Here is a 70,515-nt window from a genome sequence, read left to right as displayed (position 1 = left end):
TGGTAGCAGCAGGGTTACAGATGCTCTAGAATAGTCAAACAAACTGGACTGTAAGCCAAGACTGCCATCACACAGTGGAGGGGTACAGCGCTGCTGTAGGTATGCGGCTCCTGATGTTAAGACCACATTGTGTCTTGTTTGCTTGGAGAATTCCTTTGGGAGGGGCAAGTAGCCCCCCTTGTTGTTGTTCCCTTGGCTCGAAGGGTTGTAGACGAATTGGGAATTGATTTTTAAAATGAGCTGGAGTTGATCCTGACCCTGATGGTGGCAACCCTGTGTTTCCTGTAACCAGGTGTTTGTTTCGCAACGATTCATGTTTATTTGTTTGTTTCTGACTCATTCCTTCGTCTCGGTAAGCTGCTACCTTTCAGATTCAGCCACTGCTTTTTGCTAACCCTGAGGTTAATATACTGTGCTCTGTAATCCACTGCCGTTACAAATACTGCCGCCCCCTGTGGGTGAGGAGGATAATGGTATATGCAGGGGCATTGATCCCTTTGAGAGTGGTTGTTAGCACCCAGCTCAACATATTGTTTCTACTTCTCTTTACGATGCAAAAGTGTGACCTGCTGATCACAGTATTTTACTTAATTCATAGATGTGTTCTACAGTGGTGTGCAAATGTATTAGAACACCTCATTGCTTCTGTACTGATTTTTTTTGTGCAGATGAGATCAAACCACTGGAGCTGAAAATCTTGAGAGTGTCAAAATAGGCAAATTAGTGATTGTCTAATTGCGTTGATGACTTCTACAGACAGGCAATTCATTTAAAATAGTAAGTGAAAAGGAACGTATAGCCACACATGGTCAAATGCATGAGATTTTTGACCATGTGTGGCTATACGTTCCTTTTCTCTTACTATTTTAAATGAATTGCATGTCTGTAAAAGTCCTGCAGTTCATTTAAAATAGTAAGAGAAAAGTGAGGTTCTCATGCAGGCAGGTATATAAAGAGTATCAGTGACACATCTTGAGGTTTTAATACATTTGCACACTGCTTTGTATCAATTTCTCATATTTGTTCTTTCTTTTCTTTAGTGGCTGGGCGCTCCGTGCTGCACTCGTGGCACGTATGCTTTCTACAAGTCGTTCAATTGCCATGGCGCCGTGGCTGCGAGGTGTCCGGCCGTGTGGAGTCTCGGAGAGTTCTACTTCGTGCGCTGCGGGCCGAAGGAACCCGTGTGCCTCGCTGAGCTCACACTGCTCTGGGAGGACCAGGCACAGCACCACCTGCTGGCCAGCGCCAGACTCTACTTCCTCCCGGAGGACACACCCAAGGGCCGGTCAGGCGAGCACGGAGAGGTGAGGGGAGGACGGCGGGATGGTTTTGTTATGTTTTTATTTCAAGTATTTATAATTATAACGACCAGGGTCCTAGTTTTTCACAGTGAACTGTGAGTTTCTTGTAGTGGCAAAATGTAGGCTTACATCTCAACCCATTAAGTACCAAATTCATTTTTCTTTGAAAAACTCAGAACGTGGGCTGTATTTATGCAATTCGAGACATGGCATTTCAGCTTTTGCGGTTAACAACATTTTGAGTAAGTTATCATAACAGTATAGTTAAAGAGAACATTAAAATAAGAGGCAGATGCCAGTTAAGAATAACGTTCCAAAAAATTACAAAGTAGCCTGTCCTCAACTGTGGACAATGGCACTGAATGGGTTTAATAGTGACATTGTTAGAAAGTGTGACATTGTTTCTGTTTATGTGTGGTGCATTGCCTCACAGATCTGGCTGTGATGCACCTCTCTTACACACGCTTCCAACGTTCCTCACGGGAATCCCTGGAAGCATTGGAACAAACTGCATGAAGCAGCAACTTTTCTGTTTAAACGCTTGGTAAAATAGTACGCAAAAAAACAGAGTCCCCCCCCACGTGTGTGCGTGCGTGCATCCCCACACCCGAGCAAACAGAATGCACTGTCACAAAGCCCCCAGCCTCTCCTACACCACTGCGCTGTGTACAGATTGGTGATACGTGTCACAGTGGTGGCTGCCCATCATAAGCAAGAGGAAGACGCTTGAGGAATCGGGAGTGGCGCACCCCAGCAGTGTAAGGGTTACAGGCCTGGGATCCCAGACCTTCCGACACCATCCCCCTCCCCCCCGCCACCACCCACCGAAGTCTCTCCATGTACCGCGGGCTAATGGGATCAAAATAGAAACTTTTGTTTTCTGAGTGTGATTATTTTTCACAAAATGACTTGTTGGTATGAACGATACCTGAGAAGCTTTTTCCACTGATTCTCGTTTATGTAGGTGACCCTGCCTTTGCCTCCACAGCTTGCTGTACACAATAGCTTGAGAACAGAGACAGTGGTCCATTGTTCCCCTGACTCTCAGGCAATGGGACTTGCTATCTGCTGCTAGGATAGCAGACTGCCTCTCTGATGCCTCTCCTTTGTGAACTCAATACACAGGTGTTATTTTCTGATGACCCGGGGGGGGGGGGGGGGGGGGGGGGGGTTCTAGGGTACGGAGGGAGGGATCAGGGAAGGTCAAGGTCTAAGGACATTGTAAATTACAATCCCAAATCTCTCTACCCGCTCCCACCCAGTAGATTACTAAACTTGAATTGCAGAGCCTTTCTTTATGTCCTGTGCATTTTTATTTTACCATCTGTCTGGGTGGATGTTTTCCCCAGGACGAGGTGCTTGCTGTTTCTAAGAAGATCGTGATCCGGGTGGAGGACCTGGTGAAGTTGGCGTGTCCAGAGCCGCCAGGCTGGATATGGAGCACTCGGCAGGATGGCTCCCCCGACAGCGTCGGGATATTGCTGTCTGGCCAGCCACAGGGGGCCAGCGTCCAGTCTGCGGACACTGCCCAAGGTAGGGTTGCAATGGAGGGGCTAGAAACAGTTAGAATGGTGATAAGTGTAATAGTAGAAGCAGCTGTTGAAGTCCTCTCTTGCCTGCTGGATTCTAGCTCTCTCCTTGTCTCCCCCTGCAGGTGTGAGTGTGAAGGTGCTGAGCTATCTGCAGTATTGTCGATTTCGCTCCATGCACAAACGCATGCAGGGTGTTGCACACGCCTCCAGCCTCAAGGACCCACAGCTATTGGCACTGGGCGGGATCCGGGTGACCAATCACAACACCAGGATTCTATATTGCCGGGACACGTTCAACCACCCAACGCTGGAGAGCAACACCAGCATCTGGACTGAGTTTGGTAGGTCTGTGTGTGTGTTTTAGCCATTGGGTTTTGTCCAGTTAGCAGTCCTTTCAGAGTTTCCATTGTGTGCTGTTCTGGAGCCAGAGATCCACACAATGGGGCAAAATGTGTAAAATATACAGAAAAATGTAGACACGTTTTGGGTGGTCTGAAGTCTGGACAATTAAAAGAATCAGATAATACACATTCTGTATACAGTTTACCCTTAGAAAAACAGTTGGGAGTAATTGTATGTTGTCTGTGTGTAGTAAATAGTACACTGAGAATCAGGAGTTCATCCCCATAGATCACATAGGCCCCTGGCAGCCAGTTTTGTGTGCATGCATGATTTTTAATTTTTTTTTTTAACTGAACCAATCCAATCCCAGGGTGCACTTCTTTGAGCATGAAGGGAAGACCCCGTAAAAGAAAAGGAAGGGAGGGGAGAGGGGCGGAGCTTGGACCACCTCACCAATCGGAGGCCTGGATAGAGAGAATGAAGGTAGGTGTAAGAAAAACAGCTGTTTCTTGTCTGTCAATTTGTTTTTTTCCCTCTCTAGCTTGATTTGATAGGTAACAAGCTCAGATATGGCTTATTGTTTAATTCATGGTAAAGCAAAGAATGGATCAAACTGCTATGCGTGGTAATGAGTGTCATTGCCATCCCTGTATAAATGACTGTCAAAAAGAGATCATGCAATGGAAACCAACAAATCAATGACGTCTGATATAAACAACACACATTCAACTGTGCAGTGAACTGTTTCTCGCCTTTCGTTTACTCCAGTTATTTTGTATTGTAATATGTTAATGTGAGTAATACTTCCAGCTGATTTCAAATGAAAGGATATTCCTTGAAATGTCAGTAGAAAGAATGAAAAAGGAGCTGTTTGTGCGGCGCTGGTCTCTGCTGAGTTTAACCTCTCTGCTCGCTCTGCAGCGCTGGTCTCTGCTGAGTTTAACCTCTCTCTGCTCTCTCTGCAGGACACGGTGACAGGCAGTGTGGAGGAGCAACAGGACTTGGGGGCTCTGGGGGGGCAGTGGCTCCCCCAGCCTGAGGAGCAGCACTTTCTGGAGCAGCTGCACAGCTTCATGAGGGGCCGCAGCACTCCCATCTGCAAGGTCCCGCACCTGGGCTTCAAGAAGAGTGAGTGGCGAGAGCAAACACACTGTATCCAAACACACAGCTATTAAACACACTGTCTCCAAACACACATGGCTATTAAACACACTGTCTCCAAACACACATGGCTATTAAACACTCTGTCTCCAAACACACACAGAGCTATTAAACACAGTCTACAAACACACACAGAGCAATTAAACACACTATCTACAAACACACACACAGAGCTGTTATACACACTGTCTCCAAACACACAGCTATTATACACACTGTCTCCAAACACACAGCTATTATACACACTGTCTCCAAACACACAGCTATTAAACACACTGTCTCCAAACACACATGGCTATTAAACACACTGTCTCCAAACACACACAGAGCTATTAAACACACTGTCTACAAACACACACACAGAGCTGTTATACACACTGTCTACAAAGAGAAACCAGCGCTGCAGAGCGAGCAGAGAGAGGTTAAACTCAGCAGAGACCAGCGCTGCAGAGAGAAGTTAAACTCAGCAGAGACCAGCGCTGCAGAGAGAGGTTAAACTCAGCAGAGACCAGCGCTGCAGAGAGAGGTTAAACTCAGCAGAGACCAGCGCTGCAGAGAGAGGTTAAACTCAGCAGAGACCAGCGCTGCAGAGAGAGGTTAAACTCAGCAGAGACCAGCACTGCAGAGAGAGGTTAAACTCAGCAGAGACCAGTGCTGCAGAGCGAACAGAGAGAGGTTAAACTCAGCAGCCTCTGACTGGAGGAGTATTAATCTCGAGTGGCTGTTTAACCCAGCCCAGCCTCTGACTGGAGGAGTATTAATCTCGAATGGCTGTTTATCAGGTTGGCAGTATTCCTGTTTCTGATTCACATTCTTTGTTCCTTTTGTTTTCTCAGTTGATCTCTTCCTTTTGTATTCAGTTGTCAAAACAATGGGTGGATATGAAACGGTAAGTCTTTGGGGGGGGGGGGGTTTGTATTTGTTTATGTATATTTATGTGTGTGTGTTTTATATAAATATTGTTTTACCACTGAATTTCCCAGGAGACTTTAAAGTAAAAGTTAACACAAGGTATAAATGCATACTGACTCCAGCAGATATCATTGAATAGAGTTCAGGTCTTCCTGTTTATCTGGCTCCCTGTCCATGCTTCCTGCCTCCTGTAGGTGACGGAGCAGAAGCTGTGGAAACACGTTTACAATGAGCTGGGTGGGAGTCCAGGGAGCACCAGCGCTGCCACCTGCACCCGGAGACACTACGAGAGGTATGACCCCTGGTCTAACACTAGCACTAGTGTCACCCTGGGTCCCGCTCAGCTTCTGCCTTCTGTTGGGATCACACAATCCCAGGTGCCCTGGGCTGCAAGTCTCATTGTTCCTCCTCTTGTTTCTCCCACTCTTCAGACTGATCCTGGCATACGATCGCTATTTGAAGGGAATTGAGCAGCCTGTCCCCCTCCCTAAACCCCGGGCTGGAGCAGCGGCCAACGAGAAAGGGAAGCAAGTGAAAAGAACCACAGCAGAGCCCCCCCAGAAAGCAAAGAAGGTGAGAATGCAACTTGATTCTTCTGTATGTATCCAGACTGAACAGCAGGGATGGAAGTAAGACTTCTATTGCAGAGCAACTTCACCCATTCCAGGTTGTACTACAAGCTTGGTCAGCCACAGCATATCGGTAACAAGCTCAGGTATGTCTCATTAAACTCATAGCAAAACCAGGAATGGCTCAAACTGCTATGTAAGGGCAGTCGGTTCAGTTCAGTGATGGTCTGCTAGAGTATATCTTATCAGCCGGTTTGGGAGATCTGCCCTTTTAGAGTTCTGGGATAGGGTTCTTTCTTCCTTACTCTGAACAGTCCAATGTGACTTTTCAATGTGTTTCTTTTCAGGATCCTGTGTTTGTCAAGCAGGAAAGCATAGTGGAAGTGAAGGTGAATGGAAGACAGAAACGGGCCAGACGAAGAGCGGGGAGCGCTTCGAAAGACAGCAGCAAGCAGAGCGTCAGAAAGGAGCAGGGCCAGGGACAGGAGCTGAACTCCAGTGTAGGCGTGAGGATGCAGGACCAGCAGACAAGCTCCAGCCCTGCCCTAGGGGTGCGCTCCCTGGGCCTGCAGGACGACAGTATCCCCCCTCTCGCTGCCCTGCAGAAGCTGCACCCTGCAGTGGGGGGCTTCTCCTTGCCGCAGGGTCTCTCCCCCCTCGACGTTCTCAGAAGCCGACTCGGATTGGGGCCTTCTTCAGAGAGCCCTGGTTCGGCCTCTCAGGAGTCCAGAAAGACACTTGTCCTCTTTCAGCCTACTGCTGGAGACAGCAAGGTCAGCGGTACCCCAGGTAAGGAGCCAGTAGCCCCAAATCCAGCCCTGAAACCCCACGGAGCCCCCTTTGCTGCCAGCCGGGGCAGGTTCCCCATAGCTCCCCTCAGGATCATCCCCCTGGACATCGACTGCAGCCTGCAGGTTCAGCAGCTCATGAAGCGCTCTCTGGGCCACGCTCAGCTCAGCTGCTTCACCAAGAAGCTGTCGGAGGCACTGTCCCAGGACCTGAGCAAGACTACACAGCCCAGGGATTCCGTGCCGAACACTGAGGAGCAACAAGCAGTCCCTCTGAACCTGAGCAAGCGAGCCCAGGTGAAGAGGCCAGCTGACTGTGCAGAATGCCCACCTCCCTCTCCCTACCAGCCCAGCCTCCTGCACTCCTCTTATCCGCTGTACACCCCCCAGCCCAGCCAGGCCAACACGGCCAAGAAACTCAAAACCGAGCCGGACTCTCAAGAGCAGGCTCCTGCTGTGGGACAGAACGGCAGACTGGGGTCAAACCCTGCTCAAGCTGAAGAGAAGCCTGCAGACCTGAGCACACCCAGACGGGCCAGAGCAGCACTCCGAGATGGGGAGGAAAGGGCAGGCGAGCCAGGCCGGGATGCCCCATCAGAAATGCAGGAAACCCGCGAGCCAGCGGCCTTTTCCGCCACGTCAGAAGACCTGCTCTCTGCGGGAGATGCCTGCACAGGCTCCCCCGCTCTGCAGCGTGCTTTACCCACGAGACCTGGCTTGCAAGGGAGTGTGGCGGCTGAGTCTGAGGAGCAGGGGGAAGCCAGCCCCACAGCCTATCCCTTGTATCTCTTCCGGGGGAGGCAGGTTCAGCTGGGAGAGTCGGGGGCCGACTGCCTGAAGCAGGTGAGCTCGGAGATGAGCGCACTGCTCAGCACCGCGTCTGGGGCCCTGCAGAACCAGAAGTCCTGGGCCCTGGCACCACATGGCCGCTGAGGGACTCACAGACTCTCATAACCATAAACTGTTTAAAGTCTATTAACAAGGTTCCCCTGGAGTACATGGAGCAGTCAGGGAGCTCCCACTGTTAAGAATCCTCTGCTTTTCTATGACTTGGTGCATTTGAAGGTGATGCTGACTGCTAGAAGAGTGTCTCAAACGAAACTAGCTGATGCTGTCTGATTAAACCTATAGTTCAGTACATGCTGAAACAGTACATGCCGCTTCTTTATTAGAGGCACCTATGTCTGGGTTCAATACTTGACTTATGTGTTCTAATTGATAGTTATTTAAGGTATTATCATAACTGTTCTTTGACGAGAAAGTCGTTCACTAGAAAAAAGGTGCTTATTGCCACAAATAAAATTGCTGGTCACCTTGATAAAGTTTAGGAATGATAAAGTGTTTTTGTTTGGAACTTGCACAGGTCATTGCACAAATCCGATATAAAATTGATCATAGTTAGCATAATGCAGTTAGGTAGTGTCTGTATTAAGATTATCATTTTTCATTCCGTTTAAATGTTTCTAATGATGAGACAGTAAGGGTTGCTTAATAAGCTGTAAAGTATATTGCTGATTGCTTGTATATGATATGCTGTGTGTCGCAGCATCATGTGAATGAGGGAATAGGAGCTTTGAAGTGTGCTGTATAATTTGCTGGTGATCTCAGTTTCACTGTTCAAGTAAGGTGCGAATCCCGGGTCTGGCAGTTGCAAGGCAGGCAGTCCTCTCCAGCAGCAGCAGGCTCTATTGAGGACCTATACTGTGTGCTGGGTGTATGTGTGTGAATAATTTTTCATTGCTATTTATTGTTGTCTGCTGTTTTGTAAACTGATGCCCATACTAACGGGAGCGGCTCTCTTTGAGTGATCCTTTTCTTTTAAATATTCAGGTGCTGGGTAACTCTGAAAGGGCTTGTGGGGGAAGCTCCTGCTGTTTCAGGAAACCCTCATGTTGCTGTTTTAGGGATTTATTTTTGAATTGTGTAATAATGCGTTCTGGAATTCTAAAGCTAATCGAGAGCAAAGGATCCTGGAATGCAAATGTTTTAAATACAGTTACCACTGCCGTGTCTACCAGATTTTATATATTTTAATCGCTGGACTTTCTGAAATGTGTTACTATGCATTGTTAATAATAATAAAAAAAAGATAATTAACTTCAAAATAAACACGTGTTTGTCATGTAATAATCCATACAATTGCTTCATTGCAAATACTAGTTGAAGGCGCCCGAGTGAATTTATTGTCTTGGATTGTCTGAGCCTTTTTAGAAACTCCAGTTTTGTCTCTCTGATGTTTAAGACACTTGGACTGCACCCTCTGTTAGGAAATGTGTGTAGAATCTTACCGGAGAGCCAGCCTGGAGGACACATCTGTGATGACAGTTGAGTTTCAGCAGCATCATAGAATACAGTGGCCACTAGAGGGAGATGTGTACCAGACAGAGTCAGCAGCAGCTTCCTCTGGTTCCACATTTTGTTCCAATCACTGTTTCTGGAGAATTGGAAAGGGATACCTGCTATAATTTGACCCCACACAGGTTTCTTGCAAATTGTTCGCTCTAAATAAGGCATGGCTTTGCTGCTGTGCAAGTAATGTTGAACGCACTTCAAATATACATGTAATAAAAATGATCAAGATCCTTTCCACCCGCTCACGTCAAGCTCCTCAGTCTCTCCTTCACCTTTCTGATTTGCATGCAGCCTGTGGACAGGCTGAGAGATTGAACCTCAATCGTTAGCACTGGCACCAGTGTCCTGCTGCGGCACTTGAGCCAAAACAGAAGCAAGTAAAACTGAATAGGCAGTCCTCTACATACAGACACTTACTGGAGCCTCTGTTACATTCCCAACCTCAGGTGGGTATAATAATAAGAACAGTTCAGTTCTAACACCTGCTCTTTAACCTGTGTAGCTCCTCATAGGCTGTAGAGAGAGCTCCGAGTTACAAAATAAAATACCCTTTTCTTGTGGAGATATTTTCATAGGTATGAAGCTTTGAAATCAGAGATTTGCATGTTCCCCTGTCATGGCTGCACCCTGAAGCAATTGCCCAGCTGGAACAATAGGGCTTTGTCTCCCTGTGCTCTTCTCCAGGGACAGAGCCTCACTCACCTCAGTGAATTAGGGCACTCAGCCCAGCTATGCTTGAGCTCTTCATTCATTGAAGAAGCATGGCCATGGTCACCAAACATGCAGCCCCATCGGACAAGGGTGGCCAATCCTGGTCAGGGAGGGTCATTGCACTCCTGGTCTCTGTTCCAATCCTGTGATAAATTGCACCAATTCAAACACAGCTGCTTTCTCTTCCAATGAGAGAGAGCAAGGGGTTAGTATTCCATTGATAACAATACTAGTTGCATGAGCTAAGCAGAATCTGCCTGGCCCTCGATAGCCTGCAGGTGAGAATATAAATCACATTTATAGCTCTATTATCATTGCTATAATCATCAAGTGAAGGCCAGTCCCCCCGAGATGGTGTTTGTCCAATAAGAGCAAGCCCACTGGTAAGAAAGACTGCAGTGCTAACACAGCATAAGGGAGTGCTACCATTGACATGCAGTTCATTAGGATCTGCTCAGGGAACATCTCCATGCAGTAATGTTAGGTAGTGCTTAACTTCATTTTTAGTTGATAAGACTAGTGTTTCTGTACTATACTGTAGTATACAGGCAGGAAATGTGTTTGACACAGCCATCACGATATTAGACTATTGATGCTCCGCCTATACACATAGAGGGAGCCTCAAACAAGCCAAGTTTCTATTCCATCCAGGTCCCAACTCCTAATTTAAACCCTGCATTGCTTTCGAGTGCCCTGTGTCAAACTCATTTTACAGGAAATGCACATTACATGGAAACTCACTTATCAGAAACACTGGTTATTAAAACAAAATGTATGGAAAAGTCTGGATTATGTAGTGCCTGCTGTACTTCTCATAGTAAAGTTACTCAGACTTCATATGATTACTGAGAGACTGGGCTAACTCTTCATTTCTTGTCAAACTGCAGCATATTATTTAAAAACATTGTATTTACCAAAGCCCTGTATATAGTACAGTGAAGACCTATTGGCACCTCTCTTTGCATGACACCCTATGCCATATTATTTAAATGCAAGTCTTAACTACTGTAAAAACATACATTCCTGAAGCAGAAAAGTAACTCTTGAAGGCTTGTAACATTGCTAATTCATTGTTTGACTGATTGATTTATAATAGCTTCCTGGCATTTGTTTAGTGACTGGCCACAGGGCAATTGGGCATCTCATATTTGATCTCTCCCTGTGCATTAGCCATCTGCTGTTTGTTCAGTGGTCAGGTTAAGGGGCACTAGGACCCTTCGGTTCCAGTCATGCCCCTCCCTGTGGAAACACTGCTGCAGCTTTCTTCATTGATAAACCATGGAGGCCCCCATCAGCCCCTCCCAGTACAGTACAGCCTGGAGCACTTTGTTCAGTAGGGTGATGGGGCACTAGTGCACTGGACATAGTTAATATATGAAGCAGTATTGAGTGGGTGTGTTTCACAGAGCTCTTTCTCTCTCTGTCTCTGTAATGCATTCCTTGCGTAGATGAGGCAACTGAACAGCAGTGTCTCTTTTAAAAGATCGGTTCTCTTTCAAATTTGAGTTAGCTACATTTTTATGATTTCATTTCTGAATGTTAAGGCTGGAATCCCTTCTTATGTTATTTAAAAAAAAAAAGTCAATGTTTCTCAAAAAGGGGAATGTGAAATCTGCATCATTTGTTTCACACACACATTGACGGCCAAATACCAGACTATCCAGATGTCTTTAGGTCGTAGTCACCCAATGAGAGATTGCTTGTTCAGATTTGAACTCTTGTTTTGTACAGTCAAGACAGAGAGACAGGATTGGTGGCGGCTCTAATGCGACATGGGAACAGGATGAGAGTAGGTTTCCAGCTCAATGCAAGAGCAGGTGGAGACGAGAGTTCTGGGTCTTGTTTTTACCCACTTCCTGGTGGACAGATGTCTGTTTGACAATAATCACCATCACAACAGACACTAATTGATACTTTTCAGCCAATCTGTCAGGGAGGCAGTGATTGGATGGGCGTTGAGAATTAATTACATTTCAACCACTGTGAGGGGGAAGGGGGAGAAACCTATGCTTTTTTGAACAGAAAGAAAGAAAGAAAGAAAGAAAGAAAGAAAGAAAGAAAGAAAGGTAGGTGCTTTTTTTTATTGAAATCTATAAATCAATTTGAAATATTGCAAAGACATCTAGAATTAGAATTAGGTCCTTATAAAATAACTGAAGGATACTTACAGTATCTTGCTATCATCCATAAACAACCCAGTCATAATACAGACAATATTGGCCTGCTAGAAAACAAACATAGTTATAAACAAATTGACAAATGAGGAGAAATCTTTGGCAGGAACACGTGAAATATTGTAAGAGACTGTTTGAAGGCCTGTGAGGTACTGGAATAGGGTTATTAAAGAAGTTAACCCTACCTCTTATTAACACCAGAAACATTACTTCTGCTGCGTTTTTTTTTCTTGTGTTGAACATATTTCGTTTTTGTCTTGCTACTTTTTTTAACTTTAATTCGGAGATTAAAAAAAAAACAAGATATTCCAATATATTTTCATCACCTGTGGTGAGGTTGCCCTGTAATGCCCATTCCTGTATCACATGTGACACAATGCTTAACCACCCTCTGTTATTATAGCCTAAAATCCAGCCTTACAAGCCTGCATTTTTCATACGCAGTACATAATGTGTTAGGAGTGTTTTGTACAAGACACGGTATCTAGTTACATAAATAAATCAGTTTTTCTCATTTAAAAAATGCCTTGGCATTACAGGGTTAAATCGCAGGACAGGTTACCACCTCTCATTTGAGATGGCTTGCCGTGGATATCCCTTTCAAGGGCGCTAGGACCCAGCAGCCGCCTGTGCGTCTCTGTTTAAATGCCGGCGCTAGGACCGGGTGGCTCTCTTGTGTTAGTGCAGAGAGGGACCGTGTCTCTTTGTTCCAATCTCAATTTCTGTCTCCTCCACAATCTGTATCTGCAGTCTCGCTGTATCCTCTCTCTCGTTATTCCATTACAGTATTACATAGGTCTGGATGACTGTAAAGACGGCAATATGGCTGTAAACCTCAGCAAGAATCGACTGAACCTTTTAACCGCCTATCAAGATGTTATCAACGAGAAATCCTCCACCAACTGGTAAGAAAAACAACACAATAATGAACACAAATCACTTGTGTGCTTAGAGGTGATAATGCGCGTGGTCCTTCTTTCTCGCCTAACAGTACGGACACGGATTATCGATGTAAGGATGCATCATGCGTCGTCATTGGTGTGTATGATGCTCTTGAAGCATCCTTTGCTTTGTTACTGCTAGGAAACGCGTTTATACTAATAACAGTAAATTGTCAGCTATGACAAGCGTGCAGAATCGGGTGCTTTGCAAATGCATGTTCCAACGCCAGCTGCGGTTTATGGAAATGTAATCTCACATCTCAATACGTGGTCTATTAGCATGTCGATTTAATCCCCCAAAATAAATGAACACATAAAAGAATCGGAGCCTGTTACATTTCTCCACAAATCCGTTATTTCAGAATATTCCAGAAACGTCTATCCAGAGCCTTAAACACGGTTGTATTATTTTTAAACTAATCCCTTTTTCTTTTTTTTCTTTTTTTTTTTTTTTTTTTTTTTATATATATATATATATATATATATATATATATATATATATATATATATATATATATATATATATATATATATATTTTATATTCTTGTAAAATCTTGCATGGGACAGAAATTGTATGGATACTGAGCGATACTGTATCACGGGTACCGTGTTTTAATTAGCTTTTGTAAAGTGCTGTGTTAGGAGGGGGTGTCCTTGTGTGTCTGGACTACGTGAGCTGTCAGATTTAGACTGTTGTCCAGAAACACGGTATGTTTGGTAGTTTGATATGCATGTATATATGAGTGATCCTGATTGTGAACGAAAAGAATTTACTTTGTTGTTGATATTTATCATCAGACAGGTCAGCTGCACGCTTCCATCCCGACTAGAAGAACAGTGGGAAGACAGGCAAGGTGAAGCAATCAGTACTGCCCTAGTATCTGCTGAGCTTTCTTGAATTGCGTTTGTTTGTATTGGGGTACACCGGTTGTGACCTCGCTTGATCCTGTGCGTCGTACCTTATACACCTATACATGACACTAGCGTTTATCCGCGCTAGGTAAGCGAAATACCAATGAAATGGTTGTGTCTGTGTGTACCTGCTTTCAGTAGCGTCTGCACTGACCTACACAGTGCTGCAGAGCAGGTTTCAAAGGGGCCTGTTCTAGGTTTTATTGAATGGTTCTCCCTTTAGATAGTTAGCCTGGGTGCTCTTGCTGCTGTGTTCTGGGGTCCTACTGACCAATCTCTTGTGTGTAACTGAGAACATGTGTTCCTTTCCATAGAACAGTCACATGCGGGCTCATCCCTGGGGGGTGATGGTAAGGGTTAACATCTGGTCCAGAATCATCATTCCCAGATGGGATGGGCGGGTGGAGTGTTGGAATAGGGAAAGATTTGGGGTACTGTATACAGCAGCGGCAGCAATCTCAATTGTACTGTATGACATTGCAATTAAAATCCCATGCAAAGATGCTGAGATCAGAAATGTCACTAATATGTAAGAATAGGGAGGCGGTAATGTGTGGTAGCCAGCAATTCTGCAGGCTTTTATACTCCGTGCTTTTGGTGTGTTTTACATTCTTTATCATGCTTTGGTATTGTGCTATGTTTGTACTAGGGTGTATACCATTGTAAACTTGTCTTTTTAATTGGTGTGCTTTCACTGGGTGATGTGCACTGTTTGAAATGGAAAACAGTGCTAGAGTTTAGATTGAAGAAGGAGATTACACATTGAATTGCCCAAAGGCACATGCATGATTTGAGGAGGAATTTGTTGTAAGCTAGTGGATACTATTTCATGCCTCGGGTCCACTGCAACTGGGATACAGCCCAGTGCAACGCCATGCACACGTGCATCTACAGGGTCAACTTGGGTTAAGAAAGCTGCACTGTAGCAGTTATTTTTCTCTGCAGATTTCATGGAGATTAAGGGCTGGAAATAAACTGCATATTAAGATTAGGATCACCCCTTTTCTTAGGGTGTTATTAATTACCTTTGACTCGGAGTACATGAACAGAAATATATAAGCCAGATATTTTAGCTGTATTTTGCCAGCATAGTTAAAATCTAAACCCTTATTTGCAGTGCCAATGGAAGCATGCTTTTAAAACTCACCTTGGAGCGATAGCCTAATACAGTACAAGTCAGATGAAGGAATGAGACGATGGCTGCAAGATTGACCTCCTTCTTAATGTTAACAGTATGAAAGCCCCATTTGAGACAAAGGCCCCTCTCTAACCCAGATGTTAATCCTGCTTCTAGAGAGAGTCCTGTTGTCCATTTCTCCATGTGTGAATCTGCATTCTTTGTGGTCAGTTGTTTTATGCTTTTTCAAAGTCCAGTTATGAAATGGGTGTTCTCACTTACTAAAGGATGTAACAAACTAAAGAAGCATGCCAAGAAAAGACTGGTCTGCGTTTCTAACTAAAATGTTTAAACCAAAAAAAAAAAGCAACAACCGCAGGCTTTTCTTTTCCTTTTTTAAGGTCCTGTGGGGTGGGTTGGGGTGGTGATGCAGTTTGTGAGCCCAGGCTTGCAGTTTTATTTCAGGGTGGGAGCTGACTGACAGCAGCCTGAGCATGTCTGCTCAGTTGGGAGGGCTTTTCAGCCTCACCTTCCCTCGTCTCGAAGTCGTCTGCCCAGTCCAGCACCCAGCCTGGGGCCCAGCCCAGCACCCAGCCCTACCTGACCTCAATGTGAATTCCAGAGCCTGCTGACAGGCTGTCTAGTCTAATGTTAAAACAAAGGAAGAGGAGCCAATGGCCTTTTGTGCTGTTGCTGCTGACCACCGTCTTTCCAGGATTGCCTTTAAAACAGTACCCGCCTTGTCTTGTGAACTATTGAACTGTTTTTCTAATATTCAGAGCTTCAAATTCACATAGTGAGGGAGGAGTACATCACGAAGCACATGTGACAGAAACATTTGGAAAACATTGGGCAGTGACATCATACTAAAACCCACTTTAATAAATCCAGCCTTTAAAATGGTTATTCTCCAGATCATTGACCGCTTCTGTTCACTGAGCACTGTCGCATTTGCCAGGGAAAGTGTAACATCATTATCTGGTCGTAATCGCTGCTACATTGAGTCTTCTTGCTTGACTTCTCCCTTGTTAGTTCAACAGTAAATTCTTGTTCAATAGCACTGTCTCTGTTGTTTCCAGAGGAGGCAGGTTTAGCGATCACATCCTAAGGTACAGCACAGCATACTCACGGTTTAGAGCAGCAAGTGGATCGTACAGCAAGTTCACATTTCATACCGAGCTGGAACACATGATAGGGTTCTTTCCAAGAAGCGGAACATTTTTCTTCCCGGTCTCGTAATGGAATTTAACACCCTCTCAAATTAAAATGTCAGAGTTTCTGATCAATGCAAAAGGGCAGCCTTTGTCATGCCATGCCATGCCAGATTAAGAATACAGGTAATTGAAGGCACCTACTCTGCACCATGAAGGAAATGTAAATCACTGCCAATGGTGTGATCCAGCCTTGGGTGGGGGGTTTACATAGAAGTGTATTTGATTATTGGGGACTAGAGTAACCAACCAGTTGTTGCTTGACATGATTAGAATCAAGTCACGAAACAAAGGAAGTGCCACATTACACCCAAGTCTCTTGGATCCAATCACTGGACCACACTGTCTAGCGGCACCTTGGCTCCAACCCCTGGGCCACACTACTGCCCAGTCCCTCGGCTCTAACCACTAAACATGTGGCTTCTCTGTTTGATACAGTACCTTTCAGACAACTAGGAAACACTGGTAACTTCTACTGGGTTTTGTGGACGTTTCTGTAGGATGTGCTGCAGCATTTTAGCGTTGACTATTCAGGCACTGGGTGGGAGAGAATGGAGCGCTAGCTGTCTCACAGGGTCAGATTGAGCACAGGAAGGAATGCTCTGGAAATCCACCATCCATCGCTCAGTATTGAGATATGCCTTGTGCCAGTTTCCTGAAATGAAATCACTGATTTCTGGAGGTACAGTATTGCATTATACAGTATACTGCATGTAGTGGTAGAATACCACGATTCCACAATTACAATTGGCTGTGCATACATACAGTAGTTTTGTTTTACCTCTAGTTCCATTTGCCATCAAATTAATGCGATATAGTACCGCACAGCCCCTGAGTGTGTTGAGTGTGAATGTAAGTGGATGGCAGAGTCTGCAGGTCTCTCATTGTCTTCGTGAAGGCTATCTCGCTGCAGCTGCACACCAACACATTCTCTTCTGTAATAAGAGATCTTTTGTTCAGTGAAGTTGTAAACAGCGTGATGAAAGTCCCTCAGTCCAGGCCAGGTCTCCCGCACATACAGAAAGCTGAAGGGATTGAGGCTTTGTGACCAGCTGAGGCATTTCTAAATGAACTGTATGCTAGCGCTCAGAAATGCATGAGGAGGCTAAAAGCACCCCCACTGTGCAAAACCATTCAAGTTAGTGCTGAGACGAACATGGAAAACAAAAGTAGAATTAGCACCATAATAAAATAACATAACCTACCAGGAGTAAATGAACCCAGACACCCATCAGATTACCTATGGGAGAGAGGAGAATGGGTGCTAGTCATTTATTTAAGACCTTGTCGGTTATATGAATGAATGTGAACATGGTCATTTTTGCAGTCACATTCATTTCAGGTAGTGTGAATATTTGCAGATGGTAGCCAGCACTGCTTCAGGTACTGCCTCCCTCATCTGCACTCTGGTGATTCCACTGTGACTGATTCACTCTGTCATTAAAGAGTGTGTAGCAGGTTCTGAAACAGCCTTATACATCCCCACGTCTTGCTACAACTGTTTCAATAACTGTACCTGGAATTTTTCTTTTCATTGTTAACATCCTGACAACTTTCTACACTTTTATAACTTTAAAACTTCAAAATCTCCTTTCTAGTGTCCTGTGGTGTGAGATCTGTCCTCTACATCACTGCAGGAAGAGATTTAAAAAATAAATAAATAACATAACGCGTGCTCTGGCTTTTCCATTCTGCACCACACCATGGATATTTTTGCTGTTTTGCCTGTTTGACAATGTGGGCAATAATCCTGACCCTATCGGTGCACTGGAGTGGCCATTTGGAAAAAAGCTTTGAAACAGACTTTAAAGTTATAAGTGTAAAAAGTTGTCAGGATGTTAAATGTGAAAGGAAATGACAGGTATGTTATTTAAACAGTTGTATATCATTTGGGGTTGGGTAGCGCTGTGTTTTTCGGAACCCCACTACACCTCTTAAATTATACAGTACACGCTGATGCAGACGGCCTTGCAAACCTGTCCCTGAAAATCCACATGAAGGGTAATTCTTTAATATACTCCTATGCTCTGAACTTACAACTGTAAAGCATGTGATAAGGGTTAACTGCAAAGAGAGTGAATGAACACTATTAATATTATTATTATTATTATTATTATTATTATTATTGGGCGGACCAGTCTCTGTTACCTCAATCGATCGTTTCTCTCCAAGTTATTTTACCAGGAAATACTATCTTTGGCACGAGAAAAAAAAAAAAGAGGTAAGGTATAATGCAGTTGAAGGTATAATACTGTAATTAGATTCAGCCATTGTCAGTAGCCCGACATTACAGTTACACTGTAAAATGAGACGATCCTGTGAAATAAAATTGAGGAGCAAAGAAGTAACATGAGGGAATTATATTTTTCCACAATCTGCAGTTCATTATTTATTAATAATATTGCTTAATAACACACTGCAACTTTGAAACCGAAAAAACACTAATATCATACTACAGTCCTTTTGGGGGGAGGGGGGGGGATGCTATTAAGAGATTTTTTTATCAAATACTTTGGTTTAAAATGGCTTCCTGCCACCCCTGAATGAAGAATACAATGAAAACTCTGGATTGAAGGCCAGTCAAGAACCAACAAAGTGGTCTTAATATTGAAGGTTTCTTACGCTGAAGTCAATGGAATTTGGACTGTATAAATGCAGCCTTAATTCAGGGATGGTCTTCGTACTGGGATGGTTAAGCAAGAAAGTAAAATAAAAAATCTGACTAAATATCACAAGCATTCTGTAGCCACTGTGGTTCTATAATATTTACTTGTTCTTCAGACTCCACTTGTTATCCTGTGATTTCCTTACAATAATATTTTGTAGCAGTTAACCTCTAAAGAAAAATGAAATGTGGCTTCAAATACTCGGCGTGAACGCTGTGAGCCGAGTCTGCTGTGTAAAATCGGACAGGCTGGGATCATCTTGTCACAGTTTGCGCTTCAATGTATTCCTCTCTTATGTCGGATCAGATCCAAGAAACACATTGATGGTTGAAATAAAGCTAATGGATTTTAAAACATTTGTTTAATTTAGAGCTAGCCCTCCTGTGTCACCCACTCACACGCTGGCTGTCTTGTGACAGTTTGCAGCCCTTTCTCTGTACTTTTTTCTCCATGTTTCATCAGCGATGCTGAAAGCTTCCAGCTTCTCTAGCCCATTAGATTCTTACCCTGAACCAATTCCATAAAGAATAAAAATATTGCACCACACCTCAGACTAAACTGCAGGCCTCTGTTCTTTTAAGGCAATGTTTTCGAGAGTGCTGCGTCAGCGTGGATTGCTCCTGCTAATGGAATGTCTTGTGGGCCGATTTGTATTTGTGTGTATCTGTCTGGCTCAGAAATGGATGCGCTGTGCTGAAAACATGGTGGATTCTGTAAATGACACATCAGAGGTAGTTGGATATGGTGCTGTGGGGCTCGTTCTTTGGAAATGTAATAATCTCTCTGATTTTTGCAGGACTAAGCCCTGGTGTGAGAAGCATAACTGGGACAACACGGGGTTGGTCTGTTTGGAAGCTCAGACTTCAGGGATCGAGGGGATGGGAGGGGGAAGTGATCTCATACAGACCAGGGCAGCCAGACATTTCAACACTTATTTTACGCAATCATATTGCATCCAAGTACTGCAAAACCCTGTGATATGACCCTGTGATACATTACCATGTGGTTTCTTCCAAAGAGCTTAAAATACATACATCCAGGTATCCATGCATTGCAATTTAATTCTGGAACTGCTATCCTTATAGACTAGTGGATTTAAAAAGCTAGCGACACTATCAAAAAAAGTGCATACAATTTCTTTAATCAACAATCATTTTTATACACTGTAAGGTTCTAGAAAATGTCATGCTTGTGCTGCAGAGGACACAGATCGCTTAGAGAAGCCTGCCTGGCTGCTTGTGTAGAATTCCTTGCTTACGGATGGAGCAGAAATTCCTTACTGATTGGAGCAGAAATCCCAGGAGCTCCAATCTGAAAAGAAGGGTTTGGGGTTTGGGGGTTGGGGTTGGTATGGGGTGTCAGTATGAGGGGCTCACTCCAGACATCTCGCCTGAAAACACGGTAATATTTCGAGCCCCCAAACCACCCACCAAAGAGCTAAAAAAAAAAAAAAAGCACATTTTAAACTGATGACAGGGGGATTAGAGCTGTTAAGTGTTATCAGACAGAATAGGATTTAAATAATTATTATTATTTTTTTTTTTTTTTTTATTACCAGAAATTTAATGTAGAGGCCATTTTGTGCTGAGGGGTTCACTTTGGGACACACAAACGGACATGATCACCACTGAGAGAGGGAGCCTCAACTTCTTTCCTTTAGCGCTCTCACCACTGAGCTACTCAAACCCACTGCCTTCTGCACTGCAGCCCAGCACTTTCATTAGCCACTACGCTACTGTCCACTTACTGTAAAGAAAATCCTAGGAAAGAAAAATCTGAAATCACAAAATAAAACTCAACAGGAACGAGCAAAGAGCAGGTTTGAATTGTAGGCATGCCGAGCTGCAAGCCAGTTTACCTGCTGTGTGTTCATCTCTATCAATATTGTGCATCCTGTGTGCTAGTCTTTATCAATGTCGTGCATCCTGGTGACCATGTCTAGACTAGAACATCTGAATATGATGGAGGACTGTTGTGTATTTCCTGATAGAGATGCGGTTGGTGTGACAATAGGTAAAATGAGATGAGGGCTGAAGAGATGTGTAACCCAGATACATTGTTTCACATAATTGGAGTCAGACTGAGTGGGAGAGAGGCTTTGCGAGGACTTCTACATATTCATGAAGGCAGAGCAAAATAAAACGTTTGTGTGTGTGTGTGTGGCGCTGGGGAGCAGGGAAGCACTAGGAGGATTGTGTTCTTCTGTACAGCTAGAGGAGAGATGCCAGTGTGAGATTAGCACTGTGGCTGCTTGTTCTTCAGAGATTTGTGACCAGGAGATCTGGGAAACTGCAGTGGGTATTTTCTCATTTAAAGATATTCAACCGGGGCAGACAACATTAAGATCCAGATATGTGGTGGTTCTTGTTTATATGGCAGTGGCAGTGAATGCTTTAGGAATAAAGGCTGACGAGAACAGTATTTGTTATGTACAGATATAGAATGCTGAGTTATTCCATACCAAGTTGACCCAAATCCTGACTGGCTATTCCGTGACTGTTTGTTTGAGTGGCCACACATGTAGGATGAATACATAAAGCAAGTGCTTTATTCAACCTATCTAGCTTCCTGATTTTCTGAGCTCTTCATGGAACGACCCCATTTAGTTTGAAATAGTTTTTATTATTTAGCCAGGGCATGTTAAACACAATGCTGTTCTCACAAATGCTGTGTTCCTCTTCAAAGAGTGGAGGGAGTCTTGGGTTTCATGCCATCTCCTTCTTCAATTGCCAGTGCTGTCAGGTTACAGATAGCTAACCAAGCCCCAAACACCTTCCGGCACAGCAGGCTGTACAGAGTGACCAGAGGAAGCTGTGCTGCTCCTCCGATATGAGACAGGATAACAATCCAGAGCAAAGTGGTGGCAGGCAGTGGCACAGAGTGGGTGAACCGTGCTCTTACAGGACTGCTTTCTAAAGAGGGATTATTTTGATTTATGAAGTATTTTTACACCCCCTTTCCCTTTCCCATTCCAGGACAACCTCTGCCAAGTGGAATTATCAGGGCTGCACTTGTGTGTGCACGAGGTTGGAGCTTTGTTATTGCAAACCCAATTTAAATGAAGTCCTCAGCCTAGTACAATAGCTCTCGTAACTGGCAAGCCAATTTGCTTGAGTTTCTTTTACAGCGTTGGCAGTTTTTTCAGCAGATATTTTTAAAGGTCCTAAAAATAGCTACTTGATTGGTTGTCAAAAAGTGGTAAACAAGTAGCTGCTGCTGTTTTTTTTAGTTGTTTGTTTTTTGTTTTCTTTACAGAATTTCTCCCACTTTAGCCCTTGAGTCTGGCAGATATCATTTGCTCTTTTAACCTGCGAGCTGACAGTCCACAAAGCCACCCCCCCCCACCTGGAGACCTCCCTCCCCTTCTCGAGCAGCTGACTGCCGACGTCGATCACGCTTCGCGAAGCATCACTGCACGGCCAGACAGTTGCTGCATAGTCAGGATTTTGTGAGGCTGTAGCGCTAACAACGTTCTTTGCCCGCACACTATGCTGTTCGATACCACATGGGGCAATGCTTATGGCCATCGGAATTGAGACCCAACAGAGTGAGCTTGATTGGAGTCTCTGGGCAAAATGACCTCAACCTCCAACAATGCAGAGCCTGTCTGGGTTTGGGTGTTTTTTTTTTTTTTGTTTGTTTTGTTTTTTGTTGTTTTTTTACAGCAAAGTGTCCAGCGGGGAGGTGTTGACATTCCAGACAATCATAATCTGGGATAGATCTGCAACCCCGATTTGCTTTGTGGCTGGGATAGATTATCTGCAATCCCGATTTGCTTTGTGGCTGGGATAGATTATCTGCAATCCCGATTTGCTTTATAGCCAAGCAAGAGCAGGGTGGATGTTAGTTCTGGACACATTTTACAACCGAAAGGGCACAGATTAAAATCCAGCAGCATTGGGAGATTACCCCGTGTTTTATTCCTGGCCCATCCAGTCCTGGTCTTTGCTCAAACCGAGTCCCTTAATGATGAAGTTCAGCCAGTTACACCCCCTGCTCAGGTGCTTAATCATTTTTATATAGCTGTTAACCCTTGGGTAAAGCGGACCTTCAGGACTGCCTATCCCTGAGGCTGACAAATGCAAGACTGTCCAGTTGGATGATAATTTGTTCCAAGAGTAAGGAGTTTGCATTGAGACTAATTCCGCCTGCCGCATCCAGGGGTCCCCTGTGGATTTCTCATGTTGCCTTTCATGGGAACAATAAACAAAGCGTCTGTGCTGCGGGACGGAGGAGTCTCGCTGCTGTGCGTCCAGTAATAATTTGCACAGACGGTGGGTCTGACCCTGAGCACCCACAATGCAATGGGCATAGCCTTGTTAGTCCACTGTGAGGATTAACAATACAATTCTGCTCTGGAAAGGCAGTCTGATCCCATCCGTTTTAAATGTTGGGATGGAGAACTGGCTCAGCAAAGTTACAGTAACCGAATGTTTTTAAAGTGTAATAAATCCAGAGTTTTGTTTTATTTTCTCAGTGCAAAGATTAATTAAATTACTTGATGTCTTTTGGAAAGAAATCCACTACCTTTACATGCTGCTAAGCTGCAACGTCGCTAAAATAAAGACTAACTGTATTGACAAGACAATCAGTAGCGAGCACTCTGAGCTAATGCATGCCTCTCTTGCAGTGAAGTGCCTGCTCCAGCAAGGGGCTTTGCTTATAACTGGGCTCCAGTGGTGGCCCTGTTCCTGCTGCTCACCTCGTCTCCTCCGGTGCCTGGGAGGGCTCCTACTGGGGCTCTTAATTGAATCAGGAAGGAGCAGGTGGCACAGCCCTGCGCTCCGATCGGGAGCTGTCAGGAGAAGCATACTCCATGTGTTAATTGCACCAGAAAACAAACCCTGCAGCTCCAGCCATGTGCTGGAGTCAACTAAACAAGAACAAGGAATAGCCGTCTCCCCAACCCTGCAGAAACCAGGCACCTAAATATAAAAGGTAGGGGTTTTAATCCATTAGTGATTCACTGATTAAGCAAACCTGTGGGCTTTGATCGATTTGATTAATCTTCCAGAGTGTGTATCAAAAAAACTGTGAAAAAGAACCTTTGACAAATGGCGGCAGGTACTTTTAAAGGCCTTGGCTGACTGCCAGTTACATGCAAGAAAATATTTTAGGAAATATGTGTATTAAGCATTAGATGGCTTAATGAAAAGTTTGCAGCAAATATCGCTTTGGAACATTGTTGCTTACAGAGCGTGAAGAACTGCACTTCAGCACTTGAATATCAGCGCTTTGCAACGAAAAGGTGCTTCACCTGAAGAGGGCTCCAGCTCCTTTTATTATTCATTTTGGAGGATGTCTGTTTTGAGTAAGTCTGTCCGTCCCTTCATTACAGGGTCTGTTTTAATAGCTGCTGACGACTGCTTCTTAAATGTGTGTGTGTGTGTGTGTGTGTGTGTGTGTGTGTGTGTGTGTGTGTGTGTGTGTGTGTGTGTATATATATATATATATATAATATATATATATATATATATATATATATATATATATATATATATATCTATATCTATCTATCTATCTAGCTATATATATAAAATAAATTTATTTATTTAGAGTGAATATTTCTGTTAAAACCACGCTTCACACTACTGCTTTGAAGATCACATGAACAGCGAGACCTTGCTAAACCAGCGCTGGAAAAAACTCTGGAATATAAGTATATTTCTTTTAAAGCCACGATCGCACTGTTGACTTCACAATTGCCCTCCCCTGCCCTTGAGATTAGAGAGCAATTTATCTAATTTTTCCAGCAACGGTAGATTCTATTTTCCAAATACATTTTAACAGTCATACTCGGAACACGCTGACATACCAGTAATTGGCAAAAACAGAATTTTGGCTGTTGAAATTCCGTCTTTCTGTACCACTGCGGGATAAGAGGGAACATTGTGGCCTTTTACAGTAGGTGCTATTGCATTGGCTGTATCCCCCCCAAAAAAAACCCTGTGGCTGGCCGGGCGCCTGCAGGCCTGCCTGTGTGCAACTCAGAACGATGTGGTCCTCTGGTGCTGTAGTTCTGTACTGGCTTCACGGCAAGCGTGCAGTGTGGGGAAAAAAAGTGGATGGCTGACTGCACACGTTTCAGAGGACGTAGGTGTTCGTCTTCACTTCTCCCGAGTTACTGCGAGGGTTGCAGCAGTGAGCCAGGTTAAATAACTGGGAATTCCAAATTGGTGGGAAAATCAGAGGAAAAATAAATGGCATTTCCAAATTTAAAAATAAATAAGTTAAGTGAAATGCAGACGTCTCGCCTGAAAACACGGTAATATTCGAGCCCCTAAACCACCCACTAAAGAGCTTAAAAAAAAAAAAAAAAAAAAAAAAAAGCACATTTTAAACCGATGACAGAGGGATTAGAGCTGTTAAGTGTTATCAGACAGAATAGGATTTAAATCATTTTTTTTTTTTTTTTACTGGAAATTTAATGTAGAGGCCAGTTTATGCTGAGGGGTTCACTGTGGGACACACAAACTGACATGATCACCACTGAGAGAGGGAACCTCAACTTCTTTCCTTTGACAGTGTTTCCGCTTAAATTAATAAGTGCAGGTGCTCTTAATAAGGCATGTACTGTAGTGGCCTGTTCCTGTACAGTTCACCTACAGTACCACTGCAGTTCAGATTAATGCATACTGATAGGCAATGCCATACTACAATTCTCTGGCTTTTTTTTAATAGTGGAAACAAAGCACTGGATAAAATATGATCTTTTAATAACCCCTAGCTATGAAGTTTATGCTAAAGACAATTGCATTGGACAAAAAAAGATTTGCAATGATGCAGAATTGATTTCAAAGGTTACAAAGCTAATTCTCATCCTGGCATCATAGATACAGAGTGCACTTGCATTTCAAGCAGACTTTCTGACTGGTTCAGCTTGATATCTGGGACCATGGCATGATCAGGGGGCTTTACCATCAAAGGTGTCACCCTTTGACAGAGGTACTGCAGACAGAGAGGAAAAACTGTGCAGTGTGTATTTGGGTGTCCTGATTTTAGATTGGACAGCCCGAGGCGCCCGAGTATAGCTGCAGATGTAGATAATTTAACTATTTCTTAACCATCTCTGGGAGGAATGAGTTGGACCCCTAACTCATTGGGCTGGACCGTGTACAGAAGCCGTGTCCACTGGGGGAGTGGAGCTGGAAGAGTCCAGTGGTCTCAGGAATAGATTAAGTGTTGATACTCTGCAGGCTTGGGGGATGGGAGTGGAGTGGCGTAGAGAATAATTTACCTTTCTGCTCGTTCAGCAGTTTGCCAGGTTTTGTTTCACGTTCCTCTGTTCTTTTGTCCTCTAATTCCAGCGGATCCCATGTTAGGCCCCCCCCCCTTCCTTTTAAATCAAAGACTGTACTGAAGCTGTTAATTAAGAAACCTTTTCATACAGAAATAAAAGCAGCTGCTTCACTATTTTGCTGTGCTTTTTGATAGATCACCAATGCAGGTCTAGTTCACTAGCCGCTATGTAAAAAATGTAAAAACATTTTGTGGGTTTAGGAGTTAAGGTATAAATGCCTCAGATTATGCTATCATATCACACTGTGCCATATTGCAGATTTCAAACTGTGCAATGGGGAAAAGACATAATCAGTGCACGCAGTGTGATCTCTAACACGGAATGATGTACTGGCCAGGAAATGAAGTGCATTTTAATACCAGGGATCAGACCTCAGATATATCAAACTCTGCTCAGTTGCTGAACTTGAAAGGTTCTGGATGGCAGCAGCCTGGTGTAACTAATCACGCTTCTAAAGCAATGACGCAGTTCCCTTCTGAATCACTAAATAAGGACTGTGCTGGGGTGGTTCGTAGTTGTGTGGCTGTTGAAGTCCCAGGGTCCTGAACTCGGACCCTAACCCTGGGACTTGTTAATGATCAAGTACTCCTACCACTGGGCTTTGGATGAGTCATTTTGAGTAAGGTGTGTGTTTATTTTTATATGAAGACGCCATAAAGTTTAGGGCTGTAACGAAGGGGACATTTTGAACATACTGAAGGAACACATTACCGAAAGATGGTTTGAACCTTCGATAGTGCTTTACCATCAGTAATTTACTGGTGACGTCACCATAGCTACTAGCTTATATTTAATTGAAATCGTACGTGTTAGCCATATAAAAATGTTATATAGAACAGTAGTCATGTTTTTAACATTTAAATAAAAATCCACGTTTATGCACAGTAATTGATGCTGCTGACGATACTCGTACGTATACAGCAGTGTTGGGCAATAATGCAATTTTCTGTCATCTATTTATCTGTTGTAAATTCAGAGGATAATCATGATTATCATGAATAAATAAAATATATAACATTTTTTTCTAACATGTCTTGTTGTTACTAACTTGTTAACAAAATCAAAAAGAAAACTGTTTCAGAAAATGATTTCCACTTCATAAAAGTTCAAAATTGTGATTTAAAAAAAAAAAAATATCGGCTGTTGAAGAACAACTTTTTTTTTTTGCACAATGCAGGGAACCCCGATGTGTCTTCGTAGCATTTATTCCCCTGGTCCCATCCTAGTCTGTTGAAAATAAATGCACTTTGTCTTCATAAAGCAACATGGCTCAACAAAGTACTTCAGACTGGGTGAACATGTTTTTGCTAAGTGTAGTCTGTACCACTACCCCACAGACAGCCTGAGTAACGAGTCACTGGAATTAGAATAGTTGAGAAATGTAATAAACTATATACTCTGCCTTTCGGTATAGTGATAAGCTCTCTAGTGATGACCGCCCCATGCAGAACTTCATGATAGATTGCAGGGACCCATCTAAATGTTTTCAATATAGTGATGACCTCTCAACAGTGTACATGCCTGTATGACCGCCACACGCAGAACTTCGTGACAGGGGGTTCTTTGTAATCTGTCTGTAATTGTGAAACAGATGTTGCAGTTTCCAGGGGCAGGAAGTGATCTCATTGTGAATCTGAGAAGTGAATTAATTTCGAAAGAGACTGAAATAAATCCTGCATTTCCTCTACCCCCCCCCCCCCCCACACACACAATGACAAAGGGCATTGTACTCAAACTCAGCACTGCTCCCTCTTCTGAACCTAGGCTGAGGAAAGCTGTTCCGCACTTCCATTGTGGGCGCTTCTTTCTATCTCAACATGTTTTTGACCGAGTTAGAAACCGTAGCTATGTCTTCACTCCTAGTTTGCTGTCTGGTTTGGGTGTGCTGATACTCAAATACTTTCCTTTTTAAGAATTATTTATCAGCAGGAATTAAATAAATCCATTCATTAACGTGTTGATTTCAAAACAAGAAGAGCTGTCCTTCCCTCTCCTTTGCAACTCCATATCAGGGAATGGCAATTAAGTTCCACACAGAGTTTTTTAAAAGCTGATTTGGAAGGGAGTTCTCTTTTCATCCGGGATGGACAGCTCTTCTTGTTTTTAAATCCAAACGTTAATGAATGGATGTATTTAATACCTGCTGATTTTCAGTACTTTCTTTTAAAGCCAGCATTCTATCTCTGGCTACAGTTAATTATACACTATTCTGTAATTTCACGCCAGTCTGATCACCTTACCAAACACATTGCACTCTTTTTCAAAGTGTTTCACAAAGGAGCACATCTAGCACTCAGCAGCTGCTAGCTAGCTGAAAAAAAAAGTGTAATTTTTTGCAGCAGTCTGCTCGGCTGCTCCTATTTTCTAAATGGAATGAAACTGGATTTAGCTGACAGCAGCCTGGGCAGAGTGAGCTCATAGTTCAGAGAGCATGGAGAATGTTCTGTGTGGTGATGTCATCCAGCTGTGACATTTCAGGAGAAGGACAGTATTGAACCATGATCTGTATACCATTGCCGCAGGCTTCCTTCACTCCCAGCTCTGCTGCTGTATGTCAGAGTGGTGATTTAATATTTTTATTACGACTAACATTCATTTTCTTACAGGTGTCAGTAGGCATAGGCTGCATGCCTTTAAAAATGAAAAAGCAACAGAGTAAGAGATTAATGCCTGGTATGATCTTCCTTTACGAATTGTAAACCAGAAGTGAACAGCTTTACATTTAGACAGTACCTTTTACATCTGCTGTCTCTCTCTCTGTCAAAAGTCTTTAATATGTGTGTTAAATCAGAACAGTGGCATTTTTCAAAGAGCTCCACTGCTTGCCTGTATAGAGGTTGTGCCATCGTAGGGTGTGTACCAAGTGCTGACCTGCAGACTCTCAGCAGTCCAATAGCTGTGCTGCCCTTACAAGTGGAGTTCAGTATCCCCAGTGCAAAATCATGTCAAACTCCTATCGTTCTGTGCTGATTGTTAAAGAAAAAAATGCTTTTTTGGCACTACAGAATGGAATTGAAGTGTCTTTAGGAATGAGGAAAATGTTCTGACAGTTCATTAAAACTCCACGCCTTCTTTAACAGTGGGAGGGTGATTTGCCATGGCAGTGGAGAGACAGAGTCCTGCACGATTCACTGCACACACCCAATGCCAGCCCGGAGTGACGTGCAGCACTGTAGGTGTGTCAGGTGATCAGTATTCTCAGCACTGTAGAAGGTGTGTCAGGTGATCAGTATTCCCAGCACTGTAGAAGGTGTGTCACATGGTCGGTATTCTCAGAACTGTAGAAGGTGTGTCAGGTGATCAGTATTCTCAGCACTGTAGAAGGTGTGTCAGGTGATCAGTATTCTCAGCACTGTAGAAGGTGTGTCACATGGTCAGTATTCTCAGCACTGTAGAAGGTGTGTCACATGGTCGGTATTCTCAGCACTGTAGAAGGTGTGTCAGGTGATCAGTATTCTCAGCACTGTAGAAGGTGTGTCAGGTGATCAGTATTCTCAGCACTGTAGAAGGTGTGTCACGTGATCAGTATTCTCAGCACTGTAGAAGGTGTGTCACATGATCATAGTTCTCAGTACAGCAGTCAATTTGTGCTCTGGTGTGCAGCAGTAAGAAGGACACAGACCAAGCCTTGAGCTGTTTAACAGCTGTACAGTATTAATGCAACAGAATCTTCTTTGTGCAGACTGACCCCAGCAGCAGCAGTCTAGCCAGCAGCAGCGTCTTTGTTAGGTGGATTGAGGTCAGAACAACAGTATGAATCTGTCTGTCTGCTGGTCTAACTGCTAGCAGTCTGTATCAAGAGAAACATTTAATCAGGGGACTTGACTATTATTTTTAAGGTAAAAAAATGGATGTTAAAATGAGTTATTTTTAAAAGAAAAAAAATCTATGTTCATTTGTACAGCAGTCTTATAGGAAGTCGTATGACCCCTATTAAATCCTGTAGGAATCTAATAGAATTTCATCAGATCCTATGGGACCAAGAGGTGTCTGACAGACTGTTTGTTTGTTTAAGCACCCTTTGTGTGTATTGTATGCAGATGAGGTGTTGTGGCAGGCAGACCCAGCTGGAATTCTAAGGAGTACACTGAAGCCTGCTTGGGTGTTTCTCATGTATGCTGGTCTGATTATGGGAGGCCCCATCCTTCCTCAGTTAGCAGTGCTGTAGGAGCTCCCTGGCAGAGATTTCGGTCTCCATGGTGACCAGGAGGATGCTGCTGGTTGTCGTGGTGATGTAGATTGGAGGGCGATTTTTATAGGCTGGTTAAACAGAAATGAGTGTGAGGGTAGGCGTCCCACAGGATCGAAGTGAATGTGACACTGTGGTAGTCACGGCTACAGCCCTTGCACAGGCAGGCAGGCTGGCAGGCTGGGTTTGTTATTAGTCAGGGCCAACTGTCACATGTTGCCACTTCTCACAGCATGCTTCGTTATCAAGCCCACACCTTTCTTCATAAATGTGCTTGTTTTCCTTGACAGACTGGGTTTCTGTCTGGGATTTTAAAGTTGAAGCTTCACTTTTAGTAGATTTAATCAGGTGAATAATCGTTTTATTCTCATGTCCAGTCCCGCATTACAGTATATGAATGGTAGTATTGTACTCCCAAAAAAGCATTTAGTAACTCCCCAGAGCATTTAGAACTGCTGTGCAGGCTGTTTACATTTAACCTTGCCATAAAGAAAGGCACCAATGATTTCCTTTTAATTATTAATAATAATAGCGCATTAATGTTATTCATGTACACCACGGTGCTGTGCTGTGTAAGCAATAACATGTACAAAATAAAACCTTGAAGGGGAAGGGATTGTCACAACATTGCATTTGTTTTTGTCTACAGGAAATAATAGACATAAAAAACATACAATAAACTGTACATGAAGTATGAGGTTAGAGAAGTAGAATGTCTCCTGGGAATGAATGAATAGATGTCACTAAGGTGTTGATCGCTGTCTGCTTATTAATTATTAATCTTCCCTCTGCGGCAACTTTTAATCTTCTTCAGACTCTGTTGATTTGATGCTTTCTCTTCAGTGGTTTAAGAAATGTCACTCTGAATTTCCTGCAAAAGGAAAATAAACGTGCAATCGAGCACTTTGTAACTTTACAGCAAACTTGCTATAATATAACTTGCAATTTCTAGTGCTAATATAAATTTGTCATGTAACTCGGTTGAAAGACATTGTGCACGGCATATTGGGCTATTTCATCTGGATGACAGTCTTGCAATTTGTTTCTGCCTGTCCAATGCACGGATCACAAAGCTGAGATGTGCGTTCCTTCTATAAACTACAGCCAGTTGTATGTTTCAGTCTGAGACTAGCAGTCTGCTCTCCCTGATCACAATTCTAATCAACACAGCTTCCCCATGGTAAAAGCATAGCAAAGTGTAATGAAGGACAGAGACATGCATGATAAAGCATAGGTGCTGTAAGAGTTAGAGTTGTTTTAAAAATACTGCGCTGCACTTTTAGAAGGGGATTTTATAACAATATCTGTAACCTTTCAGGTCTTGTGTGACTACTGCGAGATTGTGAGGTCCCTCTGTGATGGACACTGATTTATGTTCCCCTGGTACCCTGCACCACAGCAGCTTCTATACAACCAGCTGCCTCAGGGCTCCGTTAATTATCAGGAGTTGAACTCGTGACTCTGACAGCATGCCAGATTAGCGGTGAACTGAGCCCTGCTGCACTGTGCCTGTGGGAGAGCTGATTCGTACCTTTCCATTATCAACACTTGCATCTCATTCAGAACTTGCTGAAGGATCCACTTCAGCTCCGCTTGAGACTGATGCATATAAAGCCAGGAAAGAGCTCCATTAAGTGTCATTTTCTTGTCTGCGCCTCACGACACAATGTCAAAACATCTATCCACCTCTGCAGTGTCACGCTGCAATAGCAACACCTGCTGGGAGAGGAGGGGCTGGTTCAGCTGCAGGCTCTCCCACAGTCGCTAGTGCCTGGCAATCAGCAGTGTTCATTTTACTTTCTGCTGATGCCTTCAGGTGCTGGCAGGTGAGGCTGGCCTTCGTTGTACTCCTGAAACTGCAGCACACCACACCGCTGTGCTTGGGCACTAGATGGAGCCAGATCTAAATCTGTTTCTTTTTTTGCGGCTGAAAGACCAGCCTGCCACCTGCTCAGAGATGACAAACACGCATTTCAAACAGCTTTTTGAAAACCTGCTATTAAGTTATTAACACATATTATAAAAATAACTCTGTTTCACAAATGCAGGTTTGAGGCTGCAACTAGGGAAGAAACTCCAGCATGGAAACAGGAACTTGTGTGTGTGTATGCATCTCTCTGGGCTTGGTGGCTCTGTTTTTTTTTGTGTCCAACACTGCCGAGAAGCCCATGCTGCTTGCTTACTAGTGGTCTTGCATTTAACCTAGCCTGCCCCATGCTGTCTGTTTTTGGTTTTTTTTGGGGGGGATTTGAGTCCAATCTAATGAAGTTTTTTTCACACCCAACGTAACAAGCTAAGTCTTTGTTGCTGTTAATAAACTGTTTGGTTTGTAAGGGAGCCTGTTTTGCAGTAGCCAGTTTCCAAGAAAGCTAGAGTTTGTTTGGGTGAAATCCTAAAAAAAACTTCCCCCAGCAGGCTCTTATTAATTCAGCCTCAGGCTTCTGCTGTGGCAACACTTCTAAAATAGCACTGCCTGTCAGTGGAAGGCTGGGTGGTGTTGCTATAGCAACATGTTTTTTTTTTTTTTTTTCCTCTGGTTAGGAATTGTAATCAGCCTCAACTCTCCCGTCACCGATACAGAAAACAGAACCCAGCATCTTCAGAGTAATGTGAGAAGCTCATTAAATCAGAACGAGAATATAATTATCACTACGCAGACCCTGCTAGTTAATCAATTCAAGGAGAAAATAAATAATAGACACTGAAACTCAAATGCAGTTATTTTCTTGGCTCTCGTTGGGCTGTTTTCTCATTTTTAATTGGCTCTCCTGGTTTTTGTTTGTTTCTATATTAAGGGTTTGAACCAGGAGCTCTGCTATGCTGCAGGATTGAGTACATGAACCCCTGCAGGAGGTGCTGAATCCCTGGTGACTGGGGTGTAGTGGAGCTTACTGCATTCACCAGTGTGTATTGCAGCAAAACTTCTAACTGCCTAGTTTAGTGGGACCCGGGGATTAAACCAAATTGTTCTGCTAATTGAGGTACAACTGTGAAATGGCTTGCATGATTCTCCCAATCAAGAAACCCCTTAAGCAGGTGTGCTGCCACCCCTTTACAATTATAAATACTACTAGAGATGGTCACGCAGGACAGAAGAGCATTGCTCCTCACTTCTGTATATCTTGTGGTTCAAAGCTACAAGTTTGTATCAGGCTTGTGTCCTGGGGCCTCATGGTTTTCTTTGAGACGTTCTCGGGTGTTCTGGCTTCGTGGATTTCCCCAGATCAGTTTTGGTATTTTAATGAACACCACTCTCGCAGTGCCCAGAGATAAGCCCCCAAGGAAGATTCTTCCGTACAGCAGAGTGGAAAGCCTCCCATTATTTAATTTGCTGTGTTTACACTTGTCCTACTTCTAAATGAAGTGGCCACATTATTAATTCTTTACTACAGCATGTGTCCAGATCGACGCTAATGGGGGGATGGGGGGGGGGGGGGGGGGGGGGGCGGGTTCAGGGCAGCTGGGCTTTGGGATGAAGAGGTTGGGGTTCAGATACCTGTCTCCTCTTTTTTTTTTTTTTTTTTTTTTTTTAAACCTTTTCATGCATGGTGACCTCATGGATGACGGATACAAAAACTCGTAGTTTTGATATGGTTTGCAGGGCGTGCTGATTGCAGTGACCCATTCCACTCGTTTCACAGTTCTGCTGTTTGTTTTATATTAGGAAGTGGTGGTGGATGGGGGACACGGAGCGCTGTGAGGTAGGAGTTTGATGATCGTTGACATTTTGTCCCGGAAGCGCCACTAGTCGCAAAAAGGCGTTGCGCTCATCAACAACCAATACATTGCGCAAAATAAACGGTGACTGTCTGCGGCCTCTCTGACGAAGCCCCTAAATGTATTTGATCGTTTCAGCTTTAGAAAACAAGACCATGACTTTTCGACCACTCGGTCCAGGTCATGGTGACTATTCTTTGCTTCCTTTTGTAAAGGAAGTCAGCAGCTGATCAGAAATTTGCAGTACACCAGCGGGTGACCTGATTGGTGGGAATCTCCGACTCCTGCACCTCGTTGTTGCCGGGGAGGAGTCATGTTCTAATTCAGCAGTGGGCAGTATTGTTTGGTAATGCCAGGCCCTTAGTGTCAAAGCCAGGGGCCGCATGTCGGTCCCCTCGCTGTGGAGTCACCGCCCCGTTCAGTCCACCAGACCTGTGACGTTCAGAGGATAGTTTCTAGGTCAGTACTCTTCTCTATGAATAATAAGTGTCGGCTTAAAAGAGAATTATTTATAGAGCCTAGGATATGAGCTAATCACTGACAAACCACCCCAGTCACTGCCTTCCTTCCTTCCTGCCTGCCTGGAATGGTGTAGGGAGGGATGGGGGCATTGCAGTAGGAGGGTGAGGGGGCTGTGGAACCCAGATCCTGTCGTAGGATTTAGTAACAGCTTGGATAACAAAATAAAAAGTGAATCGCTCCAGGATATTATTGAAGACAAGTTGTTCCCTTGTGTTTTTTTATTCTAAAGTTACTAAAGGATCACATTACCATCACCACCTTTAATTTCCCTCTCCATCCCTCTGTTTCTCAGGGGCAGCACTGAAGCAGTGATAAAGCAAGCTTGTACTTGTTTTAATCAATCCTATTTATTTTCATTAATTTTCAGACGGCATAGCTTGCACGGCCGAGACAAAGCACTTCATTTTGAAGAAGCAGAAGAACAAGAAGCAGCAGCGTCTTCCTTTGGCAGCAAAAGCCAATCCATGTAGATTACTTGAAATGACGTTTCCAGGGCTCTGGCAGGGCTCATTTGGCTCAATTTGTTACGCTGCGCTGCTGCCGAAGCAATTTGATACTGAGGACTGAATTCTAGATCAAAGAAGAAACAGAAACAGAAGAAACAGAAACAAAATGCTGTGTCTGTGACAGGAATCGCTTATACTAGTAAATCAGCAGTGACATCCACAGCTCGTTGAGAGTGGGTGGAAGCATGTTCCCTTAGGCAATGTGAGCCAGCAGGGACAAGAATATCTACTGTAACAGGGGACCACGAGGCTTTATTTATTGAGTGTATAATATATATATATATATATATATATATATATATATATATATATATATATATATATATATATATAAATAAAAATAATATATATTAACAAGCTCGGGCATTTAGCCTGGAGATCTGTTGCTATAGATTGGGGTCTGTTCAGTCGATCTTAGCAGTTTAAATGCTGCTGTTGTATAAATCATTCAAATTGAGTAGATTTGTGTTGGATTTATCAAGCATTCTGCTGAAATGCAATTTGATCATATGTATTATTTAAGTAAAATATATTAAGCTTGAAAAAACAGCCAAAGTGTGACTCGTAGGGTTAATTTTAATAACGCAAAAGCGAGCCTACGTTGTTTGCTACTTGTGGTGTAAACCATTTTATACCAGTTTATTTCTTTCTTGTAATACAGTGCTGATTGCATTTGGAGGTAAAGGCTTGATGCATGTGGCTCGCAGGGTCTATAGGCGAGTGAAATGGCACAGTATAAGCCATTAACACTGGAGCAGATGACAGAGCTCTGGTCCTGGAGCTGCTCCTAACCCATCCACTCTTCTCTCCACGCAGGGCGCTGTACACATATGAAGACAGCACTGATGACCTGACACTGGCGTCTTCAGGGGGTGAGTTCTTTTTAAACGCGAGGCAGAAGAACGCAGCCACAAAATAAATAAACTGCAAGAGCCTCTGGATTTCAAATTATAAAAGACAATGACAGAGAAATGCATAGCGGCCAGGCAGACCAGCAGGGATATGCTGCAAGGAGGTGCTTGTTTGCCTGCCCTCTTGCATAGTTTTCAGGCTGTACAGTATCTCTGGAGACCAGCTTCTGCAATTAGTGATTGAACTTTAGCAAGACATTCTCATGGAGAGTATCCGAGTATAGTATGCACGTCACACTGCTGAATTTGCTGGCTGTTATTAAAAGGCAAAAGCACACAAGAGCTTCTGTGAACACTGGTATCCTTTAACTAAACCCTAAACGTGTACCTTTCTGTTGGCTTCCTGTCCCTCTCGTCCTCGGACGCCTCTGTCCCCAATGGTGAGTTGTGTTTTTTTCTCTCTCTCTCTCAGATGGGGGTCTGCCAGAGATCACAATGAGCTTCGACAACACACGGGTCATGTACGGCTTCTGCAGCATGAAAGAGCCAAACGCTGTACTGCCACGCTACGTCCTCATCAACTGGGTGAGTGGCAAGCTCACACACACAGACGCGCAGACACATACACACACAGACAAGCAGATGCACACATACAGACACACAGACACATAGTGGAATGCTCCTGTAGGTGTCGGTATGGTAACAGCTCAAACATCTCTTTCTCCAGGTTGGTGAGGATGTCCCGGATGCCAGGAAGTGTGCATGTGCCAGTCATGTGTCCACGATCGCGGAGTTCTTTCAGGTCAGTCTCACTGAGGTAACTTCTCGCACCCTATCCTCTTACTGCAGGGCTACTGATAATCAAATTGATTACTTTTGCAATGTTGACAAGTGTTTTTTCTGTGCTGTGCAGTATAAATTCACCAGTCATCATCAGGTCTGTCATTCTTGTCTTGAGAGTTAATTTTACTAAACTTTTGCGCCAGTCTTTGTATGAGTCTGCGTACAATGACTAGAAGGAAGGGTTTCTGTTCAATGCAAATAAATCTCATCACTTCCTCTCAAAAGCATCGCAGTATAGTGTAGAATAAATACATGTGGGAAAACTTATCCTGAAAACCCAGCCAGAATGATGGTACTGTTTTTGACAGTATCTGCTGTTGCTCAACAAGTCAAAACGCTGCAGTTAGTGCTCTGACCTTGCAGATACATCCTTGTAAACTTCTATTAGTGTGCACGTTGAAGCAACAGAATAATGCAGTGTGTGGAATAGTGCAGAAAAGTTTCCCGTATAGTATAGCATAGGCAGGCATTGTAAAGACCAGCAAGGCAAAGTAAAGCATATTGAAAAGAAAAAAACAGGCCAACCATGTTAAGCTCTAGTAAATGCATAGCAAAACTGTGGGGAAAGCATGGTGAAACTGAAAAAAATACCATGGTAACTTTTTAAGGTGTGTTTTTTTTTTTTTTTTTTTTTTTTATATAAAGGCTAACTATATATTTTTTCTTACTTGTTTAAATATCTTATACAGGAGTTTGGACTTCTGTACCCTCTGAAACAGCAAGATATATTCCATTGACTCACAGCAGCTGTGAAGGGGCAGACCTTATAGTGGCACTCCCCCTAGTGGTCAATCAGTAATGAATTAAATGAGAAACATTTTGACTCAGTCATTTTCGTATTGTCTTCAAAAAGTCATTTTCTTTTACAATTTATATATAAAAGGGGGACTAGTGTGGTATAAAACCGAGATGGAAAGGGAGGATGATAAGAGAACATACACAATTAGATACTGAACACATAATAAAGTGGACAGCTGTTTGGGTGAACCAAAGCCTGGGTCTAGCGAATGTGTTCAAATTAACTGACTGATGAAGCCCTTTTCAGACGATGCATTCTCTTTATATCCCCAGTGCTGTCTTTCACTGGCCTGAGGGCTGTTTGTGAAATTTCAGTTGTTCTTGTAGTTTAGTGTGCAGAAGATTCATTCCGAGTCAGACAGACGCCTACTCTCTGATGTGTGCCAGTAGCACAAATGGAGACTGATTTCAGGGTCAGGGCGCTGTGAATGGAAGTGCAGCAGAACATGTACTGCAACTAACTTACTACTAAACGCACCCACCGGCCTGCCTCTGCAGGGAGTGGACGTCGTCGTCAATGCCAGCAGCATGGAGGATATCGACCCCGTGGCTATCGGCCAGAGACTGACCAACGGGACAGCTGTGATCGCCAGTCCTGTGCTGAGCCGACTGCGAATAAGAGAGGAGGAGCAAACGCAGCCTGTGGTGAGGGAGCGCTTTTCAATGTGTGTGTGTGTGTCAGTGTGTGTATTGTACAAGATCACATTGGATATAGGTGTCCAATCAGTCTGGAGGGCCGTTCCACCCCAGGTGTAACTGTTGGAATGCAATAATGAACTGCTTTAGGGTCTGGCTAGAGATTGAGGTTCAGTTGGGTCAATTAACCACTTCAAAACCGGAACTGGAACTATGAGCAGGACTGGAAGGGCCCCACCCCACCCCACCCCTGTTACCCTGAGTGAGGTGCTTGTAATAATCCCACCCCACCCCTGTACCCTGAGCAAGGTCCTTGTAATAACCCATTCTCCTGCGCCAGTAACTCGCCCAAACGCCCTGTCTCTTCCAACAGGGCACCTGCTATGAGAAGACGAACGCTGAGATCGAAATGAAGAAGATCAATAGGGAGGAGTTCTGGGAACAAGCCAAGGTGTGTGTGTTTGTGTGTGAACACAAGTGCTCTGCAATGTGGGCCTGGTGGCCAGAGGGTACTGAAACTGTAAGTTCTCATCGTAATCAAGGGCTTTCAGAACTTGCTGGCAGAACCTGCCTTCTCTGCGCAATCAAGAGCAATGAAAGTGGCCAGCAGAGCCGAACACAATTAACTTTTGACATGGACGGCTAGTTCCAGCTGCACATTCCGATGTGGCTTCTTCTAATATCCTGTCAGCAAGTGATGTACACTTCCCTGTGTGCTGGAAGCTACTTTCTTTTTAAACTGTCGGTGTAAATCTAGAGAGAAGCGAATCAGAAAGGTCATTTAGAAGTAAGCAGCGTTGCATGATAGCAACCCTTAATGATTTGGTGAAATCAAAGATACTGATACGCATTCCTTGAACGTCCTTCCCTTTCCCTAATTACCGTTCAGTTCATTCTGTCTCATAATGAGATGAGAATGTTTCAGGCGAATGTAATTGAAATGCAGTGGATGAAGGGATGTGGATGCTCATTATGAATGTGATTGAAATACAGTGGATGAAGGGATGTGGATGCTTGTTATGAATGTGATTGAAATGCAGTGGATGAAGGGATGTGGTGCTCGTTATGAATGTGATTGAAATGCAGTGGATGAAGGGATGTGGTGCTCGTTATGAATGTGATTGAAATGCAGTGGATGAAGGGATGTGGATGTTCATTATGAATGTGATTGAAATGCAATGGATGAAGGGATGTGGATGCTCGTTATGAATGTGATTGAAATGCAGTGGATGAAGGGATGTGGATGCTCGTTATGAATGTGATTGAAATGCAGTGGATGAAGGGATGTGGTGCTCGTTATGAATGTGATTGAAATGCAGTGGATGAAGGGATGTGGATGTTCGTTATGAATGTGATTGAAATGCAGTGGATGAAGGGATGTGGTGCTCGTTATGAATGTGATTGAAATGCAGTGGATGAAGGGATGTGGATGTTCGTTATGAATGTGATTGAAATGCAGTGGATGAAGGGATGTGGATGTTCGTTATGAATGTGATTGAAATGCAGTGGATGAAGGGATGTGGATGTTCGTTATGAATGTGATTGAAATGCAGTGGATGAAGGGATGTGGACGCTCATTGTTTTATGTAGACTGCAGCGGCTGGGTGTGTCTGAAATGGCAAAGATGCAGAGCGGGAGCAGGGGGTTGACTGACTGCTCTGCTAGGACAGGACCTGCGCAGTCCTTCTCATTTTAAAAGAACAGCTGCAGATGCACGAGGACTAGGACGAACATCTGAATGCCAGATGTATTGTAGTTTATTGTGCTGAGGTGCAATTGGGTGACTGCCTGGCTCCACAGCGCGACGAGGAGATGCGGAAGGAGGAAGAGAGGAGGAAGGCTCTGGAGGAGAGGCAGCGGTTTGAGGAGGAGCGCATGGAGCTGGAGAGGAGAGAGCAGGAGGAGAGAGAGAAGAGGTACCGTGAGAGGGAGATGCAGATCGAGGAGCACAGGTAACCCCTCCCCACCGGCACGACCTCCAGGCCATTCCAATTGCAGTTGAACCTTGGCACACACCTACACAATTGGCATCATACCATATAGTCGATTTTGATTTATATAGTATGTTTCTGTATTTAAATAAAGAGAGGAAACGTGTTCATGTGTGTAGTTTTGTAGTGTAATGCTAATTTATAGTTGTAATTGCTGCAGCATAATTATAAGTGTGGCTGCAATTGAACAATACAACTTTTGTGATTGGAATAGCAATTCTGCTGTAATTGAACATTATAGCATTGTGATTGGAACTGCAATTCTGATTGACACTGGCTGTTTTTTCTCTTGGACAGGAGACAGCAGCAGAGCAAGGAGGTTGAGGATGTGCAAGAAAGGACGAAAGACCAGTCCATTTTTGTAAGAGAAAGCTGTCTGTCTGGATGTAAAGCATACCTAGAGAGGACCTCAGACCTCCAGCTGGCTGGGGGGCGCTGTGGGTTTCCAACCTGACTCTCGTTCTTGGCTTCACTTTGCACAATCGGCCCTGCTCACATGGACCCCACTGGCGCAGTGCATGTGAAACGTTCCCCCGTTCTCAATGCCCAGCGTACTCTGCGTAGAGATATGCTTAGCTGTCTGTCTTCTCACTCTGCCTGTCTATCTGACTGCCTGTCCATCTGTCTTGTCTGTGTCAGCTGTCTTGTGAGGATGCTGCAGATATTTTAATGAAGCTCAGATAGAGTATGTCAGTCCCTATAAAACATTGAAACCAAGATCTGTATTTCAAGTGCAGTGAGTGAAGTCCACCATACCTCCAGTTTGTACAATATGAGATTACTAATAACATTGTAATCTGCACCATACCACAGCACTGCAGTGCTTGGCAGGAAGGTATTGAGGGTTGTGTGAAAACTACAGAGTTGACTTTCCATTTAACAAACAAACGAACAATGAAATGGCCTTTTTAAAAACTCCTACCGCATTTATAATCAGTACAATGTAAATGGCATCACTTTTTATTGAAGTTGCATTAGCCCTCACACATCCCTACCTAGTACTGGAGATAATCAGTTGACATGGAGCCCCCTGCTGGTAAGAGATGGGAATGACGGTTTTAAAACGCTGTCCCCCTTTCTCTTGCTCAGGTAGAACAGGAGGAAGAGGCCAGTCAGCAGCTCAAGAAGATGGAGTCGGAAGTAGAGGTGGGTTGTTCTAGAGAGCATCCACACGGGGGTAGCAGTTTAGACCAGAGTGTTTGTCTTCCTTTTTGCTTTTTTCTGACTTAATTTTTTTAATTTTAAATTTATGTTGATTATCTGGAATGTAGCCAGAAAATGAACGTCCAGTCAAAACGTTTGTCTTTGAACTTATTAGGTGTCCTTTAGTAAAGGGGTATTCTGCAGGGCCATTCCACTCCAGGTCTGGATGCAGGTTTAATTGGTTCAATGAAATAGTTTAGAACTGGGTTGGAACAAAGACCAGGAGTGGAAGAGACCGCTTTGTCCCTTTCGTGTTTCTAAATCTTGACCTCTATTAACCCCTTACTTCCCAGCATCCTATAATAATTACAATTCCTGTAGTGCTTTAGTAGCCTCAGTCTTGAATCCACCAGTCGGCTGCACCGTTGAAAATGCAAATAAATCGGTGATTTTGAAAGCTGTTAAAAGAGCCACAAAGGCTCAGTTTAGCAGGATCTACTGGCACTAAAACCCTGATTGTTACCTTGGCATTGTCAGTGGGGTACCCTCCTGGTAATGCCCTCTTATAAGGACACAGCTATATAGGGGTTGCATGTGGAGTGTGACTCCTCCTCCTCCTCCTTCAGCAGAACCCTGAGCCCTGACTCACTCAAGTAGATTGCACACTGTGTACCCAGGTTATAAAAACATACCGTCACGGCATCAGTTAGACTGCAAAACAACACCAACATGGTACCCAAATATAAAGTGATAAAGTGAAGACCCTAATGAAGGCACTCTGAACAGTGTGTGTCAAAGCTTCATAGTTTCACACATCCTGATGAACACTAATCCTGGTCTAGCCAGAGACTGTAGTGCTAACTGGCCTGTGAAACCAGCCTTTTTTTTTTAACTTGAGCTTCTTTAATCTGTTCCAACACATCATTGATAAAATATGCGGTCCATGGTATTCTGTTCAAATGAGCTTCTCACTGTGGCAACAGATTAATTGAAGTCACTGTTAGTTAGTCAATTAAATTGGCTTCAAATGAAAGCAGTTGAACAATCGCAACAAGTATGTCTAAATTCCAATTCTTTCACAAGGAATTTGAATTGGGAATGGATTTTAAAAAGGAATTTGAACTGAAAAACAGGAGTGGACCCGGAGTGCGTAAGCAATGTACATCTCCTGATGGATGTCTTTCTGTGTGTGTCCTGCAGGAGGCAGCAGCGATCATCGCGCAGAGGACAGACAACCCGCGCGAGTACTTCAAGCAGAGAGAGCGGGCCGTGGCCATCAACTTTGACAGCTCTCCTCTTTCCAGCCACAGGGCAGGTAGGGTCACATGGTTCAGTCGCCGTGGACCCAGTGATGCAGGGTGTACTGTCCTTCAAAAGCTTGTCTTTTGTTTTGTGTGTTTGAAAAAACATTACTGATCCATCTCGCACTGTGGACTGTGTTGCTGAACCATCCAACCCCACAATGAAGGCCAATACTGATTGGCTCCTACGGAAAGTCCCCCTCAGCATTAAGGCCACCCCTGTATTCAATAATAAGGCATCCCTTTCCAGTCCATCTCCTAAAGTTTGAGTTGCAAAGTTTTCAGTTGACCCATTTGAACAAGGAATTTTCCAAAGCGCTGTTTCAAACGTACCATTCAGGATCCCTTGCATCTCGAGGTGTTTGGAAGATCATGAACAAAGTTTCTGTTGCTGTTTTTGCGTGTCTCCAGTTACTGATAATGGCATTGGTCAGTCTGCCAAGAGAACTAGCAGCTATTCGCTGGTCAGTGCTTTTATAAGGGTCGTTGTACAGTATTACACCAAGTACAGCAGTAAGGATCTGGGACTAGGGGGCATCGCATGCAATGCTGGAACAAGTTTTGCCCACATTTGAAAGCACAGCTTATTAAACATGTTGTGGTGGGAGTTTTAGCCTGGGTTTAATCAGCCCTGTGTTCTTCCTCTATGCCTGAATTCCAGTTGGCTGCGTGGGGAGAGAAGACTAGCTGCTCTCCTCACAGATCTGCAGCTGGGGGGGGAGTGTGTCCCGCAGCCGTGAGAGCACTCTCCATACCCACAGCAGAGCCACTGCCTTGTTCTTCTGGAAGAGAGGAGGCAGGAGTCCCCTGCTGGCTCTGAAGCACCAGTGCGATGACTTTAACAGCAATGGGCAGGCAGTTACTGAAGGCATGACCTGCAACATCTGCACCCTGCATGACTATCTTTCTCTTTTCTCTTTCTCTCTTTGTGTGTGTGTCTGTCTGACTGTCTTGTCTGTTTGTCTGCCTTTCATTCTCCCTTTCTTCTCTGTCTCTCTCTCCCTCCCTCTTTCCTTCCTCCTCTCTCGCCCGGTCCCTTGCGACCTCTCTTGCACTCTTCCATGTACAAACACACACACTCCACTATTACTCCCCCTGCCTTACCTTGCAAACCCCACACCTCTCTTCTCTTGTCCCTGGCTTTCTCCTTGTCCCGCCCCCCTCTCTCTCACACACTCACGTACACACTCAATCTCCTCTTCCATCTTCCTTTCACATACTCCCCCTCCTCCCTCTCTGCCTCTCCTCTCACACACACTCCACCTCCTCTCTCCCTGCCTCTCCTCACACTCTCTCTCCCCCTCCTTTCCCCCCTCTCCTCTTCTCCATGCTCCTCTCTCCCTGCCTCCCCTCACACTCCCCCCTCCTCTCTCCCCACACACTCTCCCTCTCCTCCTGCCTCCTCTCTCCTCTCCTCTCCTCTCCTCTCTTCTCCTTGGCCCCCCTCTCCTCTCTCAGGCCGCTTGGAGAGCCCGTTCTTGAAGCTGCACCACAGTCTTCCTGAGCCCGCCTCATCCCCCCCTTGCTCCCTGCAGCTGTCGCCCGCCCTGCCCCTCACCCAGCTGCAGCCCAGCCTGCCGGGTAGGTACTGCACTGGCCCTGCCTGGCTGGAGGGCTGCTACAGTGAGACCAGCACCTCGAGCTAACAGGACTGCAGGATGGTTTCTATACCACTGCAATAGTGGGACAGGTGCATCACTGTAGTCATTTACTGTATAGTCCTGACAGACACTCGGGGGTGTGAGTGCAGAACTATCACATCGTCCTTCATGCTTTATTAGTATATATTAGCAGAGATAGTTATCCATCCATATCTTTAAACAGTCAATCATGAGGTCTGTAGAAGTGCAGCACTACAAAGAATCTAGACAAACATTTCTACTGTGTTTGTGTCAGTCCGGATGTGCTTTTGTGGATTAGGTGGATGTTGATCATGTGCTTTTCTACCTGCTTATTTGTTACTAACACACTTGCTTTTATTGGCATTGTTTTGTGTTCTACTTAATAAAAAAAAAAAAAAAAAAAACATGTTCAGTATCCTCCTAGAAGCTGGGATTTCACTAAAGCACTGACCCCTGAATGTCTTTGCAGATGATGACCTCATCAATACCAGCTCTGACCGGAGCCCCACCCCTCTCTTATCCACACCCATCCCCAGAATCGTGACCACGCCCATCTTTGAGGAGCCTGAGGATGACACGCAGCTGGACAGCCACAGCGACTGGGGTGAGTAAAGTGGACAAACAGAGAAAACAAAGTCTGCAATAAACGAGTTACTTTTAGTCGATGTTTTGTTTGCAAATAGCTGCAATGCCACTAACTAGAACAGCTAATCTGCACAAGGACACTGTGTCCTGGCCAATGTGTCTAATTCCAAGGTTAGCCTATGTCAGGCATGGGGGAGCTCAGCTGTTGGTTCAGGATCTGTTCCTTAACGCCCCAGTCAAGGGGTCCTTGTGGCATCATAAACTGCAAGACTGAACAACATGCCACTTCAAGCTCCATTCAGATTGGCCAGGGCACTAAAGCCTGACCATCAGTTTTCATTTCAAAGTAGTCTAAAATTCATCTGATTTGCCAATCAAATTAGAATCTTATCATACCATATCTATTCTATTTCTGTCACCTGAGTTTATAAAATGCAGTTATTCAGTAGGGTTGTTGTCCTTTTAGAAGATGTTCCTTTACTTAATTCAAACAAAATGTAATAGAAGATAGTTGGTAAGTCAAAACACTCATCAATGAATTTGCTAAGTTTCTTTTAGCAGGTCTGAATTGGGCACAGTTTGGTGTTTTTTCTAGATTTTGGAATTTTATTGCTTCCTTGCAGCAGCCCCCCCACCCCCAGAGCCTGTCCTGCCCCCCTGTGTGGACTCATCCTGGGACAAGCCTGTGCAGAGCGTTGCCCCTCAGATACGCGAGGAGGAGCCCCTCATCGCAGACTTCCGAGAGATGACCCCCATCCCAGAGCCAGTGCCTGCACCCCAGGACCCCACGGGCAGCCTGCTGGACCTGTGGGACAGCCCAGCCCCTCAGTGTGCTGTGGAGCAGCTGCCCCTGCTAGTGGAGGCCCCTCCCCAGGACCCCTCCTCCGCGGCCCCCCTGCCCCTGCACTCGGAGCCCCCTGCAACAGAGGAGACCTTACTGAGCTTTGACGACCTGCCTGAGCCCCCCGCCACATTCTGTGAGGCCAAGGAGGGGGGAGACAACCCCCCCAGCCTGGTGGACATCGCCGGCCAGCACCAGATGACACTCAGCTACCAGCATGCTCTGCAGGAGGCATCACTGTCCGACAGCCAGGACAAGGGGGAGCTGCTGATGACCAACGGAGAGACGCTGCAGAAGGAGGGGACACAGGTAATCATAGAGAGGAGGAGAAACAGGCAGCCAGGTATTCATGGTTAAAACACAGTGAAGACTGATGTCTCTAAAAGCGTTATTATTTCTGTTATGCACCACTAGAGGGCAGCCCAGGGTAAGGACTGTAAGAGGTGCAGGGTAGACCACCAGTGCAGGGATGTCAAGATTTGGATCTTGGGTTTCAAGATTTTATTTACCTGTTTTATTGTGGAATAGTTTAAAAAAAAAAAAAAAAAAAAAAACCTAAGAGAAATTTGTTTTAACCCTTTTCATGCATGAAATATTGAAAAAAGCTTAAAAAAAAATAAAAAAAAATAGTTGTTTTGGACATATTTAATTTTTCAATAAATGGGGGAATTTTTAAAATTTATTTTTTTTTTCTTATCGTAGGCGAGCGAAGGATATTTCAGCCAATCACAAGAGGAGGAATTCGCCCAATTGGAAGAGAGCTCTGCAAAAGTGGCCCCGGGACCCATCTTCTATAACAAGCCCCCAGGTGACGATGATACTAATAATACTGCTGCTGATAATGGCAGTTGGCATGTGTAGTGGGAGGATGGAGATGAGCAGGGCTGGGGTTACTCACAATTCAGTGTGGCTCTGCACAGAGAAGCTGAGCTGCTCAAACTGTATGAAATGATAATATCTGCTACACACCATGTATTGCATTATTCTAAATCACAACTACAAAGATCATGCTCAATAGGATTTGCTACGAGTGTGTAAGCGCTGGATAAGTTGCAGTGGAATTTCGGCAGTGTGATTTGTCGCTGCGCGTGGCAGCTGATCGCTGTGTCCTGTTTGTTTTGCTGCAGAGATTGACATCACCTGCTGGGACACGGACCCAGTGACAGAGGAGGACGAGTACGGAGCAGAGGAGTGAAGAGGGAGAGACCCCGAGAGAAACACTTGTCTTCGAAAAACTAATAATGTAACAATAAGCCTTGCATCAAAAATTCTGTAAAATGAAAAGAAAAAAAAAAAAAGCTTTGAGTTCTTGTTAAAGGTGCAGCCTGTTTTTAATTCATTGAAAAATATCAACCGTGGGGATTGTGGCGAATCGTGTTGGGAAGGATCTGCTTAGAAAAAGAAAAACGAACTCGCCTGCTTAAACTTACAATCAAACTTTTGATAGCCTTGCATTAGATATTGCCTTTGATACAGAGTTCCTGTCTGGTGTAGTGGACAGGGCTACACTCGCGTGTTTGTGATGTTAGGGATGAGAAGCCCATAGAAGAATAAGGATACATTTTAAAATAATAAATACACTATTTCCACATCATGTGCCATTTTCTTATTTGTTATCATATTTTGTAATTTTTGATACTTGATCGCTTCAGGGCTAACGAGAAGACTAGCTTGAAGGGAACTGGAGGGTTTGTTCGATCTTTGTTTTTTATAATTTGGGGCAGGGATTCAGGGAGGCCTCTCCCCTTGTGCCAGGTTTACAGGACTGACTCCCTGACTGCTGTACCCTATGTATTTCAGTTAGAGACACACTGCACTTCAAAATCATTCAATCAGAGTGTTGAAATTCATATACATACTGTGCATATCGATTTGGGTGGTTTAATTGCATGCTCTATTCAGTGTTTAGAGGCTCTTTACAGCACCAGGTTCACAGAAGAGGAGGCTGTGTTTGAACCCCTAGCTGCTTTTGGTCTTATACACCCTCTGGAAATCAGGCTACAGCAATTCAAAATCCTGAAGCAGCAACACTGTGCCCTTGTATTCCTGCGTCTCCAGTTGTTCCAGAGGGGGTACTGTTTTTTGTTGGTATTGTATTTAGACGATCTGCCTATGTTAAATAAAACACCCAATGCAGTCTCCATTGTCGGAAATCAAGCTCTTTTTCTGCCGTGTTTCAGTACTTCTAGTTTGACTTGCGCTCATCTCTCTGTGACACAAACCCTGTCAGGGGTGGAATGTGGGATATTATTGGAGTTCATCAGTCCTGTAATACCAGACCTGCACAGAGGGGGAGCTATTTACATATCAATTGGAAAGAGTGTGCTGTGCAGGATCGGAAACTAGCAATAAAAACAATCAAATCAGTATTATTAATACTAATGTTTACACCTACTCTAAAGAATGTTTTCTGTCCCAGATCACTGATTGTGTTGGGATGGTGTGGCTTTCCTTGGGAGAGAACAGGATTAGTTTGTGAATGAGGGAAGGGAGAGGACGGGCTGTGGTTTTTATGGGGCGTTTTTAATTCTTTTCAGCTTTTTTGGGGGGGGGGGGTGTCAAAATGATTAAAATGGAGCCGGCGTCTTTAACATTAACTCTGGCCCTTTTGAAGTAATTCTACTGCATTCTACTTCTTTGTTATTCTTCACTTCTAAACTCAGTGGATATGTATAATCCGTTCTCTCCCTCCACGCTGCTAGATGGTACCCCCTTGAAAGGCTAGCAATTTCCTTTGCCTTTTTTAATTCATATCTTTCTTACCTTATTTTCTCATATACTCCTTTCTTCTGTCCGCTTCTCACGCACTCTGTTTTTCAAAATAAGCACAAGATTTTTTGGTGACATGCTAAGTGCTGATGTATGTTAATAAAAGAATTCCAGAAACCTCCATGCAAACGTTTTGGTTTAGTTTTTTTGTTAGTAAAAGCCGTTCAGTGTTCAGACTGGCAACTACCACTTGAATATCTTTACTTGGTGTGTGTTTTCTCGATTCTACCTACAGTACAGTCCTGTTAGGAATGCTACAGGCACCTTGCCCCTTGAAACCTGCGCACGTATTCTCAGAATGGTATGTCAAATGCACAAGGACAGAGAGAGCTAATAATAGGACCTCGAACAGAATGAACTGGAATTTAATCTGCAGTTTGCCAGTGTACTGAAGAGGCAAGCAGAGATCAGAGATCCTTAGCAGCATCACTCCTTCCTTCTCTATGTAGCTGAGATCCAGCTGTCTGAGAAATGAACTGGAGCATAATAACACAGCTGTGTTGAGGCACTACTTCCTGGAGCTACTGACCTGCATCTAGACTGAAACACTTTGGATGCACAGACCTTGAAACGCAGTGCAGCAGCAGCTGTGACCAAGCCTTAGCAAGAGCTAGCCTGCTGCAGTAGAATGAAACAGACTCAGCGGTTAAAATGGGTTCACTGCAGAAAGAAAAAGAAGCAAGGGCACATCCTTTTATTTATTTCCTCACTAAAGTTTTTTATGCTAAAAGTTAAAAATTCAAGAGCAATACTGGAATAATAAAATTTCAATGGATTGTCACGGAACTACATTCTTAAAATGATCAAATTACCCAGATATAGGACTGAGTGACCAGCAATTTCACCAGTTCCATGAAAGCAATAACACACGAAAGGTGTTCCAATATAGTCCAATAACCGCACGCCTGGACCTGCAAATTAACAGTGGGCTTTTAAAATATTTTAATTAAGCCACCTTAGTCATACACTTGAATTCATAGATTTTGGTTCTCTTACAAGAATATAGGATGTTCAAATTCATGGACTGATTGCATGACATGACTGTTCCAGGAAGCAGCAGCAACTTCTATGGACAAGAAATGTCAGCATATTCCAACCTGAAGCACAAAGGCCTGTGACATCATTGCTTCCGCTAACAACAGCTAAGAAAACTGATGTAAGAATATTGGCTAGCACTCCTTTTAAATGAAAAGACCAGTGCTGCAGCATGAAGTACAAGAGCTGTTATAGAGGGAGGATCGCTCTATTCTGGGCACAGATGCTGGGAATGTTGTTTAGTTGGGTCTGCATTATGCCACTCGTCTTTATGCCAGCTGCAGTCTATTCAGCTAACAAAATAATTCCATGAATCATACAGGTCGTGAACTATGTAGCTCTCACAGGGGCAGCAGGTATTATTAAATAGTATAAAACACACTCTGGGAACATTCAGGCATAAACATGAAACACAGAGTGAAGGCCGAAACAGAAACAGTTTCCTTTATGGTTAAACATTTTTTTTTTTTCCAGAACACAATCACACTAGCGTTTTAGTTTTAGGAATCTGGAAAGTCAATCGCTAACATTCATCATGGAAAAATAAATAAGCTACACCATTGTGAGCGCACACATCTGTCTGGGAGAGCGTGTGGCTGTTCACCTGCATGGCAGTGCAGAAAACAGCATCTGCCAAACTGAACTAATGGAATGCTAATGGAGTGGAATGAACCAGCAAAAACTGGAGACGGCAGTAAAACAAGAGCAGCGCAATAACCCGTCTGATACTGAGTGCAATAAATAAACTGGGTAGGGTGTGCATACTGTCTGGTAACGCTACAGCGGAACACACTGAATCACTGGACCTGCACAGCAGCTGCACAAAGCAGAGGCATGATCCTGGCTCCCCCCGGGACCACCTTCTTTACCTTTCCTGTAAGGTTTCGAATGATTTACACTGGTTTTAGTACCTCGATGTTCAGTGCTTGTCTTCAGTCTGGCTGCGTTGTCTGTGTGCTTTGAGATTTTGGTTTCTAGCGAGATTGTTTGCATTGGCATAGAGGAAAGCTGCGTGACGGAGAAGGCGACTGGGCAGTCTTTAGAGGAAGTGTCTCGAAGGCAAGCACATGTAAATATGAAAGGGATGCGGAAATCTCATCTGTAAAACTGATAACAAAACCGAAAACATCCATCAAAAGGTTATTTAAGAGCATATAGATAATGTGCTGCAGAAACAAAGCATGTGGCTCTGAAGTAGAAACTCCTTTCAAGGACTGATCCTGCAATCCAATGCACTTTACTGATCGATTTATTTACAAGCTACAAAAACTTTTCAGAAACCTTTGGGATTTGAACACATCTCCTCTTTACCTTAACTTGTCACTAGCGTACTGGAAATGTTAACCATATTCAGCCACACCAGACCCCTTGTGTCTATACTATAAAGTAGTTAGACTAATAATGACAATGCATTGCAACTTGCAGATTCACTTGTGCACTGCACCTGCAATTTAAGATCACTGTATTAATTTCATTGTAACAGAAGCGGAACATCACAATCACTGAATTTGTATTATTCGCTCTAGTCACAGAGTGCTTACCCGACACTGGCAACACCCTGTCCCAATTGAATGCACTTTCATTGCTGTTTCTCACATGGGGGTCCAGGTGACATTTTGACAACACAATTAAACTGCCCCACCCCCCTACTCAAAGTCGTCCGGTAGGGGGCTAGCTTCCCTCTCAGGGGTAACCTTGCCCTCCTCACACTGCCGTGCTCCTGCCTATGACTGGGAAGGCAGCGGGCAGAGCTCCGGTGCTCTCAGCCGGGAGGTCGGTGCGGTTCAGATCTGCAGTGGACAGCAGTGTCCCCAGGGAGTTCCACTGTCCCGCTCCAGGCTGGTGTATGGACGAGGTGTAGGGATGCTCCGTGAGGACTGGCTCAGGGAGGGGCTTGTTTGTTTCGGGGTCCTGGTGTTTCCGGAACCCCCCGGCAGCAGCTTTGGTGTAAACGCCCCCCCGGGTGTCGGCCAGGACCTGAGTGTAAGGGGGAGGGGGGTCTTCCATCATCACCGCTTCCTCATAGCAAGGGGGCTTCCCGATCACTTCTGCAGGGAGACAGAGAAAAGCAAACAAAACGACAATAGTAAGCTGATGACACCTTTTTATGCTTCCTGCTCTTTGTGTTACCTTGGTACAACCCCTTCCTTGTAATGTGTGCACACCAGGTTACAGTACCAGATAAGTATCTGAGGGTGAGGTTTACTTTGGAATAGGCAAATTCTTTCTCACTTCCTCATGTGGACACATATTGTATGTACTGCCCTGAAACATACAGTTTCGAGCCAGATCATTCTTTCAATATCGCCATTTGTGTGCCATAAATATATTTGCAGATGATTCACAAAGCTACTTTCACTGTCCTAGTTTTTATAAAATTGGGGGATATTAAACAACAATGATATCATGTTTACTTAACAGCCCTGGGTGTTTTACAGTGGAGACATGCTAAAAACAGCTTGTATAACAATCTACAGCTGTGGCCAACAGTTTTGTATCACCATATAGAATGAACTAATTTTGCTTGGTACATTAACATATTGAATTACACAACGCTTTGTAGTTTTCCATATGCAAAAATTGTAGGCGACTAACTTCCACCCACGAAATAACACAGCAGCTGCATTCATGTTGAGCAGCTGCATCCTTGAAACACTTCAGCTGACATAGCGGTCTACCTGCATTAACTCTGCAAAAGCAACATGCTGTACTCAGCTGAATAACTCCTGTCAGGGGTTTAAAGCTCTGCACATGTTAAGCATGTGTGGCTGGGCTATAGACCTGCACACTTTGAATAACTATAAATATTGCTTGGATTGTGTAATAGGGCAGGGATTAGGCAGAGAAGCTAGAAAGCTGTGGCTAGGCTAAACAGGGTATACAATATGAATAACCTCCTGTCAAAACCAGAACAGCTGCGAGGAGCTGAGAGAGAGAGAGAGAGAGAGAGAGAGAGAGAGAGAGAGAGAGAGAGAGAGCTGCTCAATGCCCCACTCTCACCTCTCTTCTGTGTCCCAGTCCCCTGCTCTGAGATTCCCTCTCACACATCTCCGCTTGTGTTAAATCAGCATTTGTTTTCTTAATCTCCTGCCCATCCAATTACACTCTCCTCCCTTCTGAGCTGATTTCCTATTGTTTGCTTGTTTTCCACCTAGCTGAGAAGAACTCAGTTAATGTGCTTAACACCCTGTTCCAGGACCTGACAGACAAGTGCAAAAATGGACAGCTTTTATTGTAATCCTCTAAACACGCATTAGCTTAGCTTCAGTTGAGATTCCAGCAGTGCGAGGCCCTGCATGGCCTTACCGTGTACGTTTTCCCAGGCGCCGGGGGGTTCCCTGTGGGGGTATCCCCGATACGCCAGGGCGTCCATCTCCAGCGTGCGCAAGGTCAGCTCTCTGAGTCTCTCCTCGCGCCTCCTCTTCACCCGTCGCTGCATGTAGCTGCACAGACAGCACAGCAGGACGATCAGCGCCCAGATGAGCCAGAAGCCAGCGAAGCAGGTCAGGAAGGTATAGGTTCCCTGGGACATCCCCATTGTGAGCAGAGGGGTCCCACTCGCCCAAATCAGCCACAATCAAATACCCGTCTCCACACAGGCTCACAGCGCCTCAAAGTGACGTTTTAAAACAAACCCCTGAGGCTTTTAATCAAGCCAGATGCAGCATTTTAAAAAATATTATCATTAGTACTTGAAGCACGCAAATTAGTCAGTGCTGCTTAATTTACCAGTGTGTATGATAATCCCTGTATGTTGTGTAACATCTTTTCTGTCTCACACTACATCGCCACATCTCTCCCATCTCACACTACATTGAAACTGAAGGGGCTGCCTCCTGGGCAAATGAATGGCTCAGGTTCCTAATAGACAAGCTGCTTCTAGGGCCAATGCTATCAAAGACACCAAGAAACCAGAGCCAAGCCAGCACAGAGTTCAGGAGAGTTTAAAGTCCTGGTGCTTTCAAGATCCCTCAGAAAAAACTCCTGATGGATTACACTGCTAGGAATCAGCGATCCTAGCCAAGGATGAAAAGGAGAGAAGATAAACTAAACAATTGCTTCCATCCCAGGCATGCGTTCTGCTGAAGGCCGGATGTCTAGTGCTGTAGAACACGGGTCCAGGTGAAACATCAACCTCCCATATTGAAGAAGTGTGTGACTCAGCCAGAAACCAAGCCTCCAACTGGACTGCAACAGAAAAGAAGAATCACGGCATGAGAGCAGATAGAAGCTACAGTACTAACCACTGTCTAGTTTGCATTAGCTGCCACAATGTACAAGTGAGAGCTCAGTCTCATACAAAGACACATTTCAAATATCCATTAATGAGCAAGGGGAACCCTAACCCTTTCTAACGATTGCCTCAACAGCAATTCTAAAACAAATAATAAAAAAAACCACAAGACATTGTGCTTGTGACAGTTTAAAGTAGATAGCTTTGGGAATTTAGCCCAACATGTCAATATTTTTTGGGCCATCTCTTGCGGTCTCTTTTTTTTTATGTCTACGTTCCCAGGCCTGGATAAAATTAGAAAGTGTGTGTGTGTGTGTGTGTGTGTGTGTTTTCTTTCTTACTGTTTTATAAATAGATAAATAAAGACAATGTTATGACTTCCTATTTAGTCAAGGCTGGTGCATGTGAATCACTCCTTTTTTGGCGCGGTTACTCGTCTCCTACAAGTCTGCATTGCCAAGACCATATTCCACCCTTTGATTTATTCTCAGTGCTTTGATAACTCCACAATAAATCATAATATTTTCTGCTGAGAAAGCAGACAGTTTGGCTGGGAGCTCTGGAACCAAAGCAGACCCTTTTGAAAGAACACAGAGCTGCTCAGCTTATTTCACCAGACTTAAACTCTGCATTTGCAACCTGCTGCTTTACTGTAGCCCCCTGCAATGCCTCTACCCTGGCAATACTGAGCTGCAGGACATTTCTACTTACCATATAGGGAATAGAGGAAAAAAAAACAAAAACATTCAACTTGATTTTTTATTCTGAAACACCTTTTGACAAACAGCAGAATGAACTTTACCATTGCCAGGTGTTACCAGCCAAGAACATTATGAGCTAGTATTTATCCAGATTCTGGGTTTGGCTGCTGCTGGTCTCCATGGTGAGATAACAATCTCACAGACCTTTTCAAGATAGTTCTAGAGCTGGAAATAAAAGCAGACCCTCGTGTATTAAAGTTTTTAATTTTTAAAGGGTTGTGCACGTGTGAATATTTTTAGATAATCTTGCTCATACACAATACGCGCGCAATAAACATATTTATATATTTTAAAACTGCATTTCGCTTTTGTGCGGATAAGCTTTGCCCTGAAGGTAAACTGTTGAACAGCTGTTGCTGCAGTTAGGAAACCCTGCTGTATGTATACTCGGCTCAATGGAGAGTCAATATCTCTCTCTCTCTCTCTCTCTCTCTCTCTCTCTCTCTCTCTCTCTCTCTCTCTCTATATATATATATATATATATATATATAAACAATTAAACATATATATATATAGATAGATAGATATATAGATAGATAGATAGATAGATAGATAGATAGATAGATAGATAGATAGATAGATAGATAGATAGATATATAAAGTACACGTTGATACCTTTCCTGCGTCCTCGGCGTTGTTCTTTCGTTCGGAAAGCAGGAAGAGAATCGCTATCCACGGCATCCAAAAAGGTTTCTTTCATACGCTTGACTGTTTTCACATAATTGCATTTGCTTACTCGCTAATGATATGCACCTCTTTCTCTCTCTCTCTCTCTCCCTCTGTTCGAAGACACCGGTCGTTATTCCCTTGTCTGTCCAAATTCATCACATTCACAAGGACACCGCGTAAGCCTCAGAAGCACGTCTGCAGTGTCTGCTTCAGAAGTGTACCCAGGCACACGCACCGCCGCCGCAGCCAGAGCACTCTTCAGGTTCTGCTAGGCTCACAGCCAGAGATTTCCCTTGTGTTCTGTAAACATACAACCCCCCACCGCTGTTGCGCTGCTGTCTCTCTCGCCTCTGTTCAGAGTGCGCGTCTCCGGCGAAAGACGGTTATTTCCACCTCCCTTCATCATAAACTGGGAGATAAAACTTTCCGACTATTCTGGCTCCTCCCAACACACAGTAAACCTTATTTAACTATTTCCAAGTGATTTCATTTCTGTAATGTAAACTGCTTCGTCAAGAAAATAATAATAATTCGTGTTAAAAGTGTTTCGAGGCGTAGTCGAAAATAACCCAGTCACACTACTGCCAGCAGTAAACACCTAGGCAACACGTTGGGACAAGAGAAAATTATCTTATTGCACTGTTGGCTGGTTAGAGGAAAGGAGGGACGAATAATGTGCCAAAATGTAAGACTATTCTGCCAGGAAGACAAGATTTTTTGCGAAGACACTGGGCTACCCAATTGTCCATTGTTCTGCTCCCAACAGAGGTGTACCCATCTCAACCCCACCCCCAACCTCACCAAATGGACAAACAACCCCGCAGAGTCCAGCACTTCGCTGCAGCAGTACTGAATTTAAAATGAAAACATTCTTGGAATCTCGTCCGGCGTTTACAAGTCATCGCACTGGCAGCGCAACCTCTTGTATGCCCAGGTCAGTCTGATCTGCTGAGGGACGTCACTCGTCCCCATTTCATTAAACCCGAGCCGTCTTTCTGCCTGGAGCACAATGCCAACAGGTGGCTGGCACTCTGTCTAGTTCACCTGCATCCTCTTGCTTTTATTTGAATCATCACGGTGAGAGTTGGATTTAATAGCAGTACAATCCAGCAAGTATAAAGCACAGTAATACGTAAGATTGAGAATGTGTTTTCTTCTTGAATAGTTTCTTAGCTAACATGTGCATTACCTTGATTTTGATACCCGTGCCCACGGAGCTCCTTGTTCTCTGCCTGCTGTTTCATCTACACAGAGGCAGACCAACGTGACTGCATGTACACCCGTTTCCTGTTAAAAATTCAGAGCATGTTTTTACACTTGCATTCTGCTTGTGTGGATGTAGGGTCAGGTGACGTGGGGTCTTAGGCTATTATGTGTCAGCAATTCAAATGCAATTCTATATGATCTAACAGAAGATGTTGCATTTTCCTCAACTTTATGCACTAGGTTCAACTGGGAACATAAAAGGCATTGACAACAAATGTTATCCGGTACGTAGTCATGCCGACAGAAGAATGAGGCATTAATTCAAGGCTGGCCCTTATCTTCTGATCCTGTAATAATGGAGGGGCTGATGTAACATGAAATGACTCAGCGCTGTGATCTAGTGATTAGGTTAGCTGAGGTAGGAGCGAGCAGGAGTGTGAAATACAAAAGGAGTTACTCACCTTGTGCTAGCTCATGTCCCTCAGCTCTGAGTCGTGACATTTACTGGAGGAGAGAGGAGAGAGAGGAGAGGGAGAGGGGAGAGGGAGAGGGGTGTTGGGCTGGCTTCAGCTCTTCCTCAATGAAAATGAATGACACAGCTTCCTGACCGCGAGGTGGTAATGAAGTAACACTGGTGTGACTTGTGCCAATAACGACACCGTGACAAATTAGAAATTTTCTCTGCTGACTTGAGAACCAATGTCATGTCTGCTTTGCAGGGTTGCACAACACAAGCACAGTGATTTGCAGTCCATGCACAGCCATCTGCCCAGTTGAACATGCAATAAGGAGACAATGCTTCTACCCTCAGAAATATTACAGCACCCTCCCACAACTTGGGGAGATTTAGATATACTGCTCCCAGTCAATAATGCCACATCTTCAGTAACTTGTACATATGCTATATGCTGTGTTTTCAAAGTTTCCTTTTTTCTTGTACAAGACAGTGATCACAATAGTGGAAACACTGTATTAAATAATGTAAACACATTCCAATGTGCTTGATTAGTCAGCAGACTGAACCATAAGCAACAGCACACAATGCGACATGGAGTCGAGACCCTTGCACGCCCGAGATGTTCTGCGAGAAGCAAGGAGTCATTTCAAACAGCTGATCAGTGGATTGGCTTCCTTCAAGGAAGCTACTGTGCTTGTAAAACACTATAGCAAATAACATGATGTCTGGAGCCTTGTGGCTGCACTAAGACAAAGGCAGGAGCTGCAGGCTTTTTCATCCAAATCACTGCAGCATTACATAAATTAAAGAAGAGGGAGGGGGAGCATTCGACTGCTACTGATAAGGGATTATGTAGCTGCTGATGGGCAATGCATGACACTGGATTTCAAGCAAGCATTGGAAAAGATTTACAAGGCAGCGAGTCCAAGCTCTCCTGATTTATATATAATTCATTAATATGCAAGTGTGTAAATACTGTGGTACAATACAGAACAGTGTGTTCCCTTTCAAGTGGAATGACAACCATTACCGAATGGGAAGAGCCTCACTGACCGCCAGTCACAGCATATATAAAAAAAGCTGCCCTATGAGAGCCCTGCTGTGAGGAGGAAGTCCCACCCACCTCCTGCTGAAGAGGGTCGGCCTCACAGTAGCATATCGCCATTTTCTCTCTCCCTCACTGAGACTGGTCCTAGATTGCCCCGTGCTTTCTTTGTTCCGAAAATTGATTGATTTGTACGGTTTCTACCTACAAATTGAGGATACACGGTAAGCCACATAAATGCTTTGAGATTGGTTATTGCCTTAGTTTTGTGTCAGTATTTATACTGATTAGAGTTGGTTTCGACCCCTCTTTTTGAGATTGCCAATTTGTTTTTGTTCTCTTCACTGCCTCGTGTAGTTGTTTTACCGTTGATAAGAGCTATTGTGGTGCTGTAGAGTGGCCCCGCGGGCTTGCGGTGCTGTCCTCTACGTCGATTTACTCGGCCTCAGCTACCTTCCAGCTCGGGCCTACGTGCCCCTCTCAAGCCTCCTAGCATGGCTACGCTTCCTCTCAACGCCAACACCGATTGACTCGGATATATCAGCACGGCATCAACAACACTCTCCTTGACACCAACCACGACGCTGACTTAACCCAGCACTGGCTTGAACATCCTCGAATCCGACCCCGACGCCAACTGACTCGGCACTGGTTGGAAACATCTTCGGCATTGACCTCGACGGCGATTAAACTTGGCACCGGTCAGAACAGCTCGGCACCGACCACGCTTCCTCGGCGCCGACGCCAATATACTCGGCACCGATTGACAGCCCAGCCTCGCTGTTGGAAGACAGGATTCGGTCGTTGGAAGTCACACTCCCAATTCAGAGAGGATGCTCTTCTTCAGGTCAGAATATTTCAAAGGTTGTTGGGGCTGATGGCAGCCGCCTCGAGAATCCTTCCCTTAGGGCTGCTGAGAATGCGCCCGCTTCAAGCCTGGGTAAATACGCTCAAGTTGCACCTGGTCCGCAATCGATACCGGCTGGTACGAGTGTCCAGACAATGCTGGAAGACACTGGAGTGGTGGCTCTGTCCCGGCAATTTGCGCCTCGGATCTCCCCTCGGCTCCCCTCACAGAAGGGAATTTGTCACTATGGACGCCTCCAGCCCGGGCTGGGGAGCGGTCTAGAATGACAGGGGAATGAGAGGTCAGTGGAAGAGACATTGGCAGCAAGCATATATAAATGCCCAAAAGCTGCAAGCAGTAGCCCTGGCGCGCTCTCATTTTCGCCAGCAGTTAGCGCACAAACATGTACTGGTCCGGACAGACAACACTACAGTGGTAGCCTACATAAACCACCAAGGTGGCCTGTGCTCGCCAGGCCTTCACCACGCAGCGCACAGACTCCTGTCTTGGACACACAGAAACTTGCGTTCCAGGGGAGCGGTTCACTCCTCGGTGTGGACAACAGAGCAGCAGACCTCCTGTCCAGCGGAGCTCCAGACAGCTCGAAGTGGAGACTGCCCCCTCAGGTAGTGAAACAGATTTGGGAGAGGTTTAGTAATGCACAAGTCGACCTCTTTCACACAGCTGTCCACTCATTGCCCCCTATGGTTCTCTATGTAGAGAGACGGGAGCTTTGGTATTAGTTCCCTCCGCTACCATTATTACCCCTGACACTAGAGAGGATCAGGGTGGAGACAGCACAGGTTTTGCTGGTTGTACCCACATGGCCGAGGTGCCCCTGGTTTGCTCTCCTTTCCAACATGTTGTTGGGTCAACCGTGGCATCTCCAACTACGCAAGGACCTCCTGAGCAAAGAGGAGGAGTTATTATGGCACCCGAAACCAGCCCAGCTCCAACTCTGGGTCTGACCGTTGACTCTGTGTCCCCTGGGGCACACTTCCTGGCAGTGCAGTTTCTTAAAGGGTCTCATAGGCTCCATCCTCCAATGAAAAGCATAGCATGGTTCCCCATTTGAGCCCATGATGTCAGCAGAGCTGCTCCCTGTTTCCCTTAAAGTGGTGTTTTTATTAGCCATTATGTCTGCCAAAAGAGTAAGTGAGCTTCATGTTCTGTCCATCGATGACACATGTATGGCTTTCACCCGTGACTCATTTCCAGTAAAATTAAGAACAAACCCAGCCTTTTTGCCAAAGGTGGTCTTATTTTTGCCAAAGGTGGTTCCATATTAACCAACCAGTGGTTTTGGAAACTTTCAGACCTCCCCCGCACGAGTCAGAGGAGGACCATAGACAGCACACGCTTTGCCTGGTCCGGGTTCTGCGCTGTTACCTAGACAGTCCAACCAGCTGTTTGTCTGCTCTGGGTTCTGCTCTAGAGGTCAGGCCCTATTGAAGCAACGTCTAGCGCACTGGGTGGCAGATGCCATACGCTTGGCATATAAACAGACGGAGTCCCCCTTGCCTGGGGACAGTACGGCTCATTCTACCAGGGGCCAAGCGACTTTGTGGGCTCTCTTTCATGGCGCCTCCTTAGATGAGCTTTGCACTGCTACCGTCTTGATGTTGCAAACCGAGCAAGACCCTCTCTGGGTTCTAGGGTGTTGCAGGCGGCATGCCCTTAGGTATCAAGAGGGCTCTGAGGCTATCGCCATGAGGCTGGGCTGTCGGTAATCTGGAGCCACTACAGCTTTGGTACAGCTTCCCATTCGGTAATGGTTGTCATTCCACTTGAAAGGGAAGGTTAGGTTATTGCCAGAACCTTGGTTCCCTGAAAAGAATGACAACCATTAACCTTCGAGGTCATGTCCCCAGCTGACCTTCAATTTTGAAAGAAAATGGTGATATGCTGCGAGGACAACCCTCTTCAGCAGGAGGTGGGAGGGACTTCCTCCTCACAGCAGTGCCCTGATAGGGCAGCTTTTTATATATATGCTCAGTGATTGGTGGTCAGAGAAGCTCTTCCCATTCGGTAATGGTTGTCATTCTTTTCAGGGAACCAGGTTTATGGCAATAACCTAACATTCTTCCTTATGTGATATTGTGTGGAATTATAGAAGGGTATTTAACATTAACTTCAGAAAAGCATTGCACATTTACAATATCTTCTTGTTCAATCACTGTACTATACCTTTTGGGTGGAGACAAATGTCACTCCCATCTCGTCACTTCACATGACAGTTAAAAAAAATAAAAAATAAAGACACCATAACATTAAGGCAGATATTAGTGGTGTCGTGCTCAGAAATTTGGAGTTACAGCAGCATGCTGCCGTTTCACGTCAGGGTTGCCTGAAGGCCAATTAATTATTCTCAGCACTTTGAACAACACTGCAATGAATGCCTTTGCAAGCTAGATTTCAACTGTTAAGCAAAACCAACAAACAAAAACATCCCCCTCTACTTGAACTTGTGAGCCATGTAAACAATTTGCTTAGCAAATAAAAGACCTTGTGAAGGCCTTTCACAAATACCCAGGTTTAGCTTCAAATGTCTGAACAGAACTGTATTTTGCCAGAACATCCTTTAAGATGTAAATGTTAAACAGATCACCATCCCTGATTAGCTCTACTCAATGTTAATTTAGGGAAGGTCATCCAAGATTAGTACTAAAATCGGGCTCTGTGAATCCAGTAGCTAAAGTCCTGGAATCTAACACAGAATCTTTCAAGACACCATTCTGGATATAGCAAATCTACACCTAAAGATTTGTCTGATCTGCCACTAAACTTAAACATGAACACTGCAGAGCTCTATACAGGTTTAGAAGATCTATACTGTGTGGTCACTCTTTCTGAAACACTTACCAGATTAAAGTCCTATGCCCACCATGACTTGGAAAGGACACTGATGTTTTTTTTCTGTTACAGTAAAAGGAAAACCAAAGCAAAAAAACACACCTGTAGACTGCTCTAGAAGTTTAAGATTATTCCTGATTACAGTAGTCCATTAAACTAATATAAAAACACATTTATACTCAAGTTCATTTATTTTACAGTACAATATACCCTAGTCATCCTAGGGATTTTTTCTTTATTGTTATTATTTAAGTACAGTGCTAATGCCAGCATGTTTGGCCAAGTTAAACAAAAAAAATGTCACAGGCACGTGTTGAAAAGAATGATATGGGCCAAGGAAGACGCCATGTAGGTAACACGTAGAGATACAGCAATGACAGGCACAGAGAATTCCCTCAGACACTCGTCTCTCGTCTCAGAACAGCATGGGAGGGAGGCCACTCCAGTGATTGCATACATAAGAAATGGATTTGAAAAATTGCATTAAAAACTCCTGTCAGCTACAGTATATCACCCCTATATAAAACACTAGAACTTCTACATGCCTCCTTTGAACACAGTCCAACCCACCCCACCAAAAACTAGCAGCTCTTCTGCATTTGTACAGTATGTTGCCACTTTCAGCCCAGGTATGGAACATTTTAATGATAAGCAAAACAAGAAGCCCAGCATTAGAAGATTCAGTCATACATAAGTTAGCGAATAACAGATTTAGACGTCATTACAAATATAATATTATATAAACACATACCTAACTACAGATAACCAGAGAAGCTATTTTTGTATCAACACTCAAAAGATTTCGCCCAGCTCTTATCTATTATGGCACAGAGATTCCAGTTCCACTATTGGGTCTTTGGCTACGCTGAGAGGACTGGAATACACTAGGACTGAAATGGCTATGCAGCTAAGTAAGGGTGCATTGCACCTTGTTTTATTTTTCTTTACAAAATCGGGATTTTCTTAAAACAAATTTGTAACACATCATGGGAATCAAGGGTTCTCTCAACTTCGTAAAGACACCTGTTGGCAACAACAGGGCCAGTTTGTGAAAATGGTGTGTTACACTGATACACCATCGATATCAGACTTCTGGCAAGCCTAGCAGGTTTGGGGTGTTGAGCCTATCTCAATACACAGAAGTTGGATTACTTCAAAGAATTTTGAGTTTGTCAGCATTCCATACAATCTTAAAATGATAGGTTCCTACATCTATGGAGACACCTGCTGTGCACGACTGGAAGAAAAGCATTAAAAATATGTTTAAAAAACCAGGAGGTAGTAGTAAAATGAATTTGTCGATAACAACATTTGTGCGGCTGCGTAATACTTTGAGGAGTGAGGTGATATATTTTTTTCAGCTGATTTTTCTCCAATTTTGTATTTTTTTTTTTTTTTTTTAATGTTGCTTCATGCTTCTTTTGTACTCAATTAATCAAGCAGGACTGGATCAAGCAGGGAGAGAACCTGAAGCAGCAGGAAGGGGGCTGTATGCTCTATCAGCCTGCACAGGGTTTTAAAAAAGAAAGCACAGCACAAGGGCAATGTCAACAACAGTAATAACAAACACAAGAAAATTCAGCTGAAAACATACAAGATGATGCAATCCCTTCCATGAGTTTAATGCTGCTTTCACACAGAGAACATTACACAGTCACAAACTGCAGTCTCAAACCACACCTCAACCTGCGACTGCCACCAAAGCAGACTGCTTTGCTATCATCCTTACACTTCAATGGGGAGCGATGCACTTGCTTTTGGCGATTCAAAATGCTCTTAAATTGTGATACGCTGCACAAAGTGCAGCGTATCTGTGAAACATCAGTAAAAACAACACACCAAAAATCTGTAGAACCGGACATACACATTCACACTGTACAACTGGAACCGAGGAAGCACCTTTCAGAGCTCAAACCACTGCTCTGGTTTTCAATATGGGAGGGCAGTAAAAAAAAAAAAAAAACAAAAAAAAACAAAAACAAAAAATTTAGAAACTCTGAGGAATCTGTTCAGACTCCTAGGTATTCTACTGGGGAAAGAACACACAACCCTCGTCAGTACATGGAGTTAGCCACTTGGCCCCAGTGCTTCAGACTTCTTCAGCAGTGCTGCACCAGTCTTATGAGTTTTATAATTGAGAGGTGAGAAGTGCTGTTGTAATCCAAACAGATGTCTCCACCAAACCATTCTAAATTCAACATATGGACATTGTAAAAGTGTGGGAATTGTCCGTCTGTTTGTTTGGTCAGGGAGCTAACCATCCTCTCTTCAATCTGCACAGACAACACAACAATGATCTAGCTAGCATCACCGGTGGAGGCAAACTCAGAACAACCCTGTGAGCCTCATCTCAACCCGTTATTTTGCGTCTGTGCTAAAGAGGTCCTCTTCCTCAGTTCAATAAACAGTTGTTTGTTTAAGTGTTTATATATCATTAAAATGTAGATAAGGTTACAAAAATATACATATTAACATTAGTGCAATGCAAGCAACTTTATATAACTGTGACAGTGTGTCGAAGCCAGGCTCAGAACGCGGTACACATTGAAATTCAAATTCAGTCTTGCTCTAGTTTACAGTGTGTTGGTATCCAGATTATTGCTAAATAAACAAAAACATCACAATTTTACACTGTACAGTACTTTAGAAGACTGGAATGTATTTTTAAGACAGACATATAATGAAGATGAGGCAGTATGATCTTATCCTACTGTTCGAGAGAACTCTTCCTAAGCAAGTCTCTTATTATTCTATCTCCAAGTAGGACAATCCCAATACTCCATTTTTTCACAGACAAGGACACAAATAAAACCACGTCAGACAGAGCTGACTTGTATGTTGCAGGATGCAGACTTTCTCAATCAAATTGCTTTTCTTCAGCAGTCAAGTCTCTTTTAAATGCATTTTACTTTACACAGTACTTTAAAGCACAAGGGCAAACAGTTAAAAAGGCACCTTAAAAAGGAGACCACCACTACCACATGTAAACTGCTTACAACACACAACTAGATTTTAAAAGAGCAGTAACACTGGTTTAGTTAATTTTATCACACGATAGGGAAGATTAAGGGCAGTAACAGCTAATGTTTTGAATAGTTTAGTTATCAAGGGGCACACAGTATACTGTACGTGAATACTTAATTTAAGGGAGTACATGCGACAGTGAATTTGGTACGCAAGAAACGGGAGGCTTCATATTTCAAGCAAGTTTTTTTTTTTTTTTTTTTTTTTTAACCCTTGGTCAAGTTAGAAGCATGCAGTATAAAACTTTAAATTTAGTCTAACTCAAATGGAAAAAAAAAAATGTTTAAAGTAATTTGTTTTTATAACAGCTCAATTTGAAGTACCTTTATTAAAAAGGTAGCGCAGGTACGTCTAATAAAAAAAAAAAAAAAAAAAATTCAAAATATGAATGAGCCAGATCGCTGCCGTCAAACAATAAAGCTTCACAAGATACCCCAACAAAGACAAAAGCCTTCTTTGGCAGAACTCATGTCCATGTTTTCAAACCGACGCCCACTACTGGTGGGTTCGGGTAGTTATGTTTCAAGGCACTAAAGAACAAATACAGTAATAGATGCTGTTATTCACGAGAAAACATGCTTCCTGACGGGTAATCCATTGTTGAATATGTCCCCAGATTAAATAAAATCAATTGGAGATGTATTAACCTCACAAATCTTAATTGCCAGCCTCCCAGACTGCAGGTGACAGGCGAGTGGATTAAGACTCCCACTTGAGCCATTCCAGGTACATCGATCACGACGTACAGACAGTATTGCCAAGTCTTTAATTAACTCCTTTAAGAGGTAAAACATCTGCTACTTTGAAAGTGCAAAACTAGAACCAAACTAAGTTATGTATTTCAAGTTCTCTTAAGCACTCTCAAATGTGTTTTGTTTTTCATTTTGCAACGTTAACATGTTTTTTTTCTCCTTTCAAAAAAAAAAAAATAGGTGTCAATTGAAGAATGGAGGAAACGCTTTGGAAACCTGGCCCTTAGAGTCTTAATGCACACTGCATGGGGAATTTTGATGCTTGGGGTTCTGGGATTTCTGATGGTGAAAAATAAAAGACGACACAGGAATGTGAAACAACAACAGTGAGTTCCAAGTCCTTGGAATGAGATTGCAAAAAATATTATGATAACCCGTTAAGGTTTAGTATATGGATCCTGCGTGAAACAAAAAAGAAATAAAAACGATGGCCCAATTTTCAACAGAAATAAGAAAACTGTTTCTGTTGTACAGATTTTACACTACACAAATATTACTTCTGTTTGAGAACAGTTTGCACATCCACAAACTGAGACCCAGTTGAATGATAGAGCCTATTAAAAAAATAAAAATTAAATTAAAAAAAAACACCCACAAGATTTGTAAATGCAGCATAATGCGGCAGTAGATTCTATTACATCTTCATCTAAGATAATGTAGATGTTATTCTATGAACTCTATATAACTATATACATGTATATATATATATATATAATATATAAATATATATATATATATATATATATATATATATATATATATTTGATCTCGTTTGTACAATTAAAATTGATATGGCCTTCAAAAGACTTGTCTGTTTTTAAAATGACCTCTCTTTTTGATCTCTTGTCCAACCCTGGTAAGTCCATACCCTTTGAAATGAACTGCTGTGTTTCACTATTGCATGCAAGAGAAGCCTAATGCATACAGTAAATGGCTCTCATAATTACAGTGCCAATATCCAACACTAGTGGATAGTTAATGACTCGTTCAGGATGGTTAGTTCAACTATGTACAACAGCTTTCTTCTCAATATGCCTGGTGGTAAAGCATTTTACTAATAGTTATATGCCATCTATCAAAATGTTTTCTAATTAATCCTTTAAAACATTTTTTTTCTTTTTGGGTAAATGAGTTGATGTAACACCGCCTGGACTACGCTTTAGCTCTAGCTATCCTTTTCCATTTGACGGATATGTGGACGCAAGTTCTAGTGGACGTACCGATTACTGACAAACCACCATCATAACTGTCTCCACAGGGGACCTGAAGTCTCTCCAGGGCTGTCCCCAGCAGCTATCGCATGCAGATTACCAGACAGTATATGACAAGAGGAATCTCTCTTCCATGGACTTTCAGTTCATTAGTAAGACAGATGTCTTGCAGCTATCGCTGACGTCAGTGGTTTTGGGATCAATCCACTGTATTGGTGTGTCCACAACAGTGTACTGTGCTACCGTTCAATACAAACACTGTACTGAAAACTCCAGGATATCACAGTCCTGCAAGGTTCCTCACACTTTCAGTGCTATAAACTGGATGACACGGACCGCAGTTTGAAACTCATCAGGGTTGAACTCCCTTTTGTTGCCATACCTCATTATTAAATAACATTTACTGTATGGCTATATACTGAAAATATACATTCCCATATTTATATATACAGAATCATCTTAAAATACAAATGTGCAAAAATTGTAAACAAATTGAATCCTTTTGACACCTCTCCACCAGGTGGGAATGCATTTTCGTAGGGTGGGGGCGGGGCAGTGCGGGACAGGCCCACTTGGGTCTTGTCACAGCCTGGTGGGTTCCTCCTCACTGTCACTGCAGTTTCCACAGCAGTCCTGCAGGGGGTGGGGGGACAACTCTGTTATCATGGGAAACGTTACAATTGCAAGAAAGCACTTGAAGTCCAGATCTTTGTTCTAATCATGCCCTTAATTTTTAAACTGAACTGAACCACTGAGAATATCCTACATTAGGTCACGGTTTAATTCTACCTTCTCAAATATTTGAATGGCATGGCCCTGCGGGATGGGAGTTGCCAACTCCCCACTGTACAATCCTACAGAGTTGAAAAAGTGGTTCGCTAGATCTCTGTAGAAAGGTACACAAGCCTGACAGAAGCGGGAAGGCCCCCCTCTTCCACCACTCTTCACAAAACTTACCTGCCTCCCAAAGAGCCGCTGCAGCAGCCCCTGTTTGGGCTCAGGAGAGGGCTGGCCCTTCCAGTCTAGATCTGGTGGCACGGTCCCGTCTGGATGGAACATGTTGAGCTCTTTATAGCACTCCATATCAATCATCTGCAAAGACACACCACCCAGCAAAAAAACAAACCATTCAAATAAAGACAGATAATTAATTAAGCAATAGCACCAGACATGAAGACTCCAGCGCCAGACAGTTAACCACGTCGGCCACTAACGTGGCTGGCAAACGATTTACTTGACATTGTCTAGGCTCCTGGCAGTGGTGATTATGGAGTCTATGCTCACCTCGTTCTGCCAGGGGATGGGGATGCTGCCGGTAGAGACCTTGCTGTAGAAGTCATTGTCTGTGGGCTCCAGCTCCACCCCCTTCACAGTGGAGAACTGTTCAATGTCCAACACGTCCTTACAGTAGATAGCCTGGGGCTGTTGGGGGACACAGAGCAATAGGGGTTACAAACCGAGACAAGACAAATCATGATGCTAGGATGATGTCTCGGTTATGAGAACAGCAATAGACATAGCAGCAGTAACCCTGAGTACACGGTGGCGACTGACTGGAAGCTCTAAAAAGATAAACCCAGCCCAAACAACCACCCAGCCTTGCACACATTGTACAGTCAGAAAACAAATCACAAAACGAGATTAGATTATGAGGAAGCTAGCTAGACTGTCAATACCAATCTTTGTATTTTAACCTGGTAACAGAAAACCTGAAAAATAAAAGTCCAGAATTATGTGCCGGTTAAGTTTTAACCGTCATGCATGGCGACCCTTACATGGAGAAAGATAAACAACTCTCTTCTAGTCTTTATATGGAACACGCAGATGCATGATGACCTCATATGAGGATGCCACTTTTTCCCCCATATAAAAGCAATGGGAATTTTTTTTTCTCAATTTCATAATCTATTTATTATGTGTCCAAAACTACATTTTTCCCCTGCTATTTTCAATACTTCATGCACAAAAGGTTTCAATGCATGGCAGAGGATCCTAACTCCACTCACATCAGGAATGAATGGGGGCTCCAGCATGCCTGCCTCCAGCCTCTTGAAATTGATGGACTTGAAAAGCGGGTGCACCTTCACTTCTGCAGCACTGCCACCCCGGCAGCCAAGCCTCTGGATCGGGTCCTTCTCCAGCAGCTGTGAGGAGCAATTCCAAACATCAAGGATTGCAGAGCCGTTTAAACCATTGCTGGTTTACAATGAGTTTTTAATAAGACACGCCTGAGCTTGTTACCTATACACACTGCGGCTTATCAAGAATTGGTGAAACTGCTGTGCAATAGGAGTCTTACTGCCATCCCTGTGGCAGCCGTCAGCGCCGAGGGAAAGCTTGAAGTTGCTCCACTTTCAGAAAGATAAGATCAACTCCTGCTGACTACCAAATAAACTGAAAAATATTGAGAATTGGTGGTAGTCAGTCTCCCAACATCTCAAAAGAACTGACTGCCAACTAGTTTTCAGTCTGCTAGCTGGGGCGTTTCTGAGGGCTCAAGGGGTAACATTGTAGAACGAAAATGCATGGGTGACAGTTTAAAGACTGGCTTGTGTTGGCGCTGGAACCAAAGGCACCCACCATCCTGCAGAGGGACTTGGCTTCCTCGGAGAACTTGCTGGAGTACTCCTCCTGGACCTCCTTCACCAGCCGCTCCACCTCCTCGCGATTGATCTTCTTCTTGCGCTGCTGGAAGGGGGACTGGCCTTCGATCATCTCATATATCAAGCAGCCCAGAGCCCACCAGTCAGGGCTGAAGGTGTAGCGTTCGTTTTTCACCACCTCCGGGGCTGACGGAAGGAAAACAGGGAGGGGGGGCGTCAAAAAGAGATAAGATCTTAACATTAGAACCTAAGAGGAGGACAGTTAGTGCTCATCTGGTTCATCTGAAAACTTCAAGTCACGTCTTTAAAGCATTTCACTGATTCATGGCTTGGTAACCCTTTTCATTCCGTTTCAGATCAGTTGGCGGAGTCTGACTCTCACCCTTTGAGCGTACCAGCCGGGAAAGCATGCTGGTTTGTTTCAGAGACTTGGCAAAAGCCATGCCAACATGAGGAAATAATGTTACCGATTAAACCCTTAATAGCAGGCATGTTTGTACCTTCAACTAAAAGAGATACCGAATAAACATGTTTTTGGTACGCTATGTTGTGGAACATGGTTCTTAAGAAGCACAGCGTGAACCATCGGGAGTCTAGGCAGGTATTCTAAGTGTATGGCCTCAATTTTCATTCTCCTTCTTGAAAAGTACAAGAGGATCTTTCAAGTACGCCAAGCAGAGGTCAGTGTTTTTCTATGACTGTTTAAGATTTCCTGTGCCAAAAAAAAAAAAAAAAAAAAAAAAAAAAAAACAAGAAAAAAAAAATTAAATAAACACCTGGTAATGAAAAACAACAGTCACTTTGGGACCAACACAGATGTGTGGATTACAAAGGGGATTAGGAGTTTATAAACACAAAACAAAGAACACACTAGAAACATCGTCACACTCGCCTCTGGGAAGAAGAAGGAAACACCCTTTACCCGCCAGTCAAATCTACTAATTTAAATGACTCAAAATAACATAAACCAGTGTGGAGGCTCACCACAACACAACAGGGATTAAATGCATGATGCAAAATCTAATTACATCTTGTTTGGTTACCAATGGTAAAATAATTCCCTTATAAAATGCTGCTAACAAACTCACTAGCTGCGGCTCTGCTGGTAATCATGCTCTGTTGGTATTTGGAACAGGCAGACTACACTATCTGGGTTTATCACCAAACGGATACACGATGTGATACAGGACACCCATACAGTGCACTCACCCATGTATCCCACTGTCCCAACTCTGCCTTTGATTGTTTGCCCCTCTGGCACGTGAACAGCCAGCCCCAAATCAGAGATGCGGATATGACCTGAACGGAGAAAGAGCACAGGTTCAAAAAGCAATTTCAACAACGCCATGAGCACACACCGCTTAGCGCCAACTTTTAATAATTTCAATTTCGAACAGCAAGGCCTTCTTCAGCTGGATGGAAAAACCAGTGCTGTAAACAAGCCGTTCTATAAAAAACAAGGATAATCCCTACAAGCACTGTATCCACTGAGGAGGGGAGTGCGTTGCGGACAG

General features: G+C 43.9%; 4 protein-coding genes across 12 annotated transcripts in view; 2 read left to right on the top strand and 2 right to left on the bottom strand.

Moving 5' to 3' along the window:
* LOC121324503 (AT-rich interactive domain-containing protein 5B-like) overlaps nt 1-8,763 on the top strand; it is a 10,797-nt gene extending 2,034 nt beyond the window's left edge. The window contains exons 2-10 of the mRNA XM_041266476.1: nt 1,041-1,304; nt 2,651-2,834; nt 2,956-3,174; nt 3,546-3,658; nt 4,141-4,303; nt 5,173-5,225; nt 5,443-5,540; nt 5,680-5,821; nt 6,165-8,763. Of these exons, the coding sequence (XP_041122410.1) occupies nt 1,041-1,304; nt 2,651-2,834; nt 2,956-3,174; nt 3,546-3,658; nt 4,141-4,303; nt 5,173-5,225; nt 5,443-5,540; nt 5,680-5,821; nt 6,165-7,538 (2,610 nt within the window). The 3' untranslated portion in view covers nt 7,539-8,763. The remainder of the gene's footprint in view (nt 1-1,040; nt 1,305-2,650; nt 2,835-2,955; nt 3,175-3,545; nt 3,659-4,140; nt 4,304-5,172; nt 5,226-5,442; nt 5,541-5,679; nt 5,822-6,164) is intronic.
* Nucleotides 8,764-12,513: 3,750 nt separating this feature from the next.
* Nucleotides 12,514-48,427, top strand: LOC121324334 (drebrin-like). 6 transcript variants are annotated; one of them, XM_041266067.1, is made up of 15 exons: nt 12,514-12,747; nt 35,741-35,796; nt 36,248-36,360; nt 36,503-36,592; nt 37,915-38,061; nt 38,426-38,503; nt 39,853-40,004; nt 40,341-40,404; nt 41,133-41,189; nt 42,387-42,501; nt 43,946-44,068; nt 44,579-44,713; nt 45,318-45,844; nt 46,238-46,343; nt 46,663-48,427. In XM_041266067.1, the coding sequence occupies exons 1-15, from the start codon at nt 12,665-12,667 to the stop codon at nt 46,728-46,730; spliced, it is 1,914 nt and encodes a 637-aa protein (XP_041122001.1). In that variant the 5' UTR covers nt 12,514-12,664; the 3' UTR covers nt 46,731-48,427. The 6 variants fall into 6 exon arrangements, with proteins under 6 accessions (XP_041122001.1, XP_041121996.1, XP_041121995.1 ...); XM_041266062.1 differs by having other exon boundaries at nt 12,571-12,747; nt 36,503-36,577; XM_041266061.1 differs by having other exon boundaries at nt 12,571-12,747; nt 45,321-45,844.
* Nucleotides 48,428-48,983: 556 nt separating this feature from the next.
* LOC121324727 (proline-rich protein 7) lies at nt 48,984-56,292 on the bottom strand. Of its 3 annotated transcripts, none has more exons than XM_041266868.1 (3): nt 56,193-56,292; nt 52,646-53,527; nt 48,984-51,387 (listed from the first exon to the last, which is right to left on the bottom strand). In XM_041266868.1, the coding sequence occupies exons 2-3, from the start codon at nt 52,875-52,877 to the stop codon at nt 51,044-51,046; spliced, it is 576 nt and encodes a 191-aa protein (XP_041122802.1). In that variant the 5' UTR covers nt 52,878-53,527; nt 56,193-56,292; the 3' UTR covers nt 48,984-51,043. The 3 variants fall into 3 exon arrangements, with proteins under 3 accessions (XP_041122802.1, XP_041122803.1, XP_041122804.1); XM_041266869.1 differs by lacking the exon at nt 56,193-56,292 and adding an exon at nt 54,950-55,038; XM_041266870.1 differs by lacking the exon at nt 56,193-56,292 and adding an exon at nt 54,950-55,027 and having other exon boundaries at nt 52,646-53,522.
* Nucleotides 56,293-65,934: 9,642 nt separating this feature from the next.
* The window catches only part of LOC121324752 (G protein-coupled receptor kinase 6-like), an 18,624-nt gene continuing 14,043 nt past the window's right edge, over nt 65,935-70,515 (bottom strand). For both annotated transcript variants that reach the window (XM_041266905.1, XM_041266906.1), the window contains exons 11-16: nt 70,211-70,300; nt 68,979-69,187; nt 68,405-68,542; nt 67,683-67,820; nt 67,356-67,490; nt 65,935-67,031 (exon numbers count right to left, since the gene is read on the bottom strand). In XM_041266905.1, the coding sequence (XP_041122839.1) occupies nt 66,981-67,031; nt 67,356-67,490; nt 67,683-67,820; nt 68,405-68,542; nt 68,979-69,187; nt 70,211-70,300 (761 nt within the window). In that variant the 3' untranslated portion in view covers nt 65,935-66,980. The remainder of the gene's footprint in view (nt 67,032-67,355; nt 67,491-67,682; nt 67,821-68,404; nt 68,543-68,978; nt 69,188-70,210; nt 70,301-70,515) is intronic.

Source organism: Polyodon spathula, chromosome 12, assembly GCF_017654505.1.
Source record: "Polyodon spathula isolate WHYD16114869_AA chromosome 12, ASM1765450v1, whole genome shotgun sequence".
NCBI lineage: Eukaryota > Metazoa > Chordata > Actinopteri > Acipenseriformes > Polyodontidae > Polyodon > Polyodon spathula.
Note: the sequence above shows the minus strand (reverse complement) of the source record. Positions and strands in the feature narration are given on the sequence as shown.

Excerpts from the sequence above, each read along its gene's own strand:
- LOC121324334 (XM_041266067.1), top strand. The coding sequence starts at position 12,665 with ATGGCTGTAAACCTCAGCAAGAATCGACTGAACCTTTTAACCGCCTAT. Across the intron at positions 38,062-38,425 it reads AGGAGCAAACGCAGCCTGTG|GGCACCTGCTATGAGAAGAC; the intron begins GTGAGGGAGCGC and ends CTCTTCCAACAG. Across the intron at positions 45,845-46,237 it reads TGCAGAAGGAGGGGACACAG|GCGAGCGAAGGATATTTCAG; the intron begins GTAATCATAGAG and ends TTCTTATCGTAG.
- LOC121324727 (XM_041266868.1), bottom strand. The coding sequence starts at position 52,877 with ATGGGGATGTCCCAGGGAACCTATACCTTCCTGACCTGCTTCGCTGGC. Across the intron at positions 51,388-52,645 it reads CGCCTGGGAAAACGTACACG|AAGTGATCGGGAAGCCCCCT; the intron begins GTAAGGCCATGC and ends GTCTCCCTGCAG.